Source organism: Thalassophryne amazonica, chromosome 18 (assembly GCF_902500255.1).
Source record: "Thalassophryne amazonica chromosome 18, fThaAma1.1, whole genome shotgun sequence".
NCBI classification, from domain to species: domain Eukaryota; kingdom Metazoa; phylum Chordata; class Actinopteri; order Batrachoidiformes; family Batrachoididae; genus Thalassophryne; species Thalassophryne amazonica.
In genome coordinates, this window is record NC_047120.1 from 14,011,192 (window position 1) to 14,083,280 (window position 72,089).

A 72,089-nucleotide genomic window follows, 5' to 3' on the forward strand; every position below is an offset into this window, starting at 1 on the left:
TTAAGGAGTAGAGCCCGACTGATATGGATTTTTTGAGGCCGATAACGATATTTGGATGAAAAAAATGCAGATAATCGATAAATCGGCTGATTTGCCGATAGCCAATAAATCAGCCAATATATACAAGTGTGTATATATATAAATTAATGAATAAAATGTTCTTTTTTGAACCCTTAACAAAAAAGGTATGAGCTAAAAGCTGAAGCTTTGTCCTCATATTGATTAACTTTATAACAGAGAAGAATTTTCAAGTTAAAAAAAAAAATGCAAAAATCCAATTGGAGCAGTTAGGGGGCTATTAAAACGGGCCAACTAGTAAGATAGCACTCCTGAAAATGATCTTTGCCATATCACATGCGGTAAATCTGCCCTACGATTGGATTTCGGAAAACCATGTGACGGAGAACCAATTCCGATTGGACACTCACATTGCACACGTCATCACACATCTTATATGAGGAGTACCAAGATGGCCGACTGTGGATCAAAAGTCTGCAGAGTTAACTTTTCAGCAAAAAAAAAAAAAAAAGAAAAAATTTACAATTTAGTAAAGCTTGGTCCCAGCTGTTGTATACGACGGCATCCCCAGAGGGTTAGTGGCAAACGGCAGTACTTCCCAGAACCCTTCTGGAAGACCAGTGAATCTGAATGTTGCAACCTCTTAGCAGCAAACGAAAGTTTTTCATGCTAAAAATAAGGTCTACACAACGTGGGCTTAATAAAACGCGTGACTGACGCAATCAAGCACATTTGACACATTACTACATAAACTGAGTTAATCAAACTGAGTTGAACTGAGACGGGAGAAATGTGGAGTGAATGTAATTGCAAAGTTATTACAAACAACATCCTTATAAACTTGTATGTTTTTGTCAGCCAATCAGTGCAGTGTGACGGCGAACTACGGTGACCGGTGATGAACATATTTAAGCAGGGGTGTAAGCAGCTCTCAGTTGAATGCAGTAAGCGCTCCATCTACTGGACAAACGGTGCAAGGACATTTTACATTGCCAAAACAAATATTATTTCAGTAACTGTTCTGTTTATGAGAAATTATTGGCATTCTCTCGGCAAAATTTCGGCCGATAGTGAGTACTTTGAAAAGGGCTTATATCTGCCGATAATATCAGCCGGCTGATATATCGGTTGGGCTCTATTAAGGAGAATAAATTTTCTGATCATAAAGATTGTATTAGCGTATAGTTTAGACTATTTATGACTGAATGTTCTGGAGTTATGGGTTAAAAACAGCAGAAAAGGTGACAAAGGTCAACTTCAGTGCACACAGAAATCAAAAGTTAAAGTTGCTCCAAATTTGTCCAAAAGTGATGTAAATTATTATGATCAGTCAAATAATGTGGTATATGCTTCAATCTGATTTGAGTATTTTTAAATGTTGACCCCTGTGTAACCCTTGGTTAACCTCTACCTGTCTTCAGCTGCCACCCTGGGGCGGCTCCATGTGTTACTGAACCACAAGACAAAATGTCACATCGGACAGAAATGAAACGGCACTGACATCAAAAAAATGTCTTGGCTTTTATGAAAGTCTTTATTGAAGGTTTAATGTTTTCAGTTGTGTTCAATTTTCTAAAATGAATTTTTGTTGTCAATAAGCTTTTCTGAAGCTGCTTAACCAGGACAATATTCCATGTAAACAAACTGAAGTTTTATATTTGTGACAGTTTTCACATTAGATCAAATTTCTTTTCTTTTTTCACACTGTTGAGACACAATTCCGCTGTTTTGTCCGGAGTGTGAACATGTTTATTCTGGTTTGGGGTCACATGCAAACAGAAAATGTTCAAATTTGAATCTGCTGTCTGGGATGTTTGAGGATGGACGGACTGATGAACTCTGTCAGGTCTGCAGCAACCTCAAAGACTTTTATTTTGAAATAGACTTTTTCCGGAAGTGCGACATAAACAGGCTTTTTTTTTTTTTTTTTTCAAAAAATGACTGATTTCTGAAAAAAATACTGTTCAGATCACCTTGATGTTTTCACGATTGAATCCTCATGAAAAAATACATAATATGCCAAAGGACGAAAGTCAGCTCTTTCTGGATTTCAACTGATGCTCCGAATACACCGTCATAACGATCCAACGAAGAATAATTGTTTCCTGTTAGCTTCTGAGGCTAAAGCTAGTTAGCTGGAGATGCTGGAAACTCTTCTCTGAACAGATCAAACTTCCTTCTGTGATCCTCGAATATGTTTTTGAAGAGCTCCAGAAGCACAAAGGTTGATAGTAAACCGGAAGAAGAAGAAAAGGCGAAGTTAGCACGAAAAGGTGGAACAGCTGAGAAGGTTGTTGAAACAGCGGCTAACTGCTGCTAATGTCGAGATACTTGAGTTGGTAGAAACAAAAACGTCGCAGAGCAGCAAGAAGAAACGAGTGGATTTAAAGAAGAGAAGAAACTAGTCAACGTGTTGGATGCTGTTTTCAAGCCTGAAGTTCGCTGATCCAGAGCAGGTTTGTCCACTAAACTTTATTTCAGACCAACTCCGCCACATCCAGATGATAGCTGTTAGTTTGAACACCAAATATCAGCAAAAATATGACAAACTGTGCTTTATGATGATAAATGAAGGGCAGTTCAGCTTGGTGATGGACTGATGAAGCCGATCAATCGATACTATCGATTACAGTTTTTCCTCATTTTGCACACAAAAATGGAACTATGCACAAATTCATAAAATCTAAAGCTAATGAATCAACATCATGACTCCAAACTGCTGAACTGTGAAAGATACTAAATCACAGTGATGCAAACCTCTGAATGTAAAAAGCATCATTCATCAAACTTTGTTCACTTTGTTGTAGAAACACTGAGCTTCAAAACGCAGCATCCTGATAAACAGAATCAGAAGACTTAATTTATCCTGAAGGATAAATTAATGATGTTCCAACTGCACAGATAATAGAGATGCAAGTCGACAAGAAGAGCAGGAAACTGGATCAGAAAAACAACCATCGGAAGTTCTTTCAGCTTTTCTCTTTTTGCCCAGGGCCGCCACTGCAGATCTGCATGTTGATTTGGCACAAATTTTACACCGGATGCCCTTCCTGACACAACTACGTATGACACTGAAAATAGACACATGTGGACTTGAACCACTGACCTTCTAGTTTGCCCTGTAATAACACAAAAAACATTAGAAGAAAATAAAATTGAAGATCTATCAGAATAAGACGACTTTAAAAACCTCTTTAACACTCAGGGTGAATTATGGCCTCTTGTTGATAATATCACACATACAAATGATTTATTGCACATTCTGAGAGTGAAAGAGTTCTTGGACATGTGACCAGCTGCAGGCATGTTATTATTGGACATTTGAGGAGCTTAAAAAGGAGGACTGATGAGACACAGTGAGACAGGGAGGGGACAACTGTTATGTTAATGAGTGACAGAAGGAAGAGTTATAGAGTCTGTCTAATTCTGATGCTACATCGCCCACCGCAAGGCATCATCAGTTGTCTTTGTCGTTGCTCAGTGGGAGCAGTAGATGTGATTGGCTGCTGCATTTTATTGCTGTATTTATTTATTTTGAAGGTTTTGGCTGTTTTTCTGCTCGTGAATGTACTGTGCTGGTCAGTGTACATTGTTACAGTAACTTGTGTGTGTGTGTGTGTGTGTGTGTGTGTGTGTGTGTGTGTGTGTGTGTGTGTGTGTGTGTGTGTGTGTGTGTGTGTGTTTTTAAACAACCAATTAACCAGTGATGAGGAGGCTCAGTTTCCCATAATGCCATATGGCATCTGTTAGTTTTAATGCTGAAACTTTCAGAATTAGTGCATTACTTTAAAACTAAAAGATATTTGTGATATTTCTACTTTGTAAAAAAAACAGAGTTAACATTAATATTAGGGCTTCAGCTATCGATTATTTTAGTAATCGAGTATTCTATTGATTATTCTGTGATTAATCGAGTAATCGGATAAACTAACTAGATAACTTCTGCATTTTTAACAGAGGCGATTGCTCTAAGACTGCAAGGGAAGCTTGCAGAAAAATAAGCAAAAAATAAGTGATCAAATATACGAGGTCTATTAGAAAAGTATCCGACCTTATTATTTTTTTCAAAAACCATATGGATTTGAATCACGTGTGATTACATCAGACATGCTTGAACCCTCGTGGGCATGCAAGAGTTTTTTCACGCCTGTCAGTTACGTCATTCGCCTGTGGGCAGTCTTTGAGTGAGGAGTCGCCCACCCTCTCGTCGATTTTTTTCATTGTTTAGGAATGGCTCAGAGACTGCTGCTTTGTTTGATCAAAATTTTTTCAAAACTGTAAGGCACAACTGAGTGGACACCATTCGATGAATTCAGCTGGTTTTCGGTAAAAATTTTAATGGTTGATGAGAGATTTTGGTCTGGTAGTGTCGCCGTAAGGATGGCCCACGGCGCCTGACGGCGATCTGCGCTTCGAGGCGGCAGCGTCTCACCGTTTCAAGTTGAAAACTTCCACATTTCAGGCTCTGTTGACCCAGTAAGTTGTCAGAGAACAGAGAACTTTCAGAAGAAGTCGGCATGAGGAGTTTATTCGGACATTCCATTCTTAACGGACATTTTGTAATGAAAGAACGTGCGGGCAGAGTCGCATGTCGGGTCGGACCCGACCGCGGGGGGTCGCGACAGGAAAAACACCTCCGTTGGAAACCTTAACGGACAAGTTGGAACATGCCCAAGCTGTTAAACAATTTCTCAGTTACTCACTTGTTGAAAGCCGTTGAAAGCCATCAAAAGCCGCCTGAGTTTTACAAATGGTTTTCAACACGGAGGTGTTTTTCCTGTCGCGGCGCACACAGATTTGCAGAGTCATCACGGAAACGACTCAGCGAATTTGCGCGCACGTCTTTCATTACAAAATGTCCTTAAACAGTGGAATGTCCGCATAAACTCCTCATGCCGGCCTCTTCTGAATCTTCTCTGTTCTCTCACGACGTCCTGGGTCAACAGAGCCTTAAATTAGGATGATTTCAGCTTGAAACAGGCTGACGACGGCGCCTGGAAGCGCTGCAGGACGTCCCGCTCCGTGGGAAGTCCTTACAGCGACAGAAACACCCCATAATCTCTCATCAGCCGTTAAACTTTTCACCGAAAACCAGCTGAATTTCTCAAATAGTATCCACTCGGATATTCCTCACAGGTCCAGAAAAAAGTTTGATAAAGCAACGCACGCCATCTCGAGCAGCGTGTGAAACAAAGGAATTCAGCTGAGAGGGCGGGACCACATCTCACTCAAGGCCTCCCCACAGGGAAATGACGTCACCGACACGCGTGAAAAAACTCACTCATGCGCACGAGGGTTCAAGCATGATTGGTGTAATCGCATGTCAATCAAATCCATATAGTTTTTTTTTTGTTTTTTTTTAAACTGCCGGTTAGTTTTATAAGACACCTCGTATACTGTTGTGTGTACAAGTCCTTGACTAAATATGCGCTACAAAGCGCTCAACTTTTGTTCAGAATCAGCTTCTTATCACTGGTAACGACGCGGTTTTCCTCTCACTCATTCCCGCAGCTTCACAGTGCTTTAAGCAGTGTTAACACTCAGCGTCCACAGAGTTCAATAGCGAAGCAAAAAGTGCAGTGAAACGAGACGAATCATTGGATAAGTGCTGGGCCTTGTCCCGCCCATCGGACACTCAGCGTCTCTGGGGGTCTATGGGGCAGTGGGCTGGCCTCGGCTGGCTCGAAAGCTTAGCTTCTGCATGATGATTGGATGATCTGTCTGAGGCTGAATCCCTTTTTAATTGACAGCGAAATGAGCGAATCAGCGATCTTTTGGTGTAAACATCCGTGGGAGCATTTTTTAGTTTTCATTCTGTTCTGAGTTGAACCGGAGACTTTCCTAATCCTCTTAGCAGCATTTTCTTTGTTAAAAACGACTAGCGACAAATCAAGCTTCTATTTCTGGTGGGGGTTTTTTTGTAGCTGCTTGTGTTTGGAGACTGACTTCTATCACTCTTTCTGACTTCTATCGCAGTTTCTGTCCCTACTGAGCAGCAGGTGCTGCTGAGCTCCTCCACCGTCACAAAGCACTCACAGGCGGACAAACTTCACACTAGCCTCGCGCCAGTCCCAGCTAGCGAGCTAGCTAGGTAGCAAGCTGCACATAATGGCAGACAATTTGAATGTTGTGGACCGGATTTTGGCGAAGCCATTTGATAGTCTTCCTTACGAAGACAAACTTAGAGTTAAACAGCAGGGCAGATCAACTCCTCAAATTAATTTGGTGCAAAAGGTGGGGAAAAGTAACAGGTCTTTTCAGCTGTCCTGGTATGACAAAGTGAGCTGGCTGACTGGAAGTGCTGTAACAAATAACATGTACTGTTGGCCATGTCTCTTGAAACCATCTCAGGGATGTGTAGTCTGGTCAAAAGTGGGTTTTGGGGATCTGTCCAACTTTGACAGGGCATACAAAAGGCATGAAAAAAGCAATGACCATGTGAGTGCATGTGCAAGGTTAAGTTGCCTGGACAGAGTCAGGGTTGAGCATGCAATCAATGAAAGCCCTCACATTCAAGTGGCAAAACATAATGAAGCAGTTAAACAAAACAGAGTTTTCCTAAACCTCCTTATTGATGTGACGTCCTTGCCTGGCCATCAGGAGCTGTCATTTAGGGGGCATGATGAGAGTGTTGAATCATCCAACAAGGGGAATTACAGGGAGTTTAATGAAACATTAGCTAAATATGACTCTGTCCTGGCCACACAATTCCAGTCATCAGCTGTGTTTTCTGGTATGTCCCATGCAATCCAGTTGACTTGATCTCTGCTCTTTCAGCCACTGTTTCTGATGAGATCAAGGATGAAATCCAGTCTGCTCCCTTTTTTGCATGGCAGGTGGATGAAACAACTGATATAGCTTGCCATGCTCAACTCTGTCATTGTTCGCTATGTGGATAGGGCAGGTAAAATTCAGGAGCGCTTTATTGGATTTTTTGATGTTTCTGGGGGAAGAGATGCTCAGTCTGTTTTTGAAGTCTTGAATGAGAACATGCAGGGCTACAATTTTCAGGGAGAAACTTGTGGTGCAAACCTATGATGGGGCTGCTGTCATGGCTTCAGCTCTCAATGGTTTGCAGGCCAAAGTTAAAGCAACAGCCCCCAGTGCAATGTTTGTGCATTGCTATGCACACAGACTGAATCTGGTTCTGTCTCAGGGGGCTAAATACTTATCTGAGTGCAGAATATTTTTTGCATCACTCTCTGGGTTTGCCACACTTTTCTCAAAATCCACAAAGAGGATGTCTTTTCTTGAGTCTGCAGGCTGCTCAAGGTTGCCCAGAAATGCTCCTACTTGATGGAATTTCACATCACGGATGGTGAGCACTGTGGCAAACAATTATGATGCCCTCCTGCAAACTTGTGAGATGATCATTGCAAATAAGTCCATGGATGATGACACATTAGACTGTGCCAAAGGCCTTCTGATGAAATTGGAGGATTTTGAGTTTGTGTTCATGTTGTACACATATGAACAAATCTTCTTTGAGACCGATGTGGTGTTTGACATTGTCCAGCAGAGAGCTATGGATGTTCTGTACTGCAAGAAAAGAATTGAGTCTCTTCTTGCTTTTGTGAAAGAGAAGAGGTCAGAGGGGGCTTTCCAAGCTGTTTATGCCAAAGCAGCAGATCTCACATCAGACCCACAAACTGAGCCCATGAGAAAACGCCGTCTGTCACAACTACAGGATCCCAAGGAGTGCTACAGAAATCTGTACATGGCCATCCTAGACAATCTCACAGAGCAGCTACCTCGGTGTTTTGCAAATTTGGAAAGTCTGCACTTCTTGGAATTGGTCAATCCAGGGAAATTTGATGAGATGAGACAAGTGTTTCCAGAGGAGGCATTTCAGAGTGTCCTGAAAAGTGTTGGCCAGTTCTTTGTTTCAGGGAGACTGAGGTCTGAACTTCAAATCCTATATTCAAACCAGGACTTGCAGGGCAACAGGAGAAAGCTATGTGATTTCTTGCTGTTTCTGAAAGACATGGAGTTAGACAGTGCAATGCCTCAGGTGTACAAACTATTGTCATTAGTGGCAACGATTGGAGCTACATCTGCAGGTGTAGAGAGGAGCTTCTCCTGTTTAAAGCGGCTCAAGTCTTACACCCGCAACACCATGGGCCAAGGCCGTTTAAGCAGCCTAGCTCTGCTGGCCATTGAGAGGACATTAGTCAAGTCCCTGGAAAAGACGCCTTGTTGGTACGACAGGGTCACAGATCATTTTCTTGAAAAGGAACGGAGGGTAGAATTTACGTATAAATAAACCAACACATTTTATGATGTAGGCCGAAATTGAGCTTCCCCTCTTTGAAAGACCAGCATCTGCCACTGGTTTTTAAACAACATCAATAGTCCAGGGCTGTCCCTAAGCAATGGCACAATGTCACTGCGCCAAAGTGTTGGCATTTTGCTGAAATGGGATGGGATGTGGCTGGATTTGCTGATTTTCACAGATCTGGCAACTTGCTTCTGATGGATTGTTTGTTGCTGTGACAACACTCTGAACTTCACACGGTTGTATACGCTTCTTTTATTTCTATTTAGCACTCTTCTGGTTATTAATTGTATCAACTCTGAACGTTATTTAACAACAGTCTTGTTGTGAATCGCTAGCGGTTAGCATTCGCTAGTGGTTATCTTTCGCTAGCTAGGTCGACACCTCCCCTTTCCGTTGTTACTTTTTATAGCTATTTCTTTTGTACCCGTTTAATACTTCTGTTCGTTTTTCAGTTGAACTGCTGTGAATTTTAAGTAATTTTTACTCCTGTGTAAAATCTTAGGAGCGGCTAGCATTTTCGCTAGCGGTTAGTTTGCGTTAGCTATTTCTGACCCTTGTCATTTTTTCATTTCATTTTTTTACACTCCTCTTAGTTAATTAACTGTTTAGTGTATTTTATAGCTGCTGCTTTTTTACCTGTTTAATGCTTCTGTTAGTTTTTCAGTGTAACTACTATGAATTTTAATTCATTTATCTGCGTCTGTGTGAGCCTTAGGAGTAGTTAGCTTATCCATTATTGGTTAGCTCATGTTTGCTTGGCTACATTTTTGAATTTGTTAATACACAAAGTACACTACTAATTGTACTTTACACCCTCCATAAATCCTGCGTGATGTTGGAAGATAGGGTGGCTCTCTTAGAGAGCCGTGTCCGTAAGTTAGAGCAGCTTCTTAGCGCAGTGGAGTTAGATGTTACGGGCACTTCAGATGAGGTTAGTGTTGGGCTGGCTAGCGAGCCCATTAGCATCAGCTTAGAAATGCCGGCTGTGGAGGACGGCTTTCGGACTGTGGCTAGGCGGAGGAAGCCCCGTAGGGTTTGGTGCCCGGTTGTGGCACCCCGATCACACTCGCCAGTGCGAACTGTGAATCGGTTCTCTCCCTTGGATTTGCCAGATGTGAATTCTGAGTACACGCGTGACTTCCACTCCTGTCTCCAGGCCGAAACACCGGACTTTAGTGATAGGGGATTCTATCACCCGCAAAGTCAGGTTACAGACGCCGGCTGACGTTAAATGTATTCCTGACCAGAGCTCCCGACATTGCATCTCATCTTAGGGTGCTGACGCTGCAGAAGGGAAGACAGACGAAGGAACATGACATGAGATATAGTCACATAGTTATTCACGATGGCACCAATGATATCAGGATGAAGCACTCAGAGGTCACAAAAATGGACATAGAGAGGACTTGTGACCTTGCCAGAAAGATGTGTCGGCATCGATTAATCAATCAATCAATCAATCAATTTTATTTATATAGCGCCAAATCACAACAAACAGTTGCCCCAAGGCGCTTTATATTGTAAGGCAAGGCCATACAATAATTACGTAAAAACCCCAACGGTCAAAACGACCCCCTGTGAGCAAGCACTTGGCGACAGTGGGAAGGAAAAACTCCCTTTTAACAGGAAGAAACCTCCAGCAGAACCAGGCTCAGGGAGGGGCAGTCTTCTGCTGGGACTGGTTGGGGCTGAGGGAGAGAACCAGGAAAAAGACATGCTGTGGAGGGGAGCAGAGATCAATCGCCATAAAAACTGTCAGACAGCTTTAAAACAACATTATACTGGTGTTGGATAATTGTCACATGGCTATATTTACAAAATATACGGCGACACACAAATACTACATCATGCATTTTTTGTGTTGATTTTATGTATCACTCAACTCATAAAGAAGTCGTCCAAAGCGGAGTCTTGCACTTTGAACAAATTTAAATTGATAAATCCTTAAAATCTTTGTGGAGTTGAATATTTCTGATTGCAACTGCACAAACATGGTTATGGATTGCATTTGTGAAAATGCCCTTAAACTTTTGTTTATTTCCAACATATTTTTATGAACACCATCATAAACTTTCTGTGGCGCAGCCTCTCACAGCAGTCTCCATAATCTTGGAAGCCAGGGTCCAGAGTTTGTTAAACACCAAAATGCTCCCATTTCATGAGTGTGAAGAGGTGCATGTGAGACATCACTGTAAAGCTCTTTGAGCATGTTTATCAGATGGTAAAAAGTGTTGCAGAAATTAAGTCCATTAACATTGTGTTTGAGATCAGCAACATTATAAAAATAGTTAGCTTATATGTTTTTAATGAGTTGTAATGTCACTGTAGATGTGTTCATATCATATTTCATGAGTTTTATATGATGTTGGAGTCCAGTTAAAATATGTGTGAAAATCATCAGGATTTTGTGTTCCATCATTGCAAAAACTTATTGCCATCAGGTCAAACTCACCACTCTGATACTTTATTTTAATGAATGTTGTTCTAACATTTATTGTTAATTTGTTTCTTTGCAGACATGCAGCCGTTGTTGGTGATTAAAGAAGAAACTCTTCCTGAACACCAGGAATGGAATCTGAGTGTTGACCAGGAGGACATTAAAGAAGAAGAGAAGCTGTGGATAAGTCAGCAGGGAGAGCAGATTCAGCAGCTGGAGGACGCAGATCTCACCAAGTTTGGTTTCACTGCCGTCCCTGTGAAGAGTGAAAATGACAAACCAGATTCATCACAGCTTCATCAAAGCCGAAGTGATGAGAGCACAGAGGCTGAGCCTGTAGCCAGCAGCTCATCTGTACACAGAACACTGAGAGCAGAAGCTGATGGAGAGGACGATGGAGGACCACAACCAGCCAGCAACTCGGGTCCAAACAGTCATTTACAACCAGAAACCAGTGGCTGGGGTTCAGACAGTTCTGGAACTGAGACTGATGACAGTGATGACTGGAAACAGATGAGAGAACTTCAGCCACATTTTAACTGTCAAAAAAATACCAATATCATTCCTTTAGGCAACACTGATGAGAAACAATGCAAAAGCTCTAAATATGGAAAAGCATCTGGTCACATAAACAACTCAGAGCAACAAAAGGAGAGGCAAGCAAGCAGAAAACCATTTAGCTGTTCTGATTGGGAAACAAGACAGAAACAGAAGGTCTCTCTGAACAAACACATTAGAATTCAGACAGAACAAAAACCAATTGTCTGTTCTGAATGTGGTAAAAGATTTGGACAAAAAAGCCACCTGAAAACACACATGATAATTCATTCAGGGCAAAAACCATTTGTCTGTTCTGAGTGTGGCCAAAGATTTGGAAGAAAGAGCACTCTGAACAGACACATGATAATTCATACAGGACAAAAAGCATTTGTCTGTTCTGAGTGTGGCCAAAGATTTAGAAGAAAGAGCAACCTAAACACACACATGGTAATTCATACAGGGCAAAAAGCATTTGTCTGTTCTCATTGTGATCAAAGATTTGGACTAAAGAGCTACCTGAACAAACACATGATAATTCATACAGGGCAAAAAGCATTTGTCTGTTCTCAGTGTGGCCAAAGATTTGGACGAAAGAGCAACCTGAACACACATATGATAATTCATACAGGGCAAAAGGCATTTGCCTGTTCTCAGTGTGGTCAAAGATTTGGACTAAAGAGCAACCTAAACACCCACATGATAATTCATACAGGGCAAAAAGCATTTGTCTGTTCTCAGTGTGGTCAAAGGTTTGGACTAAAGAGCACTCTGAACACACACATGATAATTCATACACGGCAAAAACCATTTGGCTGTTCAGAGTGTGGTAAAAGATTTGGACAAAAGAGCAATCTGAACACACACATGATAATTCATACACGGCAAAAACCATTTGGCTGTTCTGAGTGTGGTAAAAGATTTGGACAAAAGAGCAACCTGAACAAACACATGATAATTCATACAGGAGAAAAACCATTTGGCTGTTCCGAGTGTGGTGAAAAGTTTCGACTAAAGAGCACTCTAAACACACACATGATAATTCATACACGGCAAAAACCATTTGGCTGTTCTATGTGTGGTAAAAGATTTGGACAAAAGAGCACTCTGAAGACACACATGATAATTCATACAGGTCAAAAACCATTTGTCTGTTCTGAGTGTGGTTACAGATGTGGACAAAAGGGCAACCTGAACACACACATGATAATGCATACAGGGCAAAAACAGTTTGGTTGTTCTGAGTGTGGTAAAAGGTTTAGACAAAAGAGCGACATGAACAAGCACATGATAACTCATACGGGACAAAAAGCATTTGTCTGTTCTGAATGTGGTCAAAGATTTGGACGAAAAAGCACTCTGAACAGACACATGATAATTCATACAAGGCAAATGGAAACGGCACAAAAGGGCTGGATGATTCCAACAAGAACTTGAAAAGGAATACATTGACAAAGATGGATCAATGCAGTGGCTGAAAAATGGACACCTTGGTTTTGATGGAGAAAGAATTCCAGTTGGAGCACAAGATCAGGGACTTCTAACAAATGGCTTCAAAAAATGGCAGGAATTTCACAAAATGACAAATGCCGATTCTGTCATACAGCTGTTGAGAGTGTAAACCATCTAACATCAGCATACCAGATCGTCATGGCAGATGGACATTATACAGACCAACACAGTAAGATCTGTCAATATCTTCACTGGAAAGTATGCAAGGAACTGGAGATGGAAGTCAAGAAAAACATCTGGGAGCATGAGCCAGCACCAGTCTAATCCATTGGAAAAGTAATTATCTTCTACGGCCAAGAGATCCCACCAGGAAGACATATCGAAGGAGGTGCAATTAAACCTGATATTGTCATCTGGAACAAGCAAGAGAAAGCAGCCAAAATCATCGATGTTACAGCCCCAATGGCTATGACCTGAACAGAGCTGAAAGGGGAAAGATCATGAAATACCAAGACCCGAAAAATGACCTAGGAACAACATGAAGAAATACCTTGAGGCAATCCCTGGTCACCCAAGTGCCCACGAGGTGCAGTTATCAGCAATTAAGGGAATGATCACCATCTTGAAGAGAGCACTTCATGTCAGTTTCAATTTCTTTTCATTTATATAGCACCAAATCACAACAAAGTTGCCTCAAGGCGCTTCACACACGATAGGTCTAACCTTACCAACCCCTAGAGCAAGCACACAGGCGACAGTGGAAAGGAAAATCTCCCTCTGATGATTTGAGGAAGAAACTTTAAGCAGACCAAACTCAAAGGGGTGACCCTCTGCTTGGGCCTTGCTATCGACACAATTGACATTATGATTACACAGGAAATTTTGCAAGTACTTGCAGGTGCACAGGATGGGAGACCTACAGAAGACGCCCACTCCCATCTCTGGATGGAGCTGCACCTCAAACAGAGGGAAAAAACAGAATCAGTCAGCATAAAGACAACAAATACAGTATAATTTGTCAGCATTAAGCAACAAGAAAAACAAGAAATACTCAGCTGATTGCTGGCCACTTGCCCTAAGCTTCATGAAAAGACTCAGACGTTAGATAAAGTTGAGGCCGCGGCCCGCTCTGTTTACTAATAAAATGAATTTAGAAGGGTAGAAAGCATAGTGTCAAGGATTTTATATAGTTCATGCTCTTATTATCATTTATTTTCTTTAGTTTATGCTTATATTATTATCATTTATTTTCTTATAGTTTATGCTTATTTTTCCTCTTTGTGAGAAGAGGAGGTTTTAGAAAGAAAGACTTGTCTGCATTCTTCATGATTGAGCAAACTATTTTTCATTTTGCCTTATCCTGCTTTGATGAGCGCCAAGGCTCATGTTGCAGGAATGGAAGGTTTCAGCTTTGCTATCACCCTCTTGCAGACATGAGTCATGTGTAACCTCTCCCGACTGTCCTTGTTTGTTTTTTATCATGTTGAACTAAATAAAAGGCTGGGCCAGAGTGTTGTGAAAGTGTAGGTACACGGACCCACAACAGGGGGCGCAATGAACGGACAATGGAGAAAAGTAAAGAACAAGTTTTACTGTTGTGAAAAGAGCACAACTCATACAACAATTAATAATGTGGAGGTGTAAGCCGAAATCTGCTGGTGTCGTGTGGGCAGGCTCGAAGGTAGGAGACGTCCGTCCTAGTCGAACCGGAACCACCCAGATCTCCTCTGCCACCGAAACCCAGAAGTACTGGAACCGCCAAGTCCCGAATTCCCAGGTGGCCACTGCCTTCGCTCGTCGGATCCGGTACTGCTGGCGGGAAAGAGCACAAACACACAGGTAGGGATGCGACTGCACCCAGTAGATGGAGAGGGGCGAAGCCGCCTCCACCTCTTGTTACACAGAAGCAGGAAAGGTGAGTACTTATCCGAGCAAGTTGCTTTCTGTAATCAGCTGTCCTGAAAAGGTTTAGCAAGGTTTATCAGAGTCTTTAGTATACGTTTGCAGAGAAGGATTACCTTAAACTCAAGGCGATATCTCGGCACTGAGGTGGAGACTCCGTCCTACTGATATACCTCCGTGCTGAGTGGAACAGCTGTGTCCAGTGATGGATGACAGCTGTCACCCAGGCTGCTCCCATAAGGTGGCAGCGCCCTCTGGTGCCTGGAGCCTGCACTCCAGGCAGGGCGCCCTCTGGTGGTGGTGGGCCAGCAGTACCTCCTCTTCAGCGCCCACACAACACAGAGGAGGAGATTTTAGGAGAGCTTTGTAGCTGAGCACTTACAAGCTGCTTCATTGTTGTCCTCCTCTGCGCAGAGCAAAAAATATATATTTGTTTCTCTCTGACTGGTTTCTTTTCAGTGTTTGTGCCTCTCATTTCTTTAAAAACAGGGTGCAAACCCAACACATAGTAACATACTATGCCAGTATGCGAGCCATATGAAAGGGAAAATAAGTGCATCTTAGATCTGGACTTCAAAATCTCTACAGAATCTGACTGTTTTATTGATGCAAGGAGATCATTCCACAAAGCGGGTGCACGGTAAGAGAAAGCGCTGTGACTCGCAGACTTTTTATTCACCGTAGGGACGCAAAGTAGTCCTGCACTCTGAGAATGCAGAGCCCGGTCCGGTACGTAGGGTTTAAGTAGGTCAGCTAAGTAAGGAGGTGCTAGTCCGTGAATATTTTTATAGATTAGTAACAGAACCTTAAACTCTGACCTCAAAGTGACAGGAAAGCAGTGAAGAGATGCCAAAATGGGTGTAATGTGGTCAAACCTTCTGCTTCCTGTCAAAAGTCTTGACAGCAGCATTTTGAACCAATTGGAGACCACTAATGTTGGACTGCGGTAAACCAGAAAATAGAACATTGCAGTAGTCCAGTCTAGAAGCAATAAATGCATGAATCAGAATGTTAGCATGAAATGCATGAATCAGGATTGGATTAATCTTTGCTATATTTTGCAGGTGGAAGAAAGCAGTCCATGTAATTTAAAGAGTTTAAAGGTGGGAAAATTGCTAGACATCCAGCTTTTCACTGATGCAAGACAATCCTCTAAGGATTTTATGGGGATGAGATTACCAGCAGTTATTGACATGTATAAAAGAGTATCATCAGCATTGCAATGAAAGGTAATCTCAAAATGCCACAATATGTGCCTAAAGGGGTGCTATAGAAAGGGAGAAAAGCAGGTGGCCTAAGACAGACCCCTGTGGAACCCCAAATTTCATGTCACTAAGGTGAGAGGTAGTGTTATTGTACAAAACACAGAACAAATGGTCAGGTATGATGTCAATCATGCAAGAAGACTCCCAGTAATCCTAAAATTATCTTCCAGCCTATCGAGTAGAATATGATGATCCATGGTATCAAACGCAGCACTAAGATCTAACAGCACCAGAACCGTAGTGGTGTCCGAATACATTGCTAGCAGAAGATCATTCACCACTTTAGTAGAGAGCTGGCTCTATGGAATGATATTTTCTAAAAGCAGACTGCAGTGGCTCAAAAAGATTATTCTCAGTAAGGTGGGCCATGAGCTGATGTAAAACCACCTTTTACAGAATTTTAGAGCAAATAGATTTTTTGGCCTATAGTTATTCAATATACTAAAATCAAGATTAGATTTCTGAAGTAATGGTTTAATCACTGCAGATTTGAAACATTTAGGAACAGATCCAGAGGTAATAATTTCCAGCACTGTCGGCCCAAGAGTGCACCACAGGTCCTTATGCATTTTTGTTGGTATGGGATCAAAAAAGTAGGTTGTGCTCTTTGTAGACGTTACAAGTTTCGTCAGCACGCCTAGTGAGATACTATCAAATTCTGTAAATTTAGGTAATACTTCAGTGATGTCACCCACCTCAATAGCAGGGTGTGGTGGCTGGGTTAAAGCATACTGGGATATGTTTAACCTAATTTTGTCTATTCTCAAAGTGAAATGGATACAATGCCAGCAATGTTAAGGGTACCACTATAGACCTTGGTCTGGGGTCTGTTGCATTCTGTTAAAAAGAAATACAAGAGAAATAAAAAAAAAAATAAGACACAGAAACTAAATACCAAGACCTTAAAAATAACCTACGAACAACATGAGCATTGAAAGAAATCGATACAGGGGTTAACATTCTGCCACGTCTCCTTGCAATATGGACTTCTCTTAGGAAGGGCATCTGGCATAAAAGCTGTTCCAAATCAATATGCAGACCCCCCCCCCCCCCCCCCCCTTGTATCTGCTGTGGCAACCCCAAGTGAAGACAAAGAAGCAGCCAAAGGGGTTTTCAATTTCAATTTAATTTTCAGTTTCTTCAATTTATGACATGCCAACTCACAACAATGTCTCAAGGCACCTCATATAAAAATTTTAAAACAGATTAAAAAGAATTAAAAGATTAAAAAGCACAATTTAAAAGACATGATAAAATAAAAGGCAAATAGCACAATAAAAATTGTAATGACATAAAATGCTATTCATAAGCATGGGTGAACAAATGCATTTTGAGCCTAGACTTAAACGTGTCCACAGAATTAGAAGGCTGTTTGACCTGCTGACTTTTTCTTCACCCTAGGAAGACAAAGTAGTCCTGCATCCTGCGAATGCAGCGCCCGGGCTGGTACGTAGGGTTTCACCAAATCAGCCAGGTAGCAAGGCGCCAATCTGAACAAGTTTGTAGGTTAGCAGCAAAACCTTAAAGTCTGCTGTCACAGAGACAGGAAGCCAGTTAGTCCATGAGCCAGTCATGAATTTTGACCTAATCAGTACCACTTAAGGGGACGAAATGGCACTTAGAATCCAACCTCCCTGTACCATGGCCTTCACAAAAATGTATGATAGCCATCCAAGGGTAGTAGCTGTAGCCAGGTAGGGGTCAGTGAAGAATTACACAGAGGTCAAACTTTAAAAATGCTCCAATCATGTCTGATCATTGTCTGATCATAACTATTCCAAAAAGGTATAGTTTGGACTATCTATGACGAAATGTTCTGGAGTTATGGGGTTAAAACAGCAAAAATGGTGACAGAGGTCAATTTCAGTTTGTACAGAGGTCAAACATTAAAGTTACTCCAATTTCAGTAAAACATTAGGCAAATTGTTTGGGTTAATAGGGTTCTAAAAAGGAATAGTTTGCACCATCTATCATGCTTAGTTATGTTACAGGGTAACATATGTCACATGTCATAGAATTCAGTGGATGTTGACCTTGTTTGGCCTTTACTTTGGAGACAAAGCATTCAACACATGATGCAAATTATTGGTTGAAATAAAAGGATCAATAAATGGAATTGTTTTGACTGTGTTGAATGTCTGTGTTGGAGACATTCAACACAGTCAAAACTAATTGCAAGTCGATGATGATAATATATTATTAAATATTATTTTCAGATTATTGGAATCTGATTATTATTATTATTAATGTGCAAAAAATGGATTCAAAATTGCTGCAAAAATGGACCTTTAAGGGGTTGGGGGGGGTGTCCCCCACCCCTTGCCCCTGTGGCTCCGCCCCTGCACCAGAGGCCTGCAGAGTTTGTCTGCAGCTTCAAAGAGTTCACTGTCTGTTCTTATCGACTCCATGCTCTCAATATGAGTTAAATTGTCTCATTAATATTTGTAAATGCACGCAGGGTGATCTACGAATAATCATTGATTTGCAAATGTGTTCAGATATCCACAAATGCAAATTTCATATTTGTAACTTGTAAATTGGTCTTTGCAAATAATCTTGTATTTGCAAATATAAAACTTAATTTGTAAAAAAAAAAAAAAAGACATTTGTAAAACTGGAAATTGCATTTGTGAATTGAGTTTCAGCATTTGTGGATCACCAATCATACGCATTCATCGCTTTTCTCTGCGACGTAATTTTGAGACATTCTTTTCGCGAAATCCACACAGATCCACAAATGCCTACCGATTCACAAATACACACTCACGCACACCGGATATCCACTAGATGGCAGTGTGGTTCCATTCATTGATGTGGCTGAAACTATATGCTCCCTTATTAAACAACTGAATGAACATCCTCCGAGGCCGGTGATTCCATAATTTTTGCCAGGGGTTGTAGACAAACAAACACATTCACACTCGCACGCACACCTACGGACAATTTAAAGTATCCAGTACACTTAACCTGTGTGTCTTTGGATGTGGGAGGAAGCCGGAGCACCCGGCGAGAACCCACACAAACATGGGGAGAACATGCCAACTCCATACAGAAAGGCCACAGGTGGGAATCGAACCCATGACCTTCTCACTGTGAGACAACAGTGCTAACAGCTAAGCAACTGTGCCCTGTTTCATTCTATTAAAAATAAATCCAACAGCAATTTAAAAACAAAAAGTGTCTGTCAGTGTGTCAGAAGATTTGGACTAAAAGGTGGTGTGAAGGTGTGATGTGTTTGGATGTTCATGGTGTTTAACCTGTCAGCAAGATGTTGCAGTAGTCGAGGTGTGAGATGGCGTCTGTCAGGAGTCCTACTGCATGCTGGGAAACTTTCAGATTCTGAGTGTTGTAATCTCTTATTGAAATAGTAAATTTTGGGGAAAATATGGACTTTTTTGGGGGGGTTGGGGTTGGCGAAAACTGAAATCATTCAAAATGGATTTTTCCTTCATTTATTCATGGATTTTTTTTTTTTGTTTTTTTTTTGCTCTGTTCACAATTCTTCACAGAATTTTAAAATGTTTAATTGTGGTGAAATTCATCACAACACTTTCAGTTTCTGATTTTAATTCTGATGGTTTTGTTTGATTCATTTAAACTCTGTTGACAATTCTTTCTCATAAGATTTCGAATATTGTTGTAAACAATCAGTGATGCTGAAAAACTAATTCATGCATTTATTTCCTCTAGGCTGGACTATTGTAATTCTTTATTATCAGGTTGTCCTAAAAGTTCCCTAAAAAGCCTTCAGTTAATTCAAAATGCTGCAGCTAGAGTACTGACGGGGACTAGCAGGAGAGAGCATATCTCACCCGTGTTGGCCTCTCTTCATTGGCTTCCTGTTCATTCTAGAATAGAATTTAAAATTCTTCTTCTTACTTATAAGGTTTTGAATAATCAGGTCCCATCTTATCTTAGGGACCTCGTAGTACCATATCACCCTAATAGAGCGCTTCGCTCTCAGACTGCAGGCTTACTTGTAGTTCCTAGGGTTTGTAAGAGTAGAATGGGAGGCAGAGCCTTCAGCTTTCAGGCTCCTCTCCTGTGGAACCAGCTCCCAATTCAGATCAGGGAGACAGATACCCTCTCTACTTTTAAGATTAGGCTTAAAACTTTCCTTTTCGCTAAGGCTTATAGTTAGGGCTGGATCGGGTGACCCTGGACTATCCCTTGGTTATGCTGCTTTAGACGTAGACTGTGGGGGGGTTCCCATGATGCACTGTTTCTTTCTCTTTTTGCTCTGTATGCATCACTCCGCATTTAATCATTAGTGATCGATCTCTGCTCCCCTCCACAGCATGTCTTTTTCCTGGTTCTTTCCCTCAGCCCCAACCAGTCTCAGCAGAAGACTGCCCCTCCCTGAGCCTGGTTCTGCTGGAGGTTTCTTCCTGTTAAGAGGGAGTTTTTCCTTCCCACTGTTGCCAAGTGCTTGATCACAGGGGGTCGTTTTGACCGTTGGGGTTTTTCATAATTATTGTATGGCCTTGCCTTACAATATAAAGCGCCTTGGGGCAACTGTTTGTTGTGATTTGGTGCTATATAAAAAAAAAAAGTTGATTGATTGATTGATAAACATACTAGTTTATAAAATAAAAAAATCACCCAAAATGCTTCTTTGACTCTAGTTTCTGATGAATTTTAATTCTGATGGTTTTATTTGATTCACCAAACTGTTCTTGAAAGCAGATTTTTAAAATTGAATTTTGGGGAAAATATCAATTGCTGCTCATGAAAACTATGAAATTCACCAAAAATTGAGCATGTTCCTGAATTTCATGTTTTCTGATATGTTGATGAAATGGTTGACGAACCAAGGAGGTTTTCTGTCCTGTTTAAGGAGTAGAGTCCGACCGATATGGATTTTTTGATGCCGATAACGATATATATATATATATATATATATATATATTATTGAATAAAATGTTCGTTTTGAACCCTTAACAAAAAAGGTATGAGCTAAAAGCTGAAGCTTTGTCCTCATATTGATTAACTTTATAACAGAGAAGAATTTTCAAGTTCAAAAAAATGCAAAATCCAATTGGAGCAGTTAGGGGGCTATTAAAACGGGCCAACTAGTAAGATAGCGCTCCTGAAAATGATCTTTGCCATATCACATGCGGTAAATCTGCCCTACGATTGGATTTTGGAAAACCATGTGACGGAGAACCAATTCCGATTGGACACTCACATTGCACACGTCATCACACATCTTCTATGAGGAGTACCAAGATGGCCGACTGTGGCTCAAAAGTCTGCAGAGTTAACTTTTCAGCAAAAAAAAAAAAGAAAAAGTTATTTACAATTTAGTAAAACTTGGTCCCAGCTGTTGTATACGACGGCATCCCCAGAGGGTTAGTGGCAAACGGCAGTACTTTCCAGAACCCTTCTGGAAGACCAGTGAATCTGAATGTTTCAACCTCTTAGCAGCAAACAAAAGTTTTTCATGCTAAAAAGAAGGTCTACACAACGTGGGCTTAATAAAAAGCGTGACCGACTCAATCAAGCACATTTGACACATTACTACATAAACTGAGTTAATCAAACTGAGTTGAACTGAGACGGGAGAAATCTGGAGTGAATGTAATCGCAAAGTTATTACAAACAACATCCTTATAAACTTGTATGTTTTTGTCAGCCGGTCAGTGCAGTGTGACGGCGAACTACGGTGACCGGTGATGAACATATTTAAGTAGGGGTGTAAGCAGCTCTCAGTTGAATGAAGTAAGACCAGCATCTACTGGACAAACGGTGCAAGGACATTTTACATTGCCAAAACAAATATTATTTCAGTAACTGTTCTGTTTATGAGAAATTATTGGCATTCTCTCGGCAAAATTTCGGCCGATAGTGAGTACTTTGAAAAGGGCTTATATCTGCCGATAATATCAGCCGGCTGATATATCGGTCGGGCTCTATTAAGGAGAATAAATTCTCTGATCATAAAGATTGTATTAGCGTATAGTTTAGACTATTTATGACTGAATGTTCTGGAGTTATGGGTTAAAAACAGCAGAAAAGGTGACAAAGGTAAACTTCAGTGCACACAGAAATCAAAAGTTAAAGTTGCTCCAAATTTGTCCAAAAGTGATGTAAATTATTATGATCAGTCAAATAATGTGGTATATGCTTCAATCTGATTTGAGTATTTTTAAATGTTGACCCTTGTGTAACCCTTGGTTAACCTCTACCTGTCTTCAGCTGCCACCCTGGGACGGCTCCATGTGTTACTGAACCACAAGACAAAATGTCACATCGGACAGAAATGAAACGGCACTGACATCAAAAAAATGTCTTGGCTTTTATGAAAGTCTTTATTGAAGGTTTAATGTTTTCAGTTGTGTTCAATTTTCTAAAATGAATTTTTGTTGTCAATAAGCTTTTCTGAAGCTGCTTAACCAGGACAATATTCCATGTAAACAAACTTAAGTTTTATATTTGTGACAGTTTTCACATTAGATCAAATTTCTTTTCTTTTTTCACACTGTTGAGACACAATTCCGCTGTTTTGTCCGGAGTGTGAACATGTTTATTCTGGTTTGGGGTCACATGCAAACAGAAAATGTTCAAATTTGAATCTGCTGTCTGGGATGTTTGAGGATGGACGGACTGATGAACTCTGTCAGGTCTGCAGCAACCTCAAAGACTTTTATTTTGAAATACAGACTTTTTCCGGAAGTGCGACATAAACAGGCTTTTTTTTTTTTTTTCAAAAAATGACTGATTTCTGAAAAAAATACTGTTCAGATCACCTTGATGTTTTCACGATTGAATCCTCATGAAAAAATACATAATATGCCAAAGGACGAAAGTCAGCTCTTTCTGGATTTCAACTGATGCTCCGAATACACCGTCATAACGATCCAACGAAGAATAATTGTTTCCTGTTAGCTTCTGAGGCTAAAGCTAGTTAGCTGGAGATGCTGGAAACTCTTCTCTGAACAGATCAAACTTCACTCTGTGATCCTCGAATATGTTTTTGAAGAGCTCCAGAAGCACAAAGGTTGACAGTAAACCGGAAGAAGAAGAAAAGGCGAAGTTAGCACGAAAAGGTGGAACAGCTGAGAAGGTTGTTGAAACAGCGGCTAACTGCTGCTAATGTCGAGATACTTGAGTTGGTAGAAACAAAAACGTCGCAGAGCAGCAAGAAGAAACGAGTGGATTTAAAGAAGAGAAGAAACTAGTCAACGTGTTGGATGCTGTTTTCAAGCCTGAAGTTCGCTGATCCAGAGCAGGTTTGTCCACTAAACTTTATTTCAGACCAACTCCACCACATCCAAATGATAGCTGTTAGTTTGAACACCAAATATCAGCAAAAATATGACAAACTGTGCTTTATGATGATAAATGAAGGGCAGTTCAGCTTGGTGATGGACTGATGAAGCCGATCAATCGATACTATCGATTACAGTTTTTCCTCATTTTGCACACAAAAATGGAACTATGCACAAATTCATAAAATCTAAAGCTAATGAATCAACATCATGACTCCAAACTGCTGAACTGTGAAAGATACTAAATCACAGTGATGCAAACCTCTGAATGTAAAAAGCATCATTCATCAAACTTTGTTCACTTTGTTGTAGAAACACTGAGCTTCAAAACGCAGCATCCTGATAAACAGAATCAGAAGACTTAATTTATCCTGAAGGATAAATTAATGATGTTCCAACTGCACAGATAATAGAGATGCAAGTCGACAAGAAGAGCAGGAAACTGGATCAGAAAAATAACCATCGGAAGTTCTTTCAGCTTTTCTCTTTTTGCCCAGGGCCGCCACTGCAGATCTGCATGTTGATTTGGCACAAATTTTACACCGGATGCCCTTCCTGACACAACTACGTGTGACACTGAAAATAGACACATGTGGACTTGAACCATTGACCTTCTAGTTTGCCCTGTAATAACACAAAAAACATTAGAAGAAAATAAAATTGAAGATCTATCTGAATAAGACGACTTTAAAAACCTCTTTAACACTCAGGGTGAATTATGGCCTCTTGTTGATAATATCACACATACAAATGATTTATTGCACATTCTGAGAGTGAAAGAGTTCTTGGACATGTGACCAGCTGCAGGCATGTTATTATTGGACATTTGAGGAGCTTAAAAAGGAGGACTGATGAGACACAGTGAGACAGGGAGGGGACAACTGTTATGTTAATGAGTGACAGAAGGAAGAGTTATAGAGTCTGTCTAATTCTGATGCTACATCGCCCACCGCAAGGCATCATCAGTTGTCTTTGTCGTTGCTCAGTGGGAGCAGTAGATGTGATTGGCTGCTGCATTTTATTGCTGTATTTATTTATTTTGAAGGTTTTGGCTGTTTTTCTGCTCGTGAATGTACTGTGCTGGTCAGTGTACATTGTTACAGTAACTTGTGTGTGTGTGTGTGTTTTTAAACAACCAATTAACCAGTGATGAGGAGGCTCAGTTTCCCATAATGCCATATGGCATCTGTTAGTTTTAATGCTGAAACTTTCAGAATTAGTGCATTACTTTAAAACTAAAAGATATTTGTGATATTTGTACTTTGTAAAAAAAACAGAGTTAACATTAATATTAGGGCTTCAGCTATCGATTATTTTAGTAATCGAGTATTCTGTTGATTATTCTGTGATTAATCGAGTAATCGGATAAACTAACTAGATAACTTCTGCATTTTTAACAGAGGCGATTGCTCTAAGACTGCAAGGGAAGCTTGCAGAAAAATAAGCAAAAAATAAGTGATCAAATATACGAGGTCTATTAGAAAAGTATCCGACCTTATTATTTTTTTCAAAAACCATATGGATTTGAATCACGTGTGATTACATCAGACATGCTTGAACCCTCGTGGGCATGCAAGAGTTTTTTCACGCCTGTCAGTTACGTCATTCGCCTGTGGGCAGTCTTTGAGTGAGGAGTCGCCCACCCTCTCGTCGATTTTTTTCATTGTTTAGGAATGGCTCAGAGACTGCTGCTTTGTTTGATCAAAATTTTTTCAAAACTGTAAGGCACAACTGAGTGGACACCATTCGATGAATTCAGCTGGTTTTCGGTAAAAATTTTAACGGCTGATGAGAGATTTTGGTCTGATAGTGTCGCCGTAAGGACGGCGCCTGACGGCGATCTGCGCTTCGAGGCGGCAGCGTCTCACCGTTTCAAGTTGAAAACTTCCACATTTCAGGCTCTGTTGACCCAGTAAGTCGTCAGAGAACAGAGAACTTTCAGAAGAAGTTGGCATGAGGAGTTTATTCGGACATTCCATTGTTAACGGACATTTTGTAATGAAAGAACGTGCGGGCAGAGTCGCATGTCGGGTCGGACCCGACCGCGGGGGGTCGCGACAGGAAAAACACCTCTGTTGGAAACCTTAACGGACAAGTTGGAACATGCCCAAGCTGTTAAACAATTTCTCAGTTACTCACTTGTTGAAAGCCATCAAAAGCCGCCTGAATTTTACAAATGGTTTTCAACACGGAGGTGTTTTTCCTGTCGCGGCGCACACAGATTTGCCAAGTCATCACGGAAACGACTCGGCGAATTTGCGCGCACGTCTTTCATTACAAAATGTCCTTAAACAGTGGAATGTCCGCATAAACTCCTCATGCCGGCCTCTTCTGAATCTTCTCTGTTCTCTCACGACGTCCTGGGTCAACAGAGCCTTAAATTAGGATGATTTCAGCTTGAAACAGGCTGACGACGGCGCCTGGAAGCGCTGCAGGATGTCCCGCTCCGTGGGAAGTCCTTACAGCGACAGAAACACCCCATAATCTCTCATCAGCCGTTAAACTTTTCACCGAAAACCAGCTGAATTTCTCAAATAGTGTCCACTCAGATATTCCTCACAGGTCCAGAAAAAAGTTTGATAAAGCAACGCACGCCGTCTCGAGCAGCGTGTGAAACAAAGGAATTCAGCCGAGAGGGCGGGACCACATCTCACTCAAGGCCTCCCCACAGGGAAATGACGTCACCGACACGCGTGAAAAAACTCACGCATACGCACGAGGGTTCAAGCATGATTGGTGTAATCGCATGTCAATCAAATCCATATAGTTTTTTTTATTTTTATTAAACTGCCGGTTAGTTTTATAAGACACCTCGTATACTGTTGTGTGTACAAGTCCTTGACTAAATATGCGCTACAAAGTGCTCAACTTTTGTTCAGAATCAGCTTCTTATCACTGGTAACGACGCGGTTTTCCTCTCACTCATTCCCGCAGCTTCACAGTGCTTTAAGCAGTGTTAACACTCAGCGTCCACAGAGTTCAATAGCGAAGCAAAAAGTGCAGTGAAACGAGACGAATCATTGGATAAGTGCTGGGCTTTGTCCCGCCCATCGGACGCTCAGCGTCTCTGGGGGTCTATGGGGCAGTGGGCTGGCCTCGGCTGGCTCGAAAGCTCAGCTTCTGCATGATGATTGGATGATCTGTCTGAGGCTGAATCCCTTTTTGATTGACAGCGAAATGAGCGAATCAGCGATCTTTTGGTGTAAACATCCGTGGGAGCATTTTTTAGTTTTCATTCTGTTCTGAGTTGAACCGGAGACTTTCCTAATCCTCTTAGCGGCATTTTCTTTGTTAAAAACGACTAGCGACAAATCGAGCTTCTATTTCTGGTGGGGTTTTTTTTGTAGCTGCTTGTGTTTGGAGACTGACTTCTATCACTCTTTCTGACTTCTATCGCAGTTTCTGTCCCTACTGAGCAGCAGGTGCTGCTGAGCTCCTCCACCGTCACAAAGCACTCACAGGCGGACAAACTTCACACTAGCCTCGCGCCAGTCCCAGCTAGCGAGCTAGCTAGGTAGCAAGCTGCACATAATGGCAGACAATTTGAATGTTGTGGACCGGATTTTGGCGAAGCCATTTGATAGCCTTCCTTACGAAGAAAAACTAGAGTTAAACAGCAGGGCAGATCAACTCCTCAAATTAATTTGGTGCAAAAGGTGGGGAAAAGTAACAGGTCTTTTCAGCTGTCCTGGTATGACAAAGTGAGCTGGCTGACTGGAAGTGCTGTAACAAATAACATGTACTGTTGGCCATGTCTCTTGAAACCATCTCAGGGATGTGTAGTCTGGTCAAAAGTGGGTTTTGGGGATCTGTCCAACTTTGACAGGGCATACAAAAGGCATGAAAAAAGCAATGACCAAGTGAGTGCATGTGCAAGGTTAAGTTGCCTGGACAGAGTCAGGGTTGAGCATGCAATCAATGAAAGCCCTCACATTCAAGTGGCAAAACATAATGAAGCAGTTAAACAAAACAGAGTTTTCCTAAACCTCCTTATTGATGTGACGTCCTTGCCTGGCCATCAGGAGCTGTCATTTAGGGGGCATGATGACAGTGTTGAATCATCCAACAAGGGGAATTACAGGGAGTTTAATGAAACATTAGCTAAATATGACTGTCCTGGCCACACAATTCCAGTCATCAGCTGTGTTTTCTGGTATGTCCCATGCAATCCAATTGACTTGATCTCTGCTCTTTCAGCCACTGTTTCTGATGAGATCAAGGATGAAATCCAGTCTGCTCCCTTTTTTGCTTGGCAGGTGGATGAAACAACTGATATAGCTTGCCATGCTCAACTCTGTCATTGTTCGCTATGTGGATAGGGCAGGTAAAATTCAGGAGCGCTTTGTTGGATTTTTTTTATGTTTCTGGGGGAAGAGATGCTCAGTCTGTTTTTGAAGTCTTGAATGAGAACATGCAGGGCTACAATTTTCAGGGAGAAACTTGTGGTGCAAACCTATGATGGGGCTGCTGTCATGGCTTCAGCTCTCAATGGTTTGCAGGCCAAAGTTAAAGCAATAGCCCCCAGTACAATGTTTGTGCATTGCTATGCACACAGACTGAATCTGGTTCTGTCTCAGGGGGCTAAATACTTATCTGAGTGCAGAATATTTTTTGCATCACTCTCTGGGTTTGCCACACTTTTCTCAAAATCCACAAAGAGGATGTCTTTTCTTGAGTCTGCAGGCTGCTCAAGGTTGCCCAGAAATGCTCCTACTTGATGGAATTTCACATCACGGATGGTGAGCACTGTGGCAAACAATTATGATGCCCTCCTGCAAACTTGTGAGATGATCATTGCAAATAAGTCCATGGATGATGACACATTAGACTGTGCCAAAGGCCTTCTGATGAAACTGGAGGATTTTGAGTTTGTGTTCATGTTGTACACATATGAACAAATCTTCTTTGAGACCGATGTGGTGTTTGACATTGTCCAGCAGAGAGCTATGGATGTTCTGTACTGCAAGAAAAGAATTGAGTCTCTTCTTGCTTTTGTCAAAGAGAAGAGGTCAGAGGGGGCTTTCCAAGCTGTTTATGCCAAAGCAGCAGATCTCACATCAGACCCACAAACTGAGCCCATGAGAAAACGCTGTCTGTCACAACTACAGGATCCCAAGGAGTGCTACAGAAATCTGTACATGGCCATCCTAGACAATCTCACAGAGCAGCTACCTCGGTGTTTTGCAAATGTGGAAAGTCTGCACTTCTTGGAATTGGTCAATCCAGGGAAATTTGATGAGATGAGACAAGTGTTTCCAGAGGAGGCATTTCAGAGTGTCCTGAAAAGTTTTGGCCAGTTCTTTGTTTCAGGGAGACTGAGGTCTGAACTTCAAATCCTATATTCAAACCAGGACTTGCAGGGCAACAGGGGAAAGCTATGTGATTTCTTGCTGTTTCTGAAAGACATGGAGTTAGACAGTGCAATGCCTCAGGTGTACAAACTATTGTCATTAGTGGCAACGATTGGAGCTACATCTGCAGGTGTAGAGAGGAGCTTCTCCTGTTTAAAGCGGCTCAAGTCTTACACCCGCAACACCATGGGCCAAGGCCGTTTAAGCAGCCTAGCTCTGCTGGCCATTGAGAGGACATTAGTCAAGTCCCTAGAAAAGACGCCTTGTTGGTACGACAGGGTCACAGATCATTTTCTTGAAAAGGAACGGAGGGTAGAATTTACATATAAATAAACCGACACATTTTATGATGTAGGCCGAAATTGAGCTTCCCCTCCTTGAAAGACCAGCATCTGCCACTGGTTTTTAAACAACATCAATAGTCCAGGGCTGTCCCTAAGCAATGGCACAATGTCACTGCGCCAAAGTGTTGGCATTTTGCTGAAATGGGATGGGATGTGGCTGGATTTGCTGATTTTCACAGATCTGGCAACGTGCTTCTGACGGATTGTTTGTTGCTGTGACAACACTCTGAACTTCACACGGTTGTATACGCTTCTTTTATTTCTGTTTAGCACTCTTCTGGTTATTAATTGTATCAACTCTGAACGTTATTTAACAACAGTCTTGTTGTGAATCGCTAGCGGTTAGCATTCGCTAGTGGTTATCTTTCGCTAGCTAGGTCGACACCTCCCCTTTCCGTTGTTACTTTTTATAGCTATTTCTTTTGTACCCGTTTAATACTTCTGTTCGTTTTTCAGTTGAACTGCTGTGAATTTTAAGTAATTTTTACTCCTGTGTAAAATCTTAGGAGCGGCTAGCATTTTCGCTAGCGGTTAGCTTGTGTTAGCTATTTCTGACCCTTGTCATTTTTTCATTTCATTTTTTTACACTCCTGTTAGTTAACTGTTTAGTGTATTTTATAGCTGCTGCTTTTTTACCTGTTTAATGCTTCTGTTAGTTTTTCAGTGTAACTACTATGAATTGTAATTCATTTATCTGCATCTGTGTGAGCCTTAGGAGTGGTTAGCTTATCCATTATTGGTTAGCTCGTGTTTGCTTGGCTACATTTTTGAATTTCTTAATGCACAAAGTACACTACTAATTCTACTTTACACCCTCCATAAATCCTGCGTGATGTTGGAAGATAGGGTGGCTCTCTTAGAGAGCCGTGTCCGTAAGTTAGAGCAGCTTCTTAGCGCAGTGGAGTTAGATGTTACGGGCACTTCAGATGAGGTTAGTGTTGGGCTGGCTAGCGAGCCCATTAGCATCAGCTTAGAAATGCCGGCTGTGGAGGACGGCTTTCGGACTGTGGCTAGGCGGAGGAAGCCCCGTAGGGTTTGGTGCCCGGTTGTGGCACCCCGATCACACTCGCCAGTGCGAACTGTGAATCGGTTCTCTCCCTTGGATTTGCCAGATGTGAATTCTGAGTACACGCGTGACTTCCACTCCTGTCTCCAGGCCGAAACACCGGACTTTAGTGATAGGGGATTCTATCACCCGCAAAGTCAGGTTACAGACGCCGGCTGACGTTAAATGTATTCCTGACCAGAGCTCCCGACATTGCATCTCATCTTAGGGTGCTGACGCTGCAGAAGGGAAGACAGACGAAGGAACATGACATGAGATATAGTCACATAGTTATTCACGATGGCACCAATGATATCAGGATGAAGCACTCAGAGGTCACAAAAATGGACATAGAGAGGACTTGTGACCTTGCCAGAAAGATGTGTCAGCATCGATTAATCAATCAATCAATCAATCAATCAATTGTTTAATATGCGCTTTGAATAACATATCCTGATCAAAAATGACTCCAAGATTTCTCACAGTATTACTAGAGGTCAGGGTAATACCATCCAGAGTAAGGATCTGGTTAGACACCATGTTTCTAAGATTTGTGGGGCCAAGTACAATAACTTCAGTTTTATCTGAGTTTAAAAGCAGGAAATTAGAGGTCATCCATGTCTTTATGTCTGTAAGACAATCCTGCAGTTTAGCTAATTGGTGTGTGTCCTCTGGTTTCATGGATCGATAAAGCTGGGTATCATCTGCGTAACAATGAAAATTTAAGCAATGCCGTCTAATAATACTGCCTAAGGGAAGCATGTATAAAGTGAATAAAATTGGTCCTAGCACAGAACCTTGTGGAACTCCATAATTAACCTTAGTCTGTGAAGAAGATTCCCCATTTACATGAACAAATTGTAATCTATTAGATAAATATGATTAAAACCACTGCAGCGCAGTGCCTTTAATACCTATGGCATGCTCTAATCTCTGTAATAAAATTTTATGGTCAACAGTATCAAAAGCAGCACTGAGGTCTAACAGAACAAGCACAGAGATGAGTCCACTGTCTGAGGCCATAAGAAGATCATTTGTAACCTTCACTAATGCTGTTTCTGTACTATGATGAATTCTAAAACCTGACTGAAACTCTTCAAATAGACCATTCCTCTGCAGATGATCAGTTAGCTGTTTTACAACTACCCTTTCAAGAATTTTTGAGAGAAAAGGAAGGTTGGAGATTGGCCTATAATTAGCTAAGATAGCTGGGTCAAGTGATGGCTTTTTAAGTAATGGTTTAATTACTGCCACCTTAAAAGCCTGTGGTACATAGCCAACTAATAAAGATAGATTGATCATATTTAAGATTGAAGCATTAATTAATGGTAGGGCTTCCTTGAGCAGCCTGGTAGGAATGGGGTCTAATAGACATGTTGATGGTTTGGAGGAAGTAACTAATGAAAATAACTCAGACAGAACAATCGGAGAGAAAGAGTCTAACCAAATACCAGCATCACTGAAAGCAGCCAAAGATAACGATGCGTCTTTGGGATGGTTATGAGTAATTTTTTCTCTAATAGTTAAAATTTTATTAGCAAAGAAAGTCATGAAGTCATTACTAGTTAAAGTTAAAGGAATACTCGGCTCAATAGAGCTGTGACTCTTTATTAGCCTGGCTACAGTGCTGAAAAGAAACCTGGGGTTGTTCTTATTTTCTTCAATTAGTGATGAGTAGTAAGATGTCTTAGCTTTACGGAGGGCTTTTTTATAGAGCAACAGACTCTTTTTCCAGGCTAAGTGAAGATCTTCTAAATTAGTGAGACGCCATTTCCTCTCCAACTTACGGGTTATCTGCTTTAAGCTGCGAGTTTGTGAGTTATACCACGGAGTCAGGCACTTCTGATTTAAAGCTCTCTTTTTCAGAGGAGCTACAGCATCCAAAGTTGTCTTCAATGAGGATGTAAAACTATTGACGAGATACTCTATCTCACTTACAGAGTTTAGGTAGCTACTCTGCACTGTGTTGGTATATGGCATTAGAGAACATAAAGAAGGAATCATATCCTTAAACCTAGTTACAGTGCTTTCTGAAAGACTTCTAGTGTAATGAAACTTATTCCCCACTACTGTGTAGTCCATCAGAGTAAGTGTAAATGTTATTAAGAAATGATCAGACAGAAGGGAGTTTTCAGGGAATACTGTTAAGTCTTCAATTTCCATACCATAAGTCAGAACAAGATCTAAGATATGATTAAAGTGGTGGGTGGACTCATTTACATTTTGAGCAAAGCCAATTGAGTCTAATAATAGATTAAATGCAGTGTTGAGGCTGTCATTCTCAGCATCTGTGTGAATGTTAAAATCGCCCACTATAATTATTTTATCTGAGCTAAGCACTAAGTCAGACAAAAGGTCTGAAAATTCACAGAGAAACTCACAGTAACGACCAGGAGGACGATATATAACAACAAATAAAACTGGTTTTTGGGACTTCCAATTTGGATGGACAAGACTAAGAGTCAAGCTTTCAAATGAATTAAAGCTCTGTCTGGGTTTTTGATTAATTAATAAGCTGGAATGGAAGATTGCTGCTAATCCTCCGCCTCGGCCCTTGGTCCTTGGCCCCACAAATGTTAGAAACATGGTGTCTAACCAGATCCTTATTCTGGATGGCATTACCCTGACCTCTAGTAATACTGTGAGAAATCTTGGAGTCATTTTTGATCAGGATATGTCATTCAGTGCGCATATTAAACAAATATGTAGGACTGCTTTTTTGCATTTACGCAATATCTCTAAAATTAGAAAGGTCTTGTCTCAGAGTGATGCTGAAAAACTAATTCATGCATTTATTTCCTCTAGACTGGACTATTGTAATTCATTATTATCAGGTTGTCCTAAAAGTTCCCTGAAAAGCCTTCAGTTAATTCAAAATGCTGCAGCTAGAGTGCTAACAGGGACTAGAAGGAGAGAGCATATCTCACCCATATTGGCCTCTCTTCATTGGCTTCCTGTTAATTCTAGAATAGAATTTAAAATTCTTCTTCTTACTTGTAAGGTTTTGAATAATCAGGTCCCATCTTATCTTAGGGACCTCATAGTACCATATCACCCCAATAGAGCGCTTCGCTCTCAGACTGCAGGCTTACTTGTAGTTCCTAGGGTTTGTAAGAGTAGAATGGGAGGCAGAGCCTTCAGCTTTCAGGCTCCTCTCCTGTGGAACCAGCTCCCAATTCGGATCAGGGAGACAGACACCCTCTCTACTTTTAAGATTAGGCTTAAAACTTTCCTTTTTGCTAAAGCTTATAGTTAGGGCTGGATCAGGTGACCCTGAACCATCCCTTAGTTATGCTGCTATAGACTTAGACTGCTGGGGGGTTCCCATGATGCACTGAGTGTTTCTTTCTCTTTTTGCTCTGTATGCACCACTCTACATTTAATCATTAGTGATTGATCTCTGCTCCCCTCCACAGCATGTCCTTTTCCTGGTTCTCTCCCTCAGCCCCAACCAGTCCTAGCAGAAGTCTGCTCCTCCCTGAGCCTGGTTCTGCTGGAGGTTTCTTCCTGTTAAAAGGGAGTTTTTCCTTCCCATTGTTGCCAAGTGCTTGCTCACGGGGTCGTTTTGACCGTTGGGGTTTTTCCGTAATTATTGTATGGCCTTGCCTTACAATATAAGGCGCCTTGGGGCAACTGTTTGTTGTAATTTGGCGCTATATAAATAAAATTGATTTGATTTGATTTTTTCAGGATAACATGTACTTTAAAAATATATATGCTATAGTTGTGTTTTATAAGTGTAATAAAGGTTTACAATCAGAAATAATAAAGGAATAAGTAAAGCAGAAAATAATTGTCCACACACAGCAAACTATAATAATTGTTTTGACACTTTATAAAGGTAATTTGGGCTCCTGTGTGAAAGACTGTACAACAAAATGGTTCAAACAATAAACACAAATGGACATTTTGAACAATATATACAAAATGGTCTATGCGTTTTGTTTGTCTTCATCTCAAAGCAATTTCTGTCTGCTATTACACAAAGGTCACATCACAAACCTACTATGAAGTTGACTGTGTGTTTGTTCCCTCCTGCTCTGAAAGCAACATTCCACACTTCAAGGCTCATTCAGTTTGAGGAGCGGCCCCTCCCCCCTTGCTTCATTGATATGGTAAACAGTGCTTTACGCTGGAGCGAGAGAGCTTTTCAGCAAAAAAAGTAAGTTTCTATCTCATATCATTAAAAAGTTATTTATAATTTAGTAAAGCTTGGTCTCAGCTGTCGTATACGACAGCTTCGGCCACAGAGGGTAAGGCTGCTTTTTAGCGGGAGTTTGCTCTCTTGTTCTCATCGTAAAGTGTGGTATTTCTCCCACGCAGCTGGATGCCTCTCTTAGATGCTGGATTAAGTTTGTTGTGTGGCTACATTTTGTTGCAATGGCCTTTAGACAAACCTTGCAGCGTGCAGTCACTTGTTCCACGTCTGTTGCAGCAATCCCAAACCACTAATGAAACTTGCTCTTCATTAGTGGTTAGCCATGTTTGTTATTGTGTGAAGGATACGGGACTGGGAGGAAGGAGCTACGGAAGGTCCTGGAGACAAAAGGTGCGCCGCAGCAAGAGGAGAAATAATTAAATTTTTTTTTTTTTTTTAAATCATACACAACAAAAAACTGGAATTAATCGATATATTGCCAGGCCTACTCTCAGCCTTTGTCTTTCCCATGATTGCGCCTCACCATCAGAGCTGAAGCGCATGACGGATCATTTAGGCCATAAAAACTGTCAGACAGCTTTAAAACAACATTATACTGGTGTTGGATAATTGTCACATGGCTATATTTACAAAATATACGGCGACACACAAATACTACATCATGCATTTTTTGTGTTGATTTTATGTATCACTCAACTCATAAAGAAGTCGTCCAAAGCCGAATCTTGCACTTTGAACAAATTTAAATTGATAAATCCTTAAAATCTTTGTGGAGTTGAATATTTCTGATTGCAACTGCACAAACATGGTTATGGATTGCATTTGTGAAAATGCCCTTAAACTTTTGTTTATTTCCAACATATTTTTATGAACACCATCATAAATTTTCTGTGGCGCAGCCTCTCACAGCAGTCTCCATAATCTTGGAAACCAGGGTCCAGAGTTTGTTAAACACCAAAATGCTCCCATTTCATGAGTGTGAAGAGGTGCATGTGAGACATCACTGTAAAGCTCTTTGAGCATGTTTATCAGATGGTAAAAAGTGCTGCAGAAATTAAGTCCATTAACATTGTATTTGAGATCAGCAACATTATAAAAATAGTTAGCTTATATGTTTTTAATGAGTTGTAATGTCACTGTAGATGTGTTCATATCATATTTCATGAGTTTTATATGATGTTGGAGTCCAGTTAAAATATGTGTGAAAATCATCAGGATTTTGTGTTCCATCATTGCAAAAACTTATTGCCATCAGGTCAAACTCACCACTCTGATACTTTATTTTAATGAATGTTGTTCTAACATTTATTGTTAATTTGTTTCTTTGCAGACATGCAGCCGTTGTTGGTGATTAAAGAAGAAACTCTTCCTGAACACCAGGAATGGAATCTGAGTGTTGACCAGGAGGACATTAAAGAAGAAGAGAAGCTGTGGATAAGTCAGCAGGGAGAGCAGATTCAGCAGCTGGAGGAGGCAGATCTCACCAAGTTTGGTTTCACTGCCATCCCTGTGAAGAGTGAAAATGATGACAAACCAGAGTCATCACAGCTTCATCAAAGCCGAAGTGATGAGAGCACAGAGGCTGAGCCTGTAGCCAGCAGCTCATCTGTACACAGAACACTGAGAGCAGAAGCTGATGGAGAGGACAATGGAGGACCACAACCAGCCAGCAACTCGGGTCCAAACAGTCATTTACAACCAGAAACCAGTGGCTGGGGTTCAGACAGTTCTGGAACTGAGACTGATGACAGTGATGACTGGAAACAGATGAGAGAACTTCAGCCACATTTTAACTGTCAAAAAAATACCAATATCATTCCTTTAGGCAACACTGATGAGAAACAATGCAAAAGCTCTAAATATGGAAAAGCATCTGGTCACATAAACAACTCAGAGCAACAAAAGGAGAGGCAAGCAAGCGGAAAACCATTTAGCTGTTCTGATTGGGAAACAAGACAGAAACAGAAGGTCTCTCTGAACAAACACATTAGAATTCAGACAGAACAAAAACCAATTGTCTGTTCTGAATGTGGTAAAAGATTTGGACAAAAAAGCCACCTGAAAACACACATGATAATTCATTCAGGGCAAAAACCATTTGTCTGTTCTGAGTGTGGCCAAAGATTTGGAAGAAAGAGCACTCTGAACAGACACATGATAATTCATACAGGACAAAAAGCATTTGTCTGTTCTGAGTGTGACCAAAGATTTAGAAGAAAGAGCAACCTAAACACACACATGGTAATGCAATCCCCGGTCACCCAAGTGCACATGAGGTGCAGTTGTCTGCGATTAAGGGAACGATCACCATCTTGAAGAGAGCCCTTGGATACAATGCCAGATCTGGTTAAGATAACTATAGAACCTAGGATGCAACTTTAGACCCCAGGTTTGGGGCCCATTGCATTCTACTAAAAAAACATCAAAGATAAATGAAAAAACAAAAGGCAAAAAGCATTTGTCTGTTCTCATTGTGATCAAAGATTTGGACTAAAGAGTTACCTGAACAAACACATGATAATTCATACAGGGCAAAAAGCATTTGTCTGTTCTCAGTGTGGCCAAAGATTTGGACTAAAGAGCAACCTGAACACACACATGATAATTCATACAGGGCAAAAGGCATTTGCCTGTTCTCAGTGTGGTCAAAGATTTGGACTAAAGAGCAACCTAAATACCCACATGATAATTCATACAGGGCAAAAAGCATTTGTCTGTTCTCAGTGTGGTCAAAGGTTTGGACTAAAGAGCACTCTGAACACACACATGATAATTCATACACGGCAAAAACCATTTGGCTGTTCAGAGTGTGTTAAAAGATTTGGACAAAAGAGCAATCTGAACACACACATGATAATTCATACACGGCAAAAACCATTTGGCTGTTCAGAGTGTGGTAAAAGATTTGGACAAAAGAGCAACCTGAACAAACACATGATAATTCATACAGGAGAAAAACACAAGCCTACTCCCAAAGACCAAGGAAATGCAGCTTCCCAACAAGTATAGACCCATCTGTTGCTTAACAACAACTTATAAATGGCTGACAGGAATTATAGCCGATGCCGTTTATGAACATTTGGACACTGGTGGCTACCTGGAGAATGAGCAGAAAGGTTGTCTCAGAAAAAGATTAGGCGCTAAAGACCAGTTATTGATAGACAATGCTATCCTGGAGGACTGCAAAAGAAGGAGAAACCTCAGCATGGCTTGGATTGACTATAAAAAGGCATTTGATAAAGTCCCACATTCATGGATTATGAGATGCCTAGAACTTTATAACATCAATAAGGAAGTAAGATCTCTCTTGAAAACACAAATGAATAAGTGGAACACCACCATCACTCTAAACCATGCAGAGGGGCAGATAATAATCCCAGACATAAAAGTGACGCGAGGGATATTCCAGGGAGATAGTCTCTCTCCACTCCTTTTTTGTCTTAGTATTGATCCATTAAGCAAGATCCTCAAGGAATTGGACATTGGGTATGACTTAGATGGAGATAGAGGAAGAAAACATAAACAGGTGGTGAGTCACCTTCTGTTTATGGACGACTTGAAAATATTTGCAGATTCAGAGAGGGGACTCGGGAGATTAGTGGAGGCAGTCCATACATTTTCTAAGGAAATCGGTATGGAATTTGGGCTGGATAAGTGCTCTAAATGTACAATCAGAGGTGGTAAAAAGCAGGTCACAGAAAATATACAGTTGGATGAGGGGAACGTTATTGAAGATTTGGCTGAGGATTCCACGTACAAATATTTGGGAATTGAAGAAAATACTACAATAGAGCATAAAAAAATGAGAGCGAAAGTAACACAAGAATACTTAAACCGCTTAAAGAAGATTTGTAAATCAGAATTGACACCAAAGAACAAGATCACGGCCATAAACCAGTTTGCATTGCCTGTGTTGAGCTATGGCTTTGGCATAGTAGACTGGCCACAGGGTGAGCTTAACAAATTATATACTAAAACTAGGAAGATGCTCACCCTACATAAAATTACATACAGAAATCAATGTATGGATAGAATATATCTCCCTCGTCGAGAAGGCGGCTTAGGTCTAGTGGAGATCAACCAGGCTTATAGAGCATCTATAATAAGTATTGGGCAGTACTTAAAGAGCTCTCAAGAAGAAGTTATGAAAAAGGTTATGCAACATCATATTAAGACTATGCCACAACAGACCTCTATTATAAAATTGGCAGAAAACTTTGGCGGAGATCTTTTGCAAGAGAGAGAAAGCAATGAGCTGACACCTGCAACGACACTAGCAAGACAGGCCAGGGAAAAATACAGCAAAAGTGAACAAAAACATCGAATGAACAGATGGAAACAGCACAAAAGGGCTGGCCGATTCCAAGAAGAACTTGAAAAAGAATACATAGACAAAGAAGGATCTGTGCGGTGGCTTACAAATGGAGAACTTGGTTTTGATGGGGAAAGAATTATAGTTGGAGCGCAAGACCAAGGACTATTAACAAATGGCTTCAAAAAAATGGCAGGAATATCACAGAATGATCAATGCCGTTTCTGTCATGCAGCTGTTGAGAGTGTAAACCACTTAGTATCAGCATGTCAGATCCTCATGGCAGACGGACAATACACAAGCCGGCATAACAAGATCTGTAAGTATTTACATTGGAAAGTATGCAAGGAACTGGAGGTGGAAGTAGAGGGACACGTTTGGGAGTATGAGCCAGCACCAGTCTCATCCAATGGAAAAGTGACTGTCTTTTATGACAAAGAGATCCTAGCAGGAAGACATATCGAAGGAGGTGCAGTAAAACCTGATATTGTCATTTGGAACAAGCAAGAGAAGACAGCAAAAATTATTGATGTGACAGTCCCCAATGACTATGGCCTGAATAGAGCTGAAAGGGAAAAAAATCACAAAATACCAAGACCTTAAAAATGATCTACGAATAACGTGGACATTGAAAGAAATTGATATCATACCAGTCGCGGTGGGAGCAACAGGGCTTATGAAGAAGAACCTGAAGAAATATCTTGAGGCAATCCCTGGTCACCCAAGTGCCCATGAGGTGCAGATATCCGCAGTTAAAGTTACCATCTTGAAGAGAGCCCTCGGATACAATGCCAATAATGATTAATAATTAGGATGTAACTGTAGACCCCAGGGTTGGGGCCCATTACACTCTGTAAAAAAAGAAATTGAAGAGAAATAAAAAAAAACCATTTGGCTGTTCCGAGTGTGGTGAAAATTTTCGACTAAAGAGCACTCTGAACACACACGTGATAAATCATACACGGCAAAAACCATTTGGCTGTTCTGTGTGTGGTAAAAGATTTGGACAAAAGAGCACTCTGAAGACACACATGATAATTCATACAGGTCAAAAACCATTTGTCTGTTCTGAGTGTGGTTACAGATGTGGACAAAAGGGCAACCTGAACACACACATGATAATGCTACTACCTCCCAAAAAAACGAACAACTCACTGCCTCCCGAAAAAACGAACAACTCACTGCCTCCCGAAAAAACGAACCATTCACTGCCTCACGAAAAACCGAACCATTTACTGCCTCCCAAAAAAATGAACAACTCACTGCCCCCTGAAAAAACGAGCAACTCATTGCCCACCGAAAAAACGAGCAACTCACCAGCTCATCTAAAAAATAATTCACAGGTGCACACAGACACAGAACAGCAGGAACTAGAAGACGAATTGGCAAATAAGATTGAAGAAACAAGAAAAATGGACATGAAAGAGCGCCCAAAGCTGACTAAACTCTGTAAATTATGGAGCGGCATGGTACATACAAAGTAAATTAGCCCCACAAGATTTGGAGAGAAACAGTACCACAAATAAGAAAAAGAATACCATGCCACGATGGAAAAAGAAATTACAACAAAAAATCAGCTGCCTAAGAGCAGAGATCTCCCAAATGGCCACATTTTTGGGAAACAAGAACCACAAAAAGAATCTTCTAAAAAAAATAAATCGCATTAAAAGAAAATACAATGTTGAAGACAAACTGCTAGGTGGAAGGCTGGCTAAACATCAAGCCTTAGTAAAAGCTTTCGCAGCACAAATTAGGAATAAAGACAAGAAAATACAAGCAAAACAGATAAACTATTTGCAACAAACCCCAGGCTAGTGTACAGAAAGCTGGCAAATGACACAATAGAAGTACAACCACCTGAGAGAAAGGAAATTGAAAAATTTTGGAGACCACTCTTTGACCCAAAACAACACCAAGAGGCTAAATGGATTGAAAAAATACAACAGAAAAACAAAGACAAACAACAAATGCCAGCAATTGTAATCAATGAAGAAGAGATCAGAAAGAAAATGAGTGAATACAGTAACTTCAAGGCACCTGGCATCGACAAAATCCCAAATTTTTGGCTGAAAAGACTGACAGCATTACACCAACATTATGCTGTGGCTTTCACAAAAATATTGAACGGAGAAGAGGACACACCAGACTGGCTAACGACAGGGAACACAAGCCTAATTCCAAAGACCAAGGATACACAGCTTCACAACAAATACAGACCCATCTGCTGCCTAACAACAACATACAAATGGCTGACAGGAATCATAACTGATGCCATTTATGAACATCTTGACAATGGTGGCTACCTGGAAAATGAACAGAAAGGATGTTCCAAAAGAAGATTAGGAGCTAAAGACCAGTTACTGACAGACAAAGCTATCCTGGAGGACTGCAAAACAAGGCAGAGGAACCTCAGCATGGCTTGGATTGATTACAAAAAGGCATTTGACAGTGTACCACACTCCTGGATCTTGAGGTGCTTAGAACTCTACAACATCAATGAGAAAATAAGAACTTTCCTGAGAACACAAATGAACAAGTGGAACACCACCATCACCCTCAATCACACAGAGGGACAAATAACAATCCCAGACGTACGGGTTCAGAGAGGGATACTTCAGGGAGACAGCCTTTCACCTCTCTTATTCTGCTTAATCATGGACCCGCTCAGCAAGATCCTGAAGGAGCAAGACATCGGGTATGACTTAAGTAAAGACAAAGGAAAGGAAAACCAAAAACTTGTGAACCATCTGTTGTTCATGGACGATTTGAAAATCTATGCCAACACAAAAAACGGACTCACTCAACTCGTGGAAACTGCCCATAAGTTCTCAAAAGACATTGGCATGGAATTTGGACTGGATAAATGCTCAAAATGCACAATGACAAAAGGAAAAAAGACAAAAACCGAAAACATACAATTGGATGAAGGGAGCTACATTGAAGACCTGGCTGCAGACTCCACATACAAATACTTGGGAATTGAACAAAGTAATTCAATTGAACACGAGAACAAAAACAACAAAAGAATACCTAAACCGCTTAAAAAAGATCTGCAAAACACAGCTGACACCAAAAAATAAAATCACAGCCATAAACCAGTTTGCAATACCAGTGGTGACCTATGGGTTTGGCATAGTGAACTGGCCACAATGTGAGCTTAATAAATTGGACACAAAAACCAGAAAAATGCTCACCCTCCACAAAATCACATACAGAAATCAGTGCATGGACAGAATATATCATCCTCGCAGAGAAGGTGGTATGGGTCTTACTGAAATCAACCAGGCCTACAGAGCATCGATAATAAGTATTGGACAGTACTTAAAGAGCTCTGAAGAAGAAATCATAAAAACGGTCACACAACATCACGAAGCCATAACTGAACGGACCTCAATCACTAAACTGGCAAAAAACTTTGGCGGAGAACTTCTACAAGAGAGAAAAAGCAACAGTCTCATGCCTGCAACAAAACTTGCAAGACAGACCAGAGAACAATACTGCAAAAGAGAAGGAAAACATCGAGTGGAAAGATGGAAACAACACAAAAGAGCCGGACGTTTCCAAGAAGAACTCGAAAAGGAATACATCGACAAAGTTGGATCAATGCAGTGGCTAAAAAATGGAAAACTTGGTTTTGATGGAGAAAGAATTCTGATTGGAGCACAAGATCAGGGACTTCTAACTAATGGCTTCAAAAAAATGGCAGGGATCTCACAAAATGATAAATGCCGATTCTGTCATACAGCTGTTGAGAGTGTAAACCATCTGACATCAGCATGCCAGATCCTCATGGCAGATGGGCATTATACATCCAGACATAACAAGATCTGTCAATATCTCCACTGGAAGATCTGCAAGGAACTGGAGATGGAAGTCAAAGAACATATCTGGGAGCACGAGCCAACACCAGTCTCATCCAACGGAAAAATAACGATCTTCTACGACAAAGAGATCCCAGCAGGAAGACACATTGAAGGAGATGCAATCAAACCTGATATTGTCATCTGGAACAAGCAAGAGAAAACAGACAAAATCATTGATGTGACAGTCCCCAATGATTACGGCCTGAATCGAGCTGAAAGGGGAAAGATCTCGAAATACCAAGACCTGAAAAATGACCTAAGAACAACATGGTCATTGAAAGACATCGATATCATTCCAGTTGTGGTGGGAGCAACAGGCCTGATGAAGAAGAACCTGAAGAAATACCTTGAGGCAATCCCCGGTCACCCAAGTGCACATGAGGTGCAGTTGTCTGCGATTAAGGGAACGATCACCATCTTGAAGAGAGCCCTTGGATACAATGCCAGATCTGGTTAAGATAACTATAGAACCTAGGGTGCAACTTTAGACCCCAGGTTTGGGGCCCATTGCATTCTACTAAAAAGACATCAAAGATAAATGAAAAACCAAAAGGCAAAAACAGTTTGGTTGTTCTGAGTGTGGTAAAAGGTTTAGACAAAAGAGCGACATGAACAAGCACATGATAACTCATACGGGACAAAAAGCATTTGTCTGTTCTGAATGTGGTCAAAGATTTGGACGAAAAAGCACTCTGAACAGACACATAATTCATACAAGGCAAATGGAAACGGCACAAAAGGGCTGGACGATTCCAACAAGAACTTGAAAAGGAATACATTCACAAAGATGGATCAATGCAGTGGCTGAAAAATGGACACCTTGGTTTTGATGGAGAAAGAATTCCAGTTGGAGCACAAGATCAGGGACGTCTAACAAATGGCTTCAAAAAATGGCAGGAATTTCACAAAATGACAAATGCCGATTCTGTCATACAGCTGTTGAGAGTGTAAACCATCTAACATCAGCATACCAGATCCTCATGGCAGATGGACATTATACAGACCAACACAGTAAGATCTGTCAATATCTTCACTGGAAAGTATGCAAGGAACTGGAGATGGAAGTCAAGGAAAACATCTGGGAGCATGAGCCAGCACCAGTCTAATCCATTGGAAAAGTAATCTTCTACGACAAAGAGATCCCACCAGGAAGACATATCGAAGGAGGTGCAATTAAACCTGATATTTGCATCTGGAACAAGCAAGAGAAAGCAGCCAAAATCATCGATGTTACAGCCCCAATGGCTATGACCTGAACAGAGCTGAAAGGGGAAAGATCATGAAATACCAAGACCTGAAAAATGACCTAGGAACAACATGAAGAAATACCTTGAGGCAATCCCTGGTCACCCAAGTGCCCACGAGGTGCAGTTATCAGCAATTAAGGGAATGATCACCATCTTGAAGAGAGCAGTTCATTTCAATTTCAATTTCTTTTCATTTATATAGCGCCAAATCACAACAAAGTTGCCTCAAGGCGCTTCACACAAGATAGGTCAAACCTTACCAACCCCTAGAGCAAGCACACAGGCGACAGTGGAAAGGAAAATCTCCCTCTGATGATTTGAGGAAGAAACTTTAAGCAGACCAGACTCAAAGGGGTGACCCTCTGCTTGGGCCTTGCTATCGACACAATTGACATTATGATTACACAGGAAATTTTGCAAGTACTTGCAGGTGCACAGGATGGGAGACCTACAGAAGACACCCACTCCCATCTCTGGATGGAGCTGCACCTCAAACAGGGAAAAAACAGAATCAGGCAGCAGAAAGACAACAAATACAGTATAATTTGTCAGCATTAAGCAACAAGAAAAACAAGAAATACTCAGCTGATTGCTCACCACTTGCCCTAAGCTTCATGAAAAGACTCAGACGTTAGATAAAGTTGAGGTCGCGGCCCGCTCTGTTTACTAATAAAATGAATTTAGAAGGGTAGAAAGCATAGTAACATACTATGCCAGTATGCGAGCCATACGAAAGGGAAAATAAGTGCATCTTAGATCTGGACTTCAAAATCTCTACAGAATCTGACTGTTTTATTGATGCAAGGAGATCATTCCACAAAGCGGGTGCACGGTAAGAGAAAGCGCTGTGACTCGCAGACTTTTTATTCACCGTAGGGACGCAAAGTAGTCCTGCACTCTGAGAATGCAGAGCCCGGTCCGGTACATAGGGTTTAAGTAGGTCAGCTAAGTAAGGAGGTGCTAGTCCGTGAATATTTTTATAGATTAGTAACAGAACCTTAAACTCTGACCTCAAAGTGACAGGAAAGCAGTGAAGAGATGCCAAAATGGGTGTAATGTGGTCAAACCTTCTGCTTCCTGTCAAAAGTCTGACAGCAGCATTTTGAACCAATTGGAGACCACTAATGTTGGACTGCGGTAAACCAGAAAATAGAACATTGCAGTAGTCCAGTCTAGAAGCAACAAATGCATGAATCAGAATGTCAGCATGAAATGCATGAATCAGGATTGGATGAATCTTTGCTATATTTTGCAGGTGGAAGAAAGCAGTCCATGTAATTTAAAGAGTTTAAAGGTGGGAAAATTGCTAGACATCCAGCTTTTCACTGATGCAAGACAATCCTCTAAGGATTTTATGGGGATGAGATTACCAGCAGTTATTGGCATGTATAAAAGAGTATCATCAGCATTGCAATGAAAGGTAATCTCAAAATGCCACAATATGTGCCTAAAGGGGTGCTATAGAAAGGGAGAAAAGCAGGTGGCCTAAGACAGACCCCTGTGGAACCCCAAATTTCATGTCACTAAGGTGAGAGGTAGTGTTATTGTACAAAACACAGTGAGAACAAATGGTCAGGTATGATGTCAATCATGCAAGAAGACTCCCAGTAATCCTAAAATTATCTTCCAGCCTATCGAGTAGAATATGATGATCCATGGTATCAAACGCAGCACTAAGATCTAACAGCACCAGAACCGTAGTGGTGTCCGAATACATTGCTAGCAGAAGATCATTCACCACTTTAGTAGAGAGCTGGCTCTATGGAATGATATTTTCTAAAAGGAGACTGCAGTGGCTCAAAAAGATTATTCTCAGTAAGGTGGGCCATGAGCTGATGTAAAACCACCTTTTACAGAATTTTAGAGCAAATAGATTTTTTGGCCTATAGTTATTCAATATACTAAAATCAAGATTAGATTTCTGAAGTAATGGTTTAATCACTGCAGATTTGAAACATTTAGGAACAGATCCAGAGGTAATAATTTCCACTGTCGGCCCAAGAGTGCACCACAGGTCCTTATGCATTTTTGTTGGTATGGGATCAAAAAAGTAGGTTGTGCTCTTTATAGACGTTACAAGTTTCGTCAGCACGCCTAGTGAGATACTATCAAATTCTGTAAATTTAGGTAATACTTCAGTGATGTCACCCACCTCAATAGCAGGGTGTGGTGGCTGGGTTAAAGCATACTGGGATATGTTTAACCTAATTTTGTCTATTCTCAAAGTGAAATGGATACAATGCCAGCAATGTTAAGGGTACCACTATAGACCTTGGGTCTGGGGTCTGTTGCATTCTGTTAAAAAGAAATACAAGAGAACTAAAAAAAAAACGACACAGAAACTAAATACCAAGACCTTAAAAATAACCTACGAACAACATGAGCATTGAAAGAAATCGATACAGGGGTTAACATTCTGCCACGTCTCCTTGCAATATGGACTTCTCTTAGGAAGGGCATCTGGCATAAAAGCTGTTCCAAATCAATATGCAGACCCCCCCCCCCCCCCCCTTGTATCTGCTGTGGCAACCCCAAGTGAAGACAAAGAAGCAGCCAAAGGGGTTTTCAATTTCAATTTAATTTTCAGTTTCTTCAATTTATGACATGCCAACTCACAACAACGTTGTCTCAAGGCACCTCATATAAAAATTTTAAAACAGATTAAAAAGAATTAAAAGATTAAAAAGCACAATTTAAAAGACATGATAAAAGGCAAATAGCACAATAAAAATTGTAATGACATAAAATGCTATTCATAAGCATGGGTGAACAAATGCATTTTGAGCCTAGACTTAAACGTGTCCACAAAATCAGAAGGCTGTTTGACCTGCTGACTTTTTCTTCACCCTAGGAAGACAAAGTAGTCCTGCATCCTGCGAACGCAGAGCCCGGGCTGGTACGTAGGGTTTCACCAAATCAGCCAGGTAGCAAGGCGCCAATCTGAACAAGTTTGTAGGTTAGCAGCAAAACCTTAAAGTCTGCTGTCACAGAGACAGGAAGCCAGTTAGTCCATGAGCCAGTCATGAATTTTGACCTAATCAGTACCACTTAAGGGGTCGAAATGGCACTTAGAATCCAACCTCCCTGTACCATGGCCTTCACAAAAATGTATGATAGCCATCCAAGGGTAGTAGCTGTAGCCAGGTAGGGGTCAGTGAAGAATTACACAGAGGTCAAACTTTAAAAATGCTCCAATCATGTCTGATCATTGTCTGATCATAACTATTCCAAAAAGGTATAGTTTGGACTATCTGTGACGAAATGTTCTGGAGTTATGGGGTCAAAACAGCAAAAATGGTGACAGAGGTCAATTTCAGTTTGTACAGAGGTCAAACATTAAAGTTACTCCAATTTCAGTAAAACATTAGGCAAATTGTTTGGGTTAATAGGGTTCTAAAAAGGAATAGTTCGCACCATCTATCATGCTTAGTTATGTTACAGGGTAACATATGTCACATGTCATAGAATTCAGTGGATGTTGACCTTGTTTGGCCTTTACTTTGGAGACAAAGCATTCAACACATGATGCAAATTATTGGTTGAAATAAAAGGATCAATAAATGGAATTGTTTTGACTGTGTTGAATGTCTGTGTTGGAGACATTCAACACAGTCAAAACTAATTGCAAGTCAATGATGATAATAATATAGTATTAAATATTATTAAATATTATTTTCAGATTATTGGAATCTGATTATTATTATTATTAATGTGCAAAAAATGTATCCAAAATTGCTGCAAAAATGGACCTTTAAGGGGTTGGGGGGGGTGTCCCCCATCCCTTGCCCCTGTGGCTCCGCCCCTGCACCAGAGGCCTGCAGAGTTTGTCTGCAGTTTCAAAGAGTTCACTGTCTGTTCTTATCGACTCCATGCTCTCAATATGAGTTAAATTGTCTCATTAATATTTGTAAATGCACGCAGGGTGATCTACGAATAATCATTGATTTGCAAATGTGTTCAGATATCCACAAATGCAAATTTCATATTTGTAACTTGTAAATTGGTCTTTGCAAATAATCTTGTATTTGCAAATATAAAACTTAATTTGTAAAAAAAAATTACATTTGTAAAACTGGAAATTGTATTTATGAATTGAGTTTCAGCATTTGTGGATCACCAATTACACGCATTCATTGCTTTTCTCTGCGACGTAATTTTGAGACATTCTTTTTGCGAAATCCACACAGATCCACAAACAAATGCCTACTGATTCCCAAATACACACTCACGCACACTGGATATCCACTAGATGGCAGTGTGGTTCCACAAAATTCTGCAAAATTCTTTTAAAAACTTGAAAGTTCTAAAAGTTTGCAATGTGCACATGCTACATTGAGCTAAGCTTCGCACAGGAACCACACAGTGTAACCGCAGCAACCAACCAGTCCCACTTTACGACAACTGTCGCAACATCCAAGGAAACTGATTTGTATTTGTAACACACAGATTAGTGTCCGCGGACTTATAAAACTTGCATGATGTCGTAAAAAAAAAGAGCGCTTTGTGATAAGCATTTTAAAAACTCAGTAACTATCACGATTAAAGAGTCATCCGGGAGCATATAGTTTCAGCCACATCAATGAATGGAACCACACTGCCATCTAGTGGATATCCGGTGTGCGTGAGTGTGTATTTGTGAATCGGTAGGCATTTGTGGATCTGTGGATTTCGCGAAAAGAATGTCTCAAAATTACATCACAGAGGAACGCGATGAATGCGTGTAATTGGTGATCCACAAATGCTGAAACTCAATTCACAAATACAATTTGTTGGGTTGGGATGTGAGGCGAAGCCGTCGCTGTCACACCAAACGCCAATCCCTCAGACAAGGAAACACTCCAGGAAAACGGCTGTAACAGAAGTTCAGGTTAAACACACAAAGTGTCTGTCAGCAGAGAAATTACCTTGTTAATGGTAGTCGATTTCTCGGCGGGGAGGTGGAGTTGCAGTCTGTTCATTTGCGCCCCCTGTTGTGGGTCCGTGCTACATCACCTTCCCAACAGTCTGGGCCTGTTGCATTTTATTAAAAAGAAATCCAACAGCAATTTAAAAACAAAAAGTGTCCGTCAGTGTGTCAGAAGATTTGGACTAAAAGGTGGTGTGAAGGTATGATGTGTTTGGATGTTCAGGGTGTTTAACCTGTCAGCAAGGTGTTGCAGTAGTCGAGGTGTGAGATGGCGTCTGTGTCAGGAGTCCTGCTGCATGCTGGGAAATGGTCTGATTCTCTGAATGTCGTAATGTTGAAATTGTAAATTTTGGGGAAAATATGGACTTTTGTGAGTGTGTGGGGAGGAGGGTGAAAACTGTAAATCACAATGTTTTTTTTTTCTTCTTCAGTTATTCATGTTTTTTATCCCCTCTTTTGCCTAATCTAAGATCTGTTCACAGTTCTCCCTCACAGAATTCTGACATTTTTAATTATGGTGAAAATAGTGAAATTCATCAAAACACATTTTCTTCTTCAGTTTCTGATTTTAATGTTGATGGTTTCATTTGATTCATTTAAACTCTGTTCAGAATTCTTCATCACAAAACTTTGAATTTTGTTGTACATTTTGCTTGAAAAATAATAAAATTCACCCAAAATTCTTCTTTTCCTCCGGTTTCTGATAAAACTCTCGGTCCAATTTCATGTTTTCTGATAGGAAAAAAATATGACTGCATTCAAGAAAATTTACAGATTGTCATTAAATTTTTGGAAAACAACCTCAACTTCCAGAAAAAATATTTCTAGCAAATTTCTGTCCCGAACCAGTTCACACACTGCTGTCAACATTTTAGCTGGTACTTCAGGTCTCATTCAAAAGTCTATTTATACAATGGTGTAAACACTAAAATGACTTACAAAATTTACAGCAATTGATAAAGAATTTTATTTTGGGGTACGTCATCATTTGACTGAAACTCTGGAGATGTAAACTCTGCTGTTATCTGATCTGATGCACTTGATTTTTCCATAAGTTGCTCCATCAGCAATGAACTTCTGTCGCTTTAATTGTGTCACTCTCGGCTTTCAAAAAATACACAAAAGTAGCTCCTGAATAGTGATCAGTTAATGTTAATGTGGACCTGAAACCATCCTTTACTGTTGGCTCTGTAGGTCCTGACAAATCTGTATGTCCAAGTGAGACATTTGCTCTTTCATCTGGTTCTCTGTTCCTGCTCTGGACTCACACTTCACATTTAAGATCAGCCTCATCAGTTTGACCTTTAATTTCCATCCCCTCTGTGACACTTTCCAACTTTAACACGTCCTCATAGTTACAGTGACCTAATATTTGGTGCCATGTTTGAAGATGGTAACATCCATGACATTGATCAACATCACTTTCATCTGGAGGCTGAACGGTGTTTAAATAGTTCAGTCGATCAGACACCTGAATGTCAAATGTCAGACCGTCCTTATGGACGAGCTCCTTCTGTCCCTCCTTGAAGATGACGGTCGCTGCCTTGACGGAGAAGATGTCTTGGTGGAACGATGAGACGTACAACACCTCCATCAGTATTGTGTCCACCGCATGACCTCTGCTGTCAATCAAGTGAACTTTGGCTGCACCCCTCTTCAACACAACCCCACTGGTCCTCTGTCCATCAGCCAGCTCCAATATGTGCTTTTGCAGCTTGAAACTTGAGACAATGTGATAACAGTCTCTGCAGGAATAATATAATCTGGAATACTGTGTCTTAACATAATGGAGGAACAAACTCACACAGCCTTTAGTTTGTCAGTCATTTATTGATTATCTGGTGCACTCTGACAATGACAGCAGTGTGAAGAGCACATTGAAGAACACAACAGTTCAACATCTTTAAATTACAGGACTGATGGAGAGAATTTAGCTTTTTTTTTTTTTTTTTCCTTTCTTTCTTGTCTCTGCGATTCTCTGTCTATACTCCAGTCCAGTAGGTGGTGGTAATGTAACGATAAGTTCGTCACGTCATAATGATCAAACGAAGATGAACTTTCCTGTTTTCGTCCGAGGCTAAAGCTAGTTAACTGGAGACGCTGGAAACTCTTCTCTGAACAGATCAAACTTCACTCTGTGATCATCGAATATGTTTTTTGAAGAGCTCCAGAAGCACAAAGGTCGACAGTAAACCGGAAAAAGAAGAAAAGGCGAAGTTAGCGCGAAAAGGAACAGCTGAGAAGGTTGTTGAAACAGCGGCTAACTGCTGCTAATGCCGAGATATTTGAGTTGGTAGAAAGAAAAAACATCGCAGAGCAGCAAGAAGAAACGAGTGGATTTAAAGAAGAGAAGAAACTAGTCAACGTGTTGGATGCTGTTTTCAAGTCTGAAGTTCGCTGATCCAGAGCAGGTTTGTCCACTAAACTTTATTTCAGACCAACTCCACCACATCCAAATGATAGCTGTTAGTTCTTATAATAGACTGAACACCAAATATCAGCAAAAATAAATAAGACAAACTGAGCTTTATGATGAAAAATGAAGGCCAGTTCAACTTGGTGATGACTGATGAAGCCGATCAATCAATACTATCGATTACAGTTTTTTCTCAATTTATACACACAAAAATGAAAATACGAGGTCTATTAGAAAAGTATCCGACCTTATTATTTTTTTCAAAAACCATATGGATTTGAATCACGTGTGATTGCGTCAGACAAGCTTGAACCTTGTGCTCATGCGTGAGTTTTTTCACGCCTGTCAGTTGCGTCATTCGCCTGTGAGCAGACTGAGGAGTGGTCCACCCCTCTCGTCGTTTTTTTTCATTGTTTAGGAATGGCTCAGACTGCCGCTTTGCTTGATCAAAATTTTTTCAGAAACTGTGAGGGACATCAAAGTGGACACCATTCGAGAAATTCAGATGGTTTTTGATGAAAATTTTATGGGCTTCAAAGAGATTACGGAGTGTTACTGTCGCTTTAAGGATGGCCCAGAGTGACTGGTGGTGCGCCGCGCTCCGAAGCCCCCATCGGCAGGCTGAGCGACCATTTCGTTTCTAAACAGATGGCTGTATGGATCAGTGACCATCGTGTGCAATTTCTCTGGTTATCACAAGAGCTGGACATCAACCATTTTCCGGCAGATTTCACTTTTAACAAGAGATTTTGTCATGGAAAGCCGAGCGGAGGCTTCGCGCATCACGATGGATTCGCTACTGGAGCGAGACAAAACCACCTCCGTTTTGGTCTCACAGGACGGCTTTGAGATGGCGTTCAGACAGCTGTCGATGGTTTTTCCATTGAGTGATTATCCGAGAAATTGTGGATGTGCCAGGACATGTCAGAACATGTCCCGTGAGGCTTCATCACGGCGTTGCTTTGCACCATGCGGCACTGCCGCGACGCGCAAAGCCTCCGCTCCTCTTTCCATGACAAAACTCCTGTAACAGTGGAATGTGCCGTTCATTTCCAAACTGGACGCTGTGTTTTATCCGGGATGTCATCTGGCTAGCACAGGAATTGTGAAAAGACGTGGACATCAGTACTTTTTCGGCACATTGAGACAGACGTGCGGAGGAATTCCGCGTGCCGCGCTCTTGTGATAACCAGAGAAATGGCACACGATGGTCATGGCTCCAGACAGCCATCCGTTTAGAAATGAAATGGTTGTTCAGTCTGTGGATGGCGGCTTCGGAGCGCGGCGCGCCCCACAGCCGCTGGGGGCCATCCTTAAAGCGACAGTAACACTCCTTATTCTCTACCAAGCCCGTAACATTTTCACCGAAAGCCAGATAATTTTTTCTAATGGTTTCCAGCTGCCAGTCTCTAACAGTTTCTGAAAAAATTCTGATGGAAAAAAAGCCCAAATCATTTCGCCATTTCCTGGCAATGAAACAACGATGAGGGGGCTGGACCACTCTTCACTCAAAGCCTGCTCACAGGCGAATGACGCAACCGACAGGCGTGAAAAAACTCTCGCATGCGCACGAAGGTTCAAGCTTGTCTGACGCAATCACACTTGATTCAAATCCATATGGTTTTTGAAAAAAATAATAAGGTCGGATACTTTTCTAATAGACCTCGTATGCACACAGTTCCTAAAATCTGAAGCTCATGTCTCAACATCATGACTCCAAACTGCTGAACTGTGAGCACTGCACCATGGTTTCATTCCAGTTAATTAATTTATCCTGAAGGAAACTGCTGATGAACTGCACAGATAAACAGAGATACAAGTCGACATGAAGAGCAGGAAACTGTATCAGAAAAATAACCGTCGTAATTTCTTTTTGCTTCTTTCTTAACTCAGGGTAGCCACAGCAGATCTGATATTTATCTGTATGTTGATTTGGCACAAGTTTTACACTGGATGCCCTTCAGCTCCCCATGACATTGAGAAAAGTCATGGGTGGTCTTGAACCAGTGACTAACCCCCCACACTGCCCTATAATAAAAAAAAAAAACCCATATTAAAAGAAAATAAAATTTAAGATCTGTCAAGATAAGACAACTTCAAAAAAATGTTAACACTGAGGGTGAATTATGGGTCCTGATAGTGTTGATAATATCACACATACAAATGATTTATTGCACATTCTGAGAGTGTAAGAATTCTTGGACATGTGAGCAGCTGCAGACATGTTATTCTTGGACATTTGGTGATCATTTGAGTGGTCCTTCGTGATGCGAAGCAAGGCGGGGGTGTTGCTCTTATTTATAAATCTAGGTTCAGCTTATTCGCTGTTGGGGTCACAAATATAACCCCTTTGAGCATCTGATTCTCCGCTCTGCCCATGATGCTACGTATTGCCAAGGTCAGAAGAATAAAAATCAGCTGTATCACTTTGTCACTGTATATAGGCCCCCTGGCCCATACTCTGAATTCTTAGATGAATTTGGTGCATTCATCTCTAACTTGTCAGCTAGTGCAGAAAACATTCTGATTATTGGTGACTTCAACATTCATATAAATAAGCCTTCTGATCCCCTCTGCAAATCATTTATGGAAATTGTTGATGCATTGGGATTTCAGCAATGCATTCAGGACTTGACGCACATTAGTGGAAGTACCCTGGATTTGGTTCTCACACGTGGTATTGCTGTTACGAATATTGACATCATGCCTCTTGCTTTGGTGATCTCTGATTACTCACTTATTAGGTTTACAGTTTCACTGCTGTGTTTACTGGAACAATAACCTTATCACTGCGGCGACGCATCAACTCCTCAACTATGAACTCAAACCTAGACTGCCTGTTAGCTTCACATTTGGAAAATGCTCAGTCAGTAGACAGTCTTATTGATAGTTTAAACTCGGCGCTCAAAACTACACGCCCCACCCCCACCAAAACACAGTCACCTTAGTTCAGTGATTACTTGCGTGACCTCAAGCATGAGCTGAAGGTCTAGAACAGAAATGCGTAGTTCAAAATTAGAAGTATTTCACCTTGCGTGGTGTGATGCGATCTCAGACTATAAACATGCACTACTGACTACAGAGCGGGCCTGTTACTCTGATTTGGTCAACAAAAACAAGCATAACTCAAAGTTCTTGTTCAACACGGTGGCAACACTTACTCATGGACAACCACCTGTAAGTCACTCTCCTTTTACAGCACAAGATTTCCTAGATTGCTTTGAGAAGAAAATAGACGACATTAGGTTAAACATATCCCAACATGCCTTAAACCAGCCAGTACACCCTGCTGTTGAGGTGGGTGCCATTACTGAGGTATTACCTAGATTTACAGAATTTGATAGTATCTCATTAGGCTTGCTGAAGAAACTCGTAATGTCTACAAAGCACAACCTGCTTATTAGATCCTATACCAACAAAACTGTTTAAGGACCTGTGACCCACTTTTGGGCCAACTGTGCTGGAAATGATTAATCTCTCATTACCTTCTGGGTCTGTTCCTAAATGTTTCAAATATGCAGTGATTAAACCATTAATTAAGAAATCTAATCTTGACCCTAGTGTATTGAAAAACTATAGGCTAATATCAGATCTATCATTTTGCCCTAAAATTCTGGAAAAAGTGGTTTCACAGCAGCTTGTGGACCACATTACTGAGAATAATCGTTATGAGCCACTGCAGTCTGCTTTTACAAAATATCATTCACAGAGACAGCTCTCACTAAAGTGGTGAATGATCTTCTGCTTGCAATGGATTCAGACACCACTACGGTTCCGCTGCTGTTCGATCTCAGTGCTGCGTTTGATACCCTGGATCATCATGTTCTACTCGATAGGCTGGAGAATCATTTTGGGAATACTGGGAGTGCCCTTGCATGGTTGACGCCATACCTGACCAATCGTTCTCACTACGTTTAGTACAGTAACACTACCTCTAACCTTAGTGACATGAAATTTGGGGTTCCACAGGGGTCCGTCTTAGGCCCTCTGCTTTTCTCTCTTTATATAGCATCCCTTGGGTACATATTGTGACATTTTGGGATTACCTTTTACTGCTTTGCTGATGATACTCAGTTATACATGCCAATAAATGCTGGTAATCTCATCCACATAAAATCCTTGGGAGATTGCCTTGCATCAGTGAGAAGCTGGATGTCTGGCAACTTCCTACTTTTAAACTCTGATAAGACTGAAATGATGTTTCTTGGTCCAGTGAGACATCTGCATCAATTTGAGCAGCTAACGCTTAGCCTAGGCTCGTGTGTCATACATCACAATGACAAAGCGAGGAACCTTTTGGATAATTTTTGAGCCAACGTTGTCCTTTGACCTCTACATTAGAAATGTTACGAGGACTGCTTTCTTCCACCTGCGAAATATAGCGAAGATTCGTTCCATCCTGTCTGTGGCTGATGCTGAGACCCTGATTCATGCGTTTGTCTCTTCTAGATTGGGCTACTGCAGTGTTCTATTTTCTGGTTTACCGCAGTCCAGCATTAGGGCATGGGTTAAAGTTCTCCGTCACCACGACGAATTTCCGTCATTTGGAAAATTTAACCACACATACGTGTTCGCATGTGGTGTCATGCGTGTTTTGGGGCCGAAATATGATACTCTCACTGTCAGAGCAACATCCCATTCTGCGCTAATCAAAGCAGCAGCAATGTCACTGTGGATGGCGCCGCACTGTGGAGGAAGGGACTGTGTAAATTTTCCTTCCTCTCCACTCTGTTTACTGCTTGCCATGAGCCATGGTCCTTCTCCTCCCTGTCTTCATGAGAACATTGGCAGACCTTCCCCAAGCTGTGCTTCGAACCAATGAAGCAATGATCTGACTCACTGCTTTGATGGTTTGTTGTATTATTTCGCTTTATCTTAATTTTCCCTGCTAAAACCCTAAAGAGCATATGTCTGTGAGTAATTAGCTTTTTTATATTAAACCGACCTGTTATGGTCTTCTAAAACAATTGATAGATGTATTTTATAACTTAAAAACGGGACCAATGCTAATGCGTTAGCATCTCTACGGTGTTTTCAGTGTTAAAGTTAGCATTAAGCTGTTCGCATCTCAACACAGTTTGTGTGCATTTGTTTTCTGTATAATAAATAATTAATGGCTTAGCATTTGTTGTCATAAGAGTCAAATGTATTACGAATTGTAATTTTTTTATTTATTTTTATTTAGATATTATTAATAATAATAGCAACAACAACAAAAGGCTCACAATACGCTAAACTGTTATGAAAGTGTAACACAAAGGTCAATTTTTCAAGTTGCATGTTTTTATTGCAAACTAGTTTGAAATTGTAGTACGCATATATTTCTTTCAGAAACCACAAAGCTCAAGATAACTCATTAACTATTAACTTTAAAAATGTCACTTTTCCATTATGGAAAAGGAAAATTAATAAGAGTATGGACCCTTGCGGATGTTATTTTTGACGGACAATTCTCAGGTTGTTTTCAACTTGTTATAATTTCTTAATACGCATATCTTTTATACAAATTGACGATGTATATCGGAGAATACATATTTCAAAGTAGAATGCCCATCTAAGTGTAAATGTTAGCTATAGTTTATGCGACTTTTAACCATCTATATCTCGCACTTGGTTTTGACATATGACGTAACAGCCGCAAGGGTCATTTTTAATTTAATTTTTTGGTACTTAAATTTGACTCAAGGGCCTTTTATTTACTTTTAATTTTTCATTTCATGGATTTTCTATTGACCAACGCACAATGCAATTGCCTTGAGGTTGGTTTGAAAAAATATGACCTGGTTGAAAAAGTGAGGTCCAATCGTGTTATATATGTGTGTATATATGTATCATATATGTGATGAAAAAAATTGGATTTTCCAAACTTCTTTTCAATTTTTCTTTATTTTATGAGCAAGGAAATACACTCAAATTATGCATACTATATATACATTAGTTACATTAGTGTTAACAATAACAAACATTTCTATTCAACAATCCATATTTAATAAACACATTCATGAAGTACCTCAGGTGTAATATAACGGTTTAGCATATTATGAGCCAAAAGTAATAATAACTGATATTGCTACAATACGATTTTAGAGAAACAAACAAAAAGAACCTGATAAAACAAAACACAACAGAAAAGATCAAACAAACTAACAGTGAACACAAATGAATAAATATAGAAATAAATAACTGTTTCCTGTGAACACCTAGTGACTCCACTTCATCCCTGTTTTATTTAAGTTTAATGACAATTTGTTTTGGTCAAACCACATCTAAGCTATGTTTTTACACAAGAAAAAAATAAAATGCAGTAAACTGCACATTTGTGTCCTTTTTTTATGAAAATAAGTTAAAATATTACACTTTAGTCAAGCCTTTAAAATACTTTTGTGGACTCTTGCTGTAATATGTTGTCAGTGGTTGACATAGTTGCTGTAGGCATCTAAAAATGCTCATAATCGTATGAAACCTGATGGAAATCTCTCTGTGGCGTGTCGGTGATGTATGAATGTGCAAAATAAAACAAAACGCTACTCCAGGTATGTTTTTGACGAGAATATAACATCATAACTTTATTACAAGCTCAAATGTTGATGTTGCGTGACAAAGGCCTTTTAATATTATTTCACTTCAAGAAATAATTGCAAAACTCACATGTAAGTAAAAAAAAAAAACAAACAACAAAAAAAGTGATTAATCGATTACTAAAATAATCGTTGCTTGCAGACCAAGTTTGTTTTATGAGTGAGAGCATTTTACCTATTAAATGTGAATACGCCAGTTTTGAGTTTCTCAGTGCGCATGCATTTTCAAAACTGGTGACAGCAGAACAACGCTGACAGTTGCTTTAAGCCCTAATTTTGTATTTTGTTGACTGTACAGCCAGTGACACAGCACCCATTTGGTGCATTCACCGGATTAGAACAAATCAAAATACTACAGAAGACAAAGAATTTTTACTTGACAGTTTGAAGTGCGTTTTCTTTGTTTCAGAGGACTTCATACCCATTAAAATTCACCAGAATATACTAAATTTGACTTGCTCTTTTAAAAAATTTCTGTGGGAGATCCCCCAGACCCCCATAGTTTGAAGTGACTTTTGTTTGTTTCAGAGGGCTTCATACCCATTAAAATTCACCAGAATATACAAAATTTAACTTGCTCTTTTAAAAAATTTCTGGGGGAGACCCCCAGAATCAATACTGTGTTTTTACTTCACAGATTGAATTGAGTTTTATTTGTTTCAGAGGGCTTCATATCTGTTAAAATTCACCAGAATACACAAAATTTGACTTGCTCTTTAAAAAATGTTCTGGGGGAGCACCCCCAAACCCCCCAGAATCAAGACTACACCCTGCTCCCCCCACCACCCTTTTATGTACCTTTATGTTCAAGTTTTGCATTATTTTTATGCTTTGTCTGTGTCTCCTTAGAGGCTATTTAGAATAGATTTGTATGCTGTATAATGTGTTTATTGTATTTATTGAGGAAAAAAGAGTGCGTGCCTCCAGTACACCAAATTTTAGGGAATTGCTGGCATTGATTTTTGCCAAGAAAAAATTTCAGTCAGATGAAAATTTATTGCTTTAACCCATGACAGAGGGAGGAGTTATAGAGTCTAATGCCTAATTTTGAGGCTATAACCCCAGTTCTAATGAAGTTGGGATGTTGTGTAAAATGAAAATAGAAGTAGAATACAGTGATTTGTAGGTCCTCTTCAACCTATATTCAGTTGAATCCACCACAAAGACAAGGCATTTAATGTTTAGACTGATAGACTTTTTTGTTTTTGTTTTGTGCAAATATTTGCTCATTTTGAAATGCTGAAACCGAATTCTTCTGAAACTTCTGTTCTCTCACGACATTCTGGATCAATAGAGCCTGAAATGTGGAAGTTTTCAGCTTGAAACAGGCTGACGACGGCGCCTGAGAGCGCTGCGCGACGTCCCGCACAGTGGGAAGTCCTTAAAGCGACAGTATCACCTCAAAATCTCTCATCAGCCGTTAAAATTTTCACCGAAAACCAGCTTAATTTTTCGAACCGTGTCCACTTCGATGTGTCTCACAGGTTTAGAAAAAAATTTTAATCAAACAAAGCGCCAGTCTCTCAGCAACTTCTCAGACAAAGGAATTCCGACAAGGGGCTGGACGACTCCTCCCACAAGGAGTGCTCACAGGCGAATGACGTGACCGACAGGCGTGGAAAAACTCACGCATGTACACGAGGGTTCAAGCATGTCTGACGTAAAAACATATGAATGAAATCCATATAGTTTTTGAAAAAAATAAAAAGAACCTATACTTTGACAGACCTCGTACTTCAACAACATTCAGAAATGGGGGAGGTGATGGTCTAGTGGTTAAGGTGTTGGGCTTGAGACCAGAAGATCATGGGTTCAAATCCCTGCCTGACTGGAAAATCACTAAGGGCCCTTGGGCAAGGCCTTTAATCCCCTATTGCTCCCGGTGTGTAGTGAGCGCCTTGTATGGCAGCACCCTGACATCTGGGTGAATGTGAGGCATAATTGTAAAGCGCTTTGAGCGTCTGATGCAGATGGAAAAGCGCTATATAAATGCAGTCCATTTACCATTTATTCAGTTGAATATAGGTTGAAGAGGATTTGCAAATCATTGTCTTCTGTTCTTATTTACATTTTACACAACTTCCCAACTTCACTGGAACTGGGGTTGTACATCACCCACCGCTAGGCGACATGACATCAGTTGTCTTTGTTGTTGCTCGGTGTGAGCAGTAGATGTGATTGGCTGCTGCATTTTAATGCTATAGGATTTTTCTGTGCGCTTTGGCTGTTTTTCTGCTCCTGAATGTTACGGTGCTGTTCAATGTACTGTAGTGTATGTACATCTATCTGTATATCAGGGGGAGTCCCCCTGATGTTTTTCAGCTAACCAGGCAAATTAAGTTTCCTCAACAAGGCTGCAAGTTTGACTATTGAGGCAGCTAAACATATAAAATATATCTAAATGAAAATTAATCACAAGGTTTTGCTTAAAAATTGTTAGAAATTTGTTCCCACAATTTCTGGCAAATGTCTTATTGTAAATTAAATTATTCCATTACTTTGCCACAAAAGTAAAGTGTAACGATGCGCTCAGATTTGATTTATTATACTCAAAATACACCAAATCTGGTATATAGATCACCAAGCTCTAATACTTACACTGTATATTTAGGAACTGGGTTGAAGAAAGGTCATCAAAAAGTTATTTTTATCTGTGGTGATTATAATGTTGATCTGCTAAATCCAAACAAGCACAAAATGACTGACAAGTTTATTAACACAATGTATAGTATGAGCTTATATCCAAAAATCACTAGAAACCTTAATCGATAACCTATTCATCAATGACATTGAGAACAATACAGTGAGTGGGTTATTAATCAACGACATCACTGATCACCTACCAGTGTTTACAGTCTGTGACACAAACTACAAGAGGAAACAACCAAATCATAAACTTAAATACCATCGAGAGAGGACACAAGAAACAATGAGTGCACTGAGGAATGACTTGCTAGTACAAAACTGGGTTATTGTATACAAAGACATTAATGTTGATTGTGCATGTGAGTTGTTTTTAAGAGTTTTCATGTCATTGTATTATAAACACAATACTGTAAAAAGCAAAAATACACTGATCAACCGTGAATAACAACGGGGCTGCAAAATGTCTGTAAAAAGAAAAACACACTAGCTATAGAGAAATCATAAAACAAAGCACTGAAGAGGCTGAACACACACACACACACACACACACATATATATATATATATATATATATATATATATATATATATATATATCTATCTCAGAATACTACAGTAGAATTGTAAATAACGAAAATAATAATATTAAAGGAATATGTGACATACTCAATAGTGTTATTAAAAGTGGGTGAATATTTTATTGATAATAACATTTAAAAGATCAATATAGATGATGTAGTCAATAGCTTTGATGAATTCTTTGTGAATGTCTGATCAAACCTGGTTAAAAAAAATCCCTGATCCATTGTCATCCAAGGATTGGAATGACAACATTATTGACAGGAATCCTAGCTCAATGTTCCATACAGCACTGGAAGAAGAAGAAATAACAGATATTGCAATCTCCAATAAAAGGTATCAGAGCCCTCCCCAGCGTGTGGTTTGGAATGCAATCTTGGTAAGTGAGCAATAACTCAGAGAGGAGATATCTTGTTGCTAACTCATAAACTAATTTTATTCAATTTCATCAACACAAAATAATCACATTTCCCCAAATCACAAAAATAATCCCTCCATAAAAACAAATCACAATAATAAAATCAACATCTTTTTTTCTTACATTCAGTTATTTCTTCCCAAACGCTTAAGACTCGGTGCACCTTCAAACCCGCAAACGACTCCAATTCCCTTAAACACAAAGCATACGGGCCCACACGCACACACACACACACTTTTACCCAGTCTGACACAGTACTTACGCTCTCCAGGTGCGAGAAAAGGACAAAAGAAAGAAAAAAAAAAAATAAGGCACAGACCAGTCACTGGCCTGCCAAGCTGAGACCACAGATTGTCCACTTTGAGTGCATTGAAATTCATCGGGAGAGCGTGGGATATGAGTACACATCACAGGAAGCCAAAGCACTGCAGGAAACCTCAGCAAAAAACACACAATCACTGTGCAGAACGTTGAACAAAAGCCATGCCCAGCGCTTGGAAACAGGCTGCCCGGTTGACACATTACTATCAGCCACGTCTCTCCAGCTTCAGGTAGACCTGTGCCTCCAGCCCCTCCGGATGCGTCCTCCTCCCCGAATGGAATCGTCAACCTCTCGCGTCTCACCCTCCATCCTTCATACTGCTGTCAGATGTGGTACCTCAGCATCTCATGCGTCTACGACATGCGTTCAATTTATTTCATTTATAGCATGCCAAAGCACAACAAAGTTGCCTCAAGGCGCTTCACACAAGTAAGGTCTAACCTTACCAACCCCTAGAACAAGCACACGGGCGACAGTGGTAAGGAAAAACTCCCTCTGATGATTTGAGGAAGAAACCTCAAGCAGACCGGACTCAAAGGGTGGCCCTCTGCTTGGGCGATGCTGCCGACACACTTCACAAAATGGTATACAGGAAATATTAGGAGTCCATGCCAGCATCCACAATGGAAGGCCTTGCAGAAGAAGACACCCGCTCCAACTTCTGGATGGAGCTGCACCTCAAACAGAGAGAGGAAAAAAAACAGAATCAGGCAGCAGAAAAACTACAAATAAGGTATAATTAGTCTGTGTTAAGCAACAAGAAAAACAGAAGAAATACTAAGGTGATCCCTGGCAACTAGCCCTAAGCTTCACTGAAAGGCCCAGACTTTAGATAAAGTTGAGGCCGCGACCCCCTCTGTTTACTAATAAAATTAATTTAAAAAGGTAGGAAGCATAGTAACATACTTTGCCAGTATGCTAGCCAAACAAAAGGGAAAATAAGTGCATCTTAAGTCTGGACTTGAAAGTTTCTACAGAATCTGACTCTTTTATTGGCGCAGGGAGCTCATTCCACAAAGCAAGTGCACGATAACAGAAAGCTTTGTGACCCACAGGCTTTTTATTCACCCCAGGGACACAAAGTAGTCCTGTGCTCCAAGAACTCAGAGCCCTGGACGGTACTTAGGGTTTAAGAGTCAATATATTTAAAGTTCAGGCAGTTTTACAGGCCTACTTGGATTTCAACGAAACGTGGCTCAGAGATGGAACCTACCAAGAAACGAACTTTCCCAAAAATTTCTCGACCGAAAACCAAACGGTGACCTTGCCAGGGGTCATCAAAGTTCAAGGCAAAAATACACAAAAACTGATATTTCATTAAATTACTGTCTTTCAAGTGGTGTAACATTCAACGCCATCAAATCCCCAAGCTAGTGTAACTGTTAACTGACATAGTGAGGCAAACTCTTTCATCTTATATACATATTTGGTTTGGGGAATTAATGGCGCTGAATACATAGGGGGTGCTCAAAGACTGGTCATTTTGAGAAATTGGCTGTCTGTAAAGACCCATAACCCTCTGCGCCATCAAGACCCCAACCAGATTTCAATGTTATCAACAAATATAGGCCCTACTCTATCAAAAACATTGGGGTCTTGATGGCGCTGGCCACAATGGGGTGCCAAAGCACTCGACTTGCCCAATTTTGAGTAAGTTTGGCGCCACCTGTAGGCTCACACCATCAACCTTTTTTAACAAAATTTGCAGGAGTGGATAAACTAACATGCCTACTTTATATAACAGTTAGCAGAATTTTGGGGACTCCTCTTATATTGATTTTATACCCCTTTAAATCGGGTCAATGGTCAGACATTTGTCTCTCGATCTGCATTGTCTGCAGTACAAGAGATGACTTGGATATGCCTCAGATTGCCTTTTCCCTTGGTATACTTGAGGATTTAGGTATGGCAAAGTAACTTCAGGAATATTCTTTTGTTCTGTTGAACAGAACATGTTCACAAGCTTGTTGCCATAGCAGCTGATACCAGTACACATGTATTGGATTGACTGTACATAAGGAGAATCAAAAGAAAATATCAGAACATATCTGCATTCATGTGGTAATTCATGCAATTGGGTTTGTGAGCATGTGTTCAATGGAGTTGTCATTGTTGCACCAATGACACCAGATCAGATTCCTTGTATGTGAGAACTTACTTGGGAATAAATTCACTTCTGATTCTGATTTATTTTCTGTGTTGTTCTAACATTTATTGTTAATTTGTTTCTTTGCAGACATGCAGCCGTTGTTGGTAATTAAAGAAGAAACTCTCCTTGAAAACCAGGAATGGAATCTGAGTGTTGACCAGGAGGACATTAAAGAAGAAGAGAAGCTGTGGATAAGTCAGCAGGGAGAACAGCTTCAGCAGCTGGAGGAGGCAGATCTCACCAAGTTTGGTTTCACTGCTGTCCCTGTGAAGAGTGAAAATGAAGATGAAAAACCAGAGTCATCACAGCTTCATCAAAGCCGAAGTGATGAGAGCACAGAGGCTGAGCCTGTAGCCAGCAGCTCATCTGTGCACAGAACACTGACAGCAGAAGCTGATGGAGAGGAAGATGGAGGACCACAACCAGCCAGCAGCTCATGTCCAAACAGTCAATTACAACCAGATACTAGTGGCAGGAGTTCAGACAGTTCTGGAACTGAGACTGATGACAGTGATGACTGGAAACAGACGAGAGAATTTGAGCCAAGTTTTAACTGTCGAAAAAATACCAATATTGTTAGTTCAAGAAACTGTAACATCACTGAGAAACAGTTTAAAGACTCCAAATATGTAAAAGCCAGTGGCAGGAGTTCAGACCGTTCTGGAAGTGAGACTGATGACAGTGATGACTGGAAACAGTGCAGAGAACATCAGTCCAGTTTTAACTATCAAAAAAATACTAATATTGTTCGTTCAGGCAACACTGATGAGAAACAATTTAAAGGCTCTAAATATGAAAAAGCATCTGGTTACAAGAACAACTCAGAGCAACAAAAGGAGAGGCAAGAAAGAAGAAAACCTTTTAGTTGTTCTGATCAGAGTAAAAAACAGAAACAGAAGAGCACTATGAACAAACACATTAGAATTCAGGCAGGACACAAACCATTTAGTTGTTCTGAGTGTGGTCAAAGATTTGGACACAAGAGCAACCTGAACAAACACATGATAATTCATACAGGGCAAAAAGCATTTGTCTGTTCTGAATGTGGTCAAAGATTTGGACTAAAGGGCAACCTGAATGCACACATGATAATACATACAGGACAAAAACCATTTGTCTGTTCTGAGTGTGGCCAAAGATTTGGACACAAGAGCAACCTTAACAGACACATGAGAATTCATACAGGACAAAAAGCATTTGCCTGTTCTGAGTGTGGTCAAAGATTTGGGCGAAAGAGCAGTCTGAGCAGACACATGATAATTCATACAGAGCAAAAAGCATTTGTCTGTTCAGAGTGTGGTCAAAGATTTGGACTAAAGGTCAACCTGAATGCACACATGATAATTCATACAGGACAAAAACCATTTGTCTGTTCTGAGTGTGGTCAAAGATTTAGACGCAAGAACAACCTGAACTCACACATGAGAATTCATAGAGGGGAAAAATGTAGGATGTAGAGAATGGCAGAGGATATTCCACCACCGCTCCCCAATGTAGGATGTAGAGAATGGCAGAGGATATTCCACCACCCCTCCCCAAGTAAAAAAAAGACATACGAAGAGGGCGACTCACCACCCAAAGGCACAACTTTCACACAAAAACACTTTTAGGATGTGGAAATACAAGTGATGCAACACGAGGTTGGCCAAATGGACAAGGATGGCATCTGCCCTCTGGTGCAACCAGTGATATGCGGTAAGGGGGAGGCAGGTGAGGCTGTGCCTGCTGCAGTGAGACTGTCTCACTGTCTCTCTGTATGTCGCTATTAAAGTCAAACACTTTGGCTGTATGAACTTAAATTCCATAGTTTAGCTAATGTACATCATGTCCAGTGTTTTTATCAACAATTTCGCGCGCGCGTGTGTGTGTGTGTGTGTGTGTGTAAAAAACATGTTTTGTATGCTGAGTGATCATAAAACTGCTGCAAAAAGGCACAAGGTGAGGCACGCAGTTCTCCTGCCTTATGTTGGGGGCTCTAGTGATCCCAGGGATTCTTCTTGTAGCAACTCAACTGCAGAATTAAGTGACAGCAAGCTGTAATTTACAGTTAGCAAGTTAAGAGCCGCAGTCCATATATTTTACTTTCAGAATGGAGGATTACATATCCAAACTGAACCAATGTTCTAAAATGGACTTTCAATCGAAGCAGGAGCTAAAAGGTTTGTTTCAGACTGCAGGACAAAAGATCTGGGGCCTCATGTACAAAAACTTGCGTGGACTTTCTACTAAAAGTTGGCGTATGCCAAAACCCTGAATCTGGCATTAGCACAAATACGAGGGCTGTCAGTAAAGTATAGGTCCTTTTTATTTTTTCAAAAACTATATGGATTTCATTCATATGTTTTTACGTCAGACATGCTTGAACCCTCGTGCACATGCGTGAGTTTTTCCACGCCTGTCGGTGACGTCATTCCCCTGTGAGCACTCCTTGTGGGAGGAGTCGTCCCTCTCGTCGGAATTCCTTTGTCTGAGAAGTTGCTGAGAGACTGACGCTTTGTTTGATCAAAATTTTTTCTAAACCTGTGAGACACATCGAAGTGGACACAGTTTGAAAAATTAAGCTGGTTTTCGGTGAAAATTTTAACGGCTGATGAAAGATTTTGAGGTGATACTGTCGCTTTAAGGACTTCCCACGGAGCGAGACGTCGTGCAGCACTCCCAGGCGCCGTCGTCAGCCTGTTTCAAGCAGAAAACCTCCACATTTCAGGCTCTATTGATCCAGGACATCGTGAGAGAACAGAGAAGTTTCAGAAGAAGTCGGTTTCAGCATTTTATCCGGATATTCCACTGTTAAAGGAGATTTTTTTAATGAAAGACGTGTGGGCGGATTGCACGAAGTCAGAAAGAGTGATAGAAGTCAGTCTCCAAACACAAACAGCTACAAAAAAACACCAGAAATAGAAGCTCGATTTGTCGCTAGTCGTTTTTAACAAAGAAAATGCCGCTAAGAGGATTAGGAAAGTCTCCGGCTCAACTCAGAACAGAATGAAAATTAAAAAATGCTCCCACGGATGTTTACACCAAAAGATCGCTGATTCGCTCATTTCGCTGTCAATCAAAAAGGGATTTAGCCTCAGACAGATCATCCAATCATCATGCAGAAGCTGAGCATCAGGGCCAGCCCACTGCCCCATAGACCCCCAGAGACGCTGAGCATCCAATGGGCGGGACAAAGCCCAGCATTTATCCAATGACTCGTCTCGTTTCGCTGCACTCTTTGCTTCGCTATTGAACTCTGTGGACCACACTGTTTAAAGCACTGTGAAGCTGCGGGAATACGTAAATCAATACATACCTTTTTCCTTTGTTCGTTTCTCCTTCTTTCTTTTTCTTTCGAAATTGGGCACCTGATGGCTTTGATCGTTTCCTAGCCATGATTGTCTTATTCTGTTTCGACCACCTCCTCGTCCAAACATTGAATGATTCACCCCTCCCCCTGCACAAACTCTGCACTGTGCAGCATTGCTCACCTAACGCGAGAGGTGAGACTGTCACTGAACCATTTCAACTTGACCAATTGACCACCACGACCACTATAATCTTGGGAATTCCTTTGGTTCATCGTAGACAACACAGAATCAAACCTAATGGGAATGTAGAGAATTTCGAAACCTTTATTTGAAATATTATACAATAATAAAGCAGAGCGTGATGACAGATTATGATGTGATCTGAGGACAGTGGATTGTACAGGCGCCAGATGCGCGCCTCCCACCATGGGAAGGGGTGGGGGGGGGACATGGGGGTGCCGCTCTGCTGTAACGTAACCACGAACTCCCCCTGTTAGGACACCCGCCCCGCCACCCCCATTTTTTTTTTTTTTCGCACAGTCGTGCCGCCCCAGGCGGCTGCCCGGTCGGCCCACCTCCAGGACCGTCCCTGCATAAAAGGTTCATTCAGTAGTTCAGCGGAGTTGGAACCAAAATGGCGCCATGTTCTGAGTTGACGCCACTCTCTCAATTAAGGCACACTAGTTCAAGTTACTGCTGGATTCTCTGATCTAATAAACTCACCAAAACAACTGAGCTGTTGGGAGTGAGGTTTACTAACTACATCTGCACAGCGACACCTGCTGGCCTCTGTTACACTCACCCCCCTAAACTCACTCCCATCCAGGTCACGGCACCATTGTAGCGGCTGCACTCTGCATTGTGTTGTTATGACTGTGCCCATTCACTCCCCTCAGGACGCGAACTCATGATCTCCGACATGGGAGTCGGACTCTCTAACCAGAAGGCTAAAACCCAGGGCTCTGGCCTTGTGACCAGAGAATCCTTTTTGAGCTGTTAGGAATGAGGTTTACTAACTACATCTGCACAGTGACATCTGCTGGCCTCCGTTACACAAGGAGAAGGAGGAATAAAGACAATTTCTCTTTACACAATACAGGTGTATTGGGGAGGTGATGGTCTAGTGGTTATGGTGTTGGGCTTGACACCAAAAGATCCTCGTTCAAATCCCAGCCTGACTGGAAAATCACTAAGGGCCCTTGGGCAAGGTCTCTAATCCCCTATTGCTCCTGGTGTGTAGTGAGCGCCTTGTATGGCAACATCCTCACATCTGGGTAAATATGAGGCATTATTTGTAAATGGAAAAGCGCTATATAAATGCCGTCCATTTACAATACAGAATATCATGCAAGTCATCAACAGGCATACAGTTTTAACTTATGGTTAAAATTTTAACATCACTAATTCCAGACGAGTTATTTAAATTAACGTTACAACTGGTGTTTTATAAAGTGAAAATACAAGCTATATGTTTTGGTTTTAAACTAATGCATGAGTTTTGAAGGTTTTAATGTTTGGGACACATGCTGCAGTGCATTATAGATGAGGGAGGACGCAGGGGTGAGATACAGAGGATGTAATAATTCAACACACAAAATGACAACAACAGGCAGCGAAGCGCACACACAATTACAACTCATTGAAAAATATATAAGACAACTACTTTAAGAATTTCCCATGTTGCTGATCTCAAACACAATGTTAATGTAGGGCTGCAGCTACTGCTTGTTGTAGTAAGTGACTATTCTATCGATTATTCTGGCGATTAATTGACTAATCGGATAAAAAGTACTTTAGCATTTTTAAACAACATCAATAGTCCAGGGCTCTCCCTAAGCAATGGTACAATGTCATTGCACCAGTTTCTTCTTTAATCACCAACAACGGCTGCATGTCTGTAAAGAAACAAATTCAAAATAAATGTTGGAACAACACTCTTAAAATAAAGTAGCAGAGTGGTGAGTTTGACCTGACGACAGTAAGTTATAGCACTGATTAAATGATAAAGTGGAAACGTACATCAGGATTTGTTTTACATTTCACAAATTTTAATTCATGTCTTTGTCTTCTACAATTGAGTGTCATGTTTTATTTTCTGGATTGCCACAAAATAGTATTGGATGTCTACACATGGTACAGAATACTGTTGCTTAAGTTTTGATGAAAACCAGGTTTGTTCACAGCCATTCTGGCTTTCCTTCACTGGCTCCATGTGACTCAGAGAGCAGTTTTCAAGGTTTTGTTGCTGACATATAAGGCTCTAAACAATCATGAACTCAACTATTTTTTTTTTTTTTTTTTGCCATGCTTGTATCTTGTGGAACAGGTTGCCTGTTGGCATTTGAAATGTGACATTAAGGCTATTTTTAAAACATATTTATTTTCTGCTGCCTGAAATTAGTTTTGTGTTTTTGAATATTCTTTTCAATTATTTCAGTATTTTTACCATAACCATTTATCAACATTCAATGTTAAATTAAAATAAAATTTTTAAAAGTCTAAATTAATGACCATAATATTTTTATTTTTAAACTAGCAACACAAACTAGTCTTGCAAGTTATGGTCAAAAATTATGATTTGTTATAGTTTACTCATTGTACAGGTCCATAATAACCCAAATGTTTACTCAACATGTACAAATAGATTAGGGAAAAAAATCATTCACTTTTGATTGTCTTTTCAATTTTGAGCCTTTTTTTTTTTTATTTTTAATTTGCAGCGTAAAAATGCTAACTGGGAACTCACTAAGTCAACCAAAGCCGACTGATCTAAAAACACATCATGCTGGTTGTTACTCTCATCATTGTAAGATAGAAATGTACTTCCAAACAATTGTAATATAAAATTTTTATGACGTTACTACAATATAATGTAAATAAAGTAATGTTACCGCATTTTGTTCTGTGTCTGATTGATTTTACTTTGGCAATAAAAGTTTATGTACATAAAATACATACAACATACACTGCTGATATCCACATTCCATTGTGGTCCTCAGGATAAAGAAAGCGCGCGAGAGAGAGACACCGGTGGTGTTTCTTTCAGGCATCCTGCCACCACAAAGTTGCATTGTTGCACATGAACGCACGGGCAATATGTGGAATCAGTGTATCTTCTGCTCCATACATAATACCTGTGACCCCATGACGCATTATTGGCAGTCACAGACTTTGATTTGAATTTATAATAAACCACAACTGAAAAAGTGCACTTCGTATTTGTTAAAAGGTGCAAGTTTCGTAGTCAAATTCTCACAGGCACAATACACGCTACATATCTTTGTATGAATTAACATCTACAAGAAATTACAAAATTTTCATTCATGCAGAACTAATTACGAACATGCACGTATAGTTACTTTTATGCACGTCTTTTCTGACAGTGTCCTTACTCCATATTCACAGTTACACGTTATTTAGAACATACTGCAGGAATGACTCAAGACCATTTTAAGACCTATAGGTGAAAGAAGTGTTTTTGTTCCTACCGCTGAATGTAAGACAGACTGCAAACTTTTAAAGAGCATGTGGGACTTAAATTTAAGATCAACATCATAGTAAAGCACCATCCCAGCAATAAACCAACGAGATTTGTTGGATCCACTGTCTTGATTTTCCTCAAACTCAGTGATTATAAAAGCAAAAAGTGAGTGGGTGTGGGAGGAAACAGAGCCCACAGAGAATGACTATTAGTCGGCCTCAAAGCGGTTTTGCCAAAACAGTCAGACGAGTCAGAAAATGGAGGCAGTTCTTAGATCAGACTTTTCAGTGAGGGTGCAGAGCCGCTTACCTCGAGTGTACATATCATCAAAACATCACCAAATCAGGAAGTGGCCAAGTTCATCACTAAACATGACAAACCTTTGAGAGAGGCGGAGTTTAACAAAAACTGTCACGCCATTGGTGGAGAATATTTGCCTTGAGAAGAAGCAACAAATTGCTGTTTGTTTGGCTCCTAACTAGGGATGGGTAGCTATTGATAATATTTTATTGATATCGATGTCATTATCAATTCCGCTTATCGATCTGATCCCTTATCGATACCTCTTGTGAATTTTCTGTGTACTAAAAGTAGGCTTTACAGGTTTTCTATGTCAACAACATTTTATTGAGTCTTAAACTAAATAAATATTAAATTGGTCACTGGATCCTTGATCTCTGAACATAAATACAAATAAAATCTGTAGTTTTTGCCAAAAGTATTTCCTTTCAGATATTAATGACAAAAATGTAACTCCATACAGAGACTCTGAGTTGAGCTCAGCCGGCTGCATGTCAGCATCAGTGTAATTCATAAAGAACACAGGTTGTCTCATTTTGGGAGGAAAAAATGTTTTGGTTGATTGTAGTTTGCTCTTGCTTGCCTCTACTGGTGGTTGGCTCTCACTGCGGTATTGTATCACTTCCTGTTCCGGAGCACAGCGGTGTTTTTCTGTATCTGTTAGCTGTTTAATCTGCGCAGTTAGATTGATCTAGTTATCTAGATTACGATTTGTTTCCCAGTGTAATCTTTACATGCCTTAACTAAAGCACTCCTTCTGCTGAATCACCTCTAAATTATTTACACATTATTCACTTTGCGTGTTTTTAGGAATCCGCTAGCTTAGCGTAGCTACTAGCTCTTAGCCGATTTAGCATGGCGGCTTCTCCTGTCTCTCCTGCACTTTTCTGCTCTGCGTGTGAAATGTTTAGTTATTCCTCGGCCTCCTTTAGCAGTAACGGTACTTGTAATAAGTGTAGCTTATTCGTAGCTTTGGAGGCCAGGCTGGGCGAATTGGAGACTCGGCTCCGCACCGTGGAAAATTCTACAGCTAGCCAGGCCCCTGTAGTCGGTGCGGACCAAGGTAGCTTAGCCGCCGTTAGTTTCCCCCTGGCAGATCCCGAGCAGCCGGGAAAGCAGGCCGACTGGGTGACTGTGAGGAGGAAGCGTAGCCCTAAACAAAAGCCCCGTGTACACCGCCAACCCGTTCACATTTCTAACCGTTTTTCCCCACTCGACGACACACCCGCCGAGGATCAAACTCTGGTTATTGGCGACTCTGTTTTGCGAAATGTGAAGTTAGCGACACCAGCAACCATAGTCAATTGTCTTCCGGGGGCCAGAGCAGGTGACATTGAAGGAAATTTGAAACTGCTGGCTAAGGCTAAGCGTAAATTTGGTAAGATTGTAATTCACGTCGGCAGTAATGACACCCGGTTACGCCAATCGGAGGTCACTAAAATTAACATTAAATCGGTGTGTAACTTTGCAAAAACAATGTCGGACTCTGTAGTTTTCTCTGGGCCCCTCCCCAATCAGACCGGG

At 40.7% G+C, this 72,089-nt stretch overlaps 2 long non-coding RNA genes across 2 annotated transcripts; both read right to left on the reverse strand.

The window, feature by feature from the left end:
* Positions 1 to 11,675: 11,675 nt before the first annotated feature.
* On the reverse strand, positions 11,676 to 11,912 carry LOC117530324. The gene is made up of 2 exons (XR_004566314.1): positions 11,790 to 11,912; positions 11,676 to 11,705 (listed from the first exon to the last, which is right to left on the reverse strand). It is a non-coding gene; the product is annotated as an uncharacterized LOC117530324 (long non-coding RNA).
* A 488-nt stretch (positions 11,913 to 12,400) lies between these two features.
* LOC117530323 lies at positions 12,401 to 36,703 on the reverse strand. The gene is made up of 3 exons (XR_004566313.1): positions 36,646 to 36,703; positions 36,118 to 36,285; positions 12,401 to 12,629 (listed from the first exon to the last, which is right to left on the reverse strand). It is a non-coding gene; the product is annotated as an uncharacterized LOC117530323 (long non-coding RNA).
* Positions 36,704 to 72,089: the final 35,386 nt, after the last annotated feature.